General features: G+C 45.3%; 4 protein-coding genes and 1 pseudogene across 4 annotated transcripts; 2 read left to right on the top strand and 3 right to left on the bottom strand.

Moving 5' to 3' along the window:
• The first annotated feature begins 10,448 nt into the window (after positions 1-10,448).
• LOC127319607 (probable anion transporter 7) lies at positions 10,449-15,142 on the top strand (annotated as a pseudogene).
• A 2,913-nt stretch (positions 15,143-18,055) lies between these two features.
• Positions 18,056-20,059, top strand: LOC127319615 (heat shock 70 kDa protein BIP5-like). The gene has a single exon (XM_051349591.2). It carries the CDS (start codon positions 18,056-18,058, stop codon positions 20,057-20,059), a length of 2,004 nt encoding a protein of 667 aa, XP_051205551.1.
• Positions 20,060-21,364: 1,305 nt separating this feature from the next.
• Positions 21,365-25,963, bottom strand: LOC127319627 (glutathione synthetase, chloroplastic). The gene is made up of 13 exons (XM_051349602.1): positions 25,759-25,963; positions 25,501-25,670; positions 25,206-25,281; positions 24,946-25,076; positions 23,869-23,991; positions 23,704-23,785; positions 23,338-23,417; positions 23,166-23,235; positions 22,779-22,900; positions 22,419-22,558; positions 22,142-22,334; positions 21,915-22,041; positions 21,365-21,605 (listed from the first exon to the last, which is right to left on the bottom strand). The coding sequence occupies exons 1-13, from the start codon at positions 25,879-25,881 to the stop codon at positions 21,603-21,605; spliced, it is 1,440 nt and encodes a 479-aa protein (XP_051205562.1). The 5' UTR covers positions 25,882-25,963; the 3' UTR covers positions 21,365-21,602.
• Positions 25,964-27,019: 1,056 nt separating this feature from the next.
• LOC127319626 (AP-5 complex subunit mu) lies at positions 27,020-31,589 on the bottom strand. The gene is made up of 8 exons (XM_051349601.2): positions 31,406-31,589; positions 31,163-31,288; positions 30,554-30,862; positions 30,085-30,368; positions 29,086-29,981; positions 28,603-28,659; positions 28,069-28,116; positions 27,020-27,315 (listed from the first exon to the last, which is right to left on the bottom strand). Exons 1-8 carry the CDS (start codon positions 31,474-31,476, stop codon positions 27,241-27,243), a joined length of 1,866 nt encoding a protein of 621 aa, XP_051205561.1. The 5' UTR covers positions 31,477-31,589; the 3' UTR covers positions 27,020-27,240.
• Positions 31,590-33,731: 2,142 nt separating this feature from the next.
• On the bottom strand, positions 33,732-39,163 carry LOC127319616 (probable protein phosphatase 2C 21). The gene is made up of 14 exons (XM_071820802.1): positions 38,808-39,163; positions 37,433-37,559; positions 37,250-37,319; positions 36,724-36,829; positions 36,419-36,530; positions 36,233-36,295; positions 36,161-36,185; positions 36,066-36,124; positions 35,780-35,890; positions 35,490-35,664; positions 35,325-35,398; positions 35,191-35,243; positions 34,535-34,589; positions 33,732-34,295 (listed from the first exon to the last, which is right to left on the bottom strand). The coding sequence occupies exons 2-14, from the start codon at positions 37,541-37,543 to the stop codon at positions 34,008-34,010; spliced, it is 1,302 nt and encodes a 433-aa protein (XP_071676903.1). The 5' UTR covers positions 37,544-37,559; positions 38,808-39,163; the 3' UTR covers positions 33,732-34,007.
• Positions 39,164-71,249: the final 32,086 nt, after the last annotated feature.

The following is a 71,249-nucleotide window of genomic DNA, read 5'->3' on the forward strand; positions in this document are numbered from 1 at the left end:
CTTTTTTTTGCGAATAGCAAAGCTTTGACCAGTTCCTCTCGGGATACAGCACGCCGGTGAGCTTGCACGGTTGCCATGAGCACTTTCCGGCGGAACTTCCTCTGCAGCGCCCTCAAGCCGCCGCTGCGAGACAGCACGCAGTGCCTCGAGGTGGACGGAACGGACGAACTCGGGATCTCAGGGCGGGGGGTCCGCCTCGTCCGGGAACGATCTCCAGCACGAGGACATGCATGGCGGCTAGGGGATTTGGGGTTTTTTTGTTGTTGTTTGAGCTTGGGATTTGGGGTTTTTTCGGATAGGGGAGGAGGAACCGAGGAAGAGGAAGGAACAGCCCGCGTGCTTGGCGCGTGGCAGTGTGCTTGAATTTCGAATTTTTGTGAAATGTTTCATTTCCCCGCTACAATTCGGGGGTTTTCTTGACGCGCCAATGCGTCCCGCCGGGCAGGTTCAAGTGAATTTGGGGTGCCACACTATGGGCCCTAGTTTCAGTGAGACATGTAATGACTAGTCACATCAGTAAGTTCACTGTGTAATAAAATATGTTACCCCTCCCCTTTATGTAGCCCCATTGTCTCTCCCGATCGAGTGCCGACAGCCGACGGATGCAAGCCGCTAGCTCGATCCCCTCCTTTCGCCTCCACCGTCCAGGCATCCAGCTTGGAGGGGCAAGCTGCATCTAGACCAAGCGGATTAGGTAGTACTAGTAATGTTCTTTCCTTTCTCGAGATCGGTTCTTTTTTCCTCACCTCGATATCTTGCGCATCTATTTCCTATTCTGGGCGAAGGGGTGTCTTTCTGGTCACCCTCGCGCTGGGAGTGATTGATGGGGGTGGGGGGCGGGGGCTACCTTTGTTTGGATTGGGGTGTTCTTCCTTTATTTGTCGACATTTGCAACCTTTGTAGTTTCTGCTGATCCTCACTGTATCTTTTGTCAGCTTGTACAGGAAAGGAAAGACCTCAGTGGTGGTGTGGGGGGCAATGGAGCGTAAGGCCACCACGCATGTGGGCAGTTGGTTGAGCCTGAGCTGCGTCCCCAGCCCCGCAAAGCAGGTACTCCGTTTGCTTATCCACTCTGTCTATCTGCATCCTCAATCTGTTCCTGTTTTGGAAAATGCTTAAAGTGGCACATGTCTTCAGCTGTTTGTGCGTAAAGCCTCTGTGACACCATGCTCTATATTCTCTGTATCAGGTTGGTACCTCCAGGTTCCGTGCTGAGGCTATGGGGAACGATAGCGCCCCACCTGCTGCAGGAGCATGGCCAGATCTGCAGCACAAGAAGCGAAATGCCACTGCCGAGCTAGACAGGGACCGCCCAGGGGTAATTTTTTTAAAACCAACTTACCATGATGTAGTCTGAATCTGATACTCCCTCAGATCCAAATTAATTGACTCAACTATCTGTAGATACGGATGTATCTAGATGCGTTTTAGCTCTAGATACTACTACCTCCATCCCAAAGCTTAGGGCTTATATTATTTTTAGAAAGTCAAACTATACCATGTTTGACTAAGCTTTTACCAAAAATCATTAACATGCAAAATACAAAATTAATATCATTAAATAGGTTGTGAAATATATTTTCCTACGGTATCTGCACAATATTATATTTGTTGATAGAATGTTCTAAAATTTTGGTCAAACTTTACTTGTTTTGATTTCTCAAAAATAAATAAGCCTTAAGCTTTGGGATGGAGGTATCTAGACAAAGCTGAGTCAACTAGTTTTTTTGTCTGTCCATAGCTAGTGTTCATGGTGCAAAAGGCTAAGAGCATCCACTATATGCATCAGTCTATCTCATACAGTAATTCAATATCACTGCTAAGGTCTGCCTTTTGTTTTGCTATTCATATGCAGACTGAAACTTTAGGGCCTTTACTCAAAAGGAAGATCAAAACTGCGGCTGATCAGGCTGCCAGTATGTTGATGCCGCCCCCATCTTCCAAATGCCTCTACAAGCACAAGGCCACGCGCCAGCTGGGTGGTGATCTTTTAATGAATATGGTATATTTTCTTAATTCACAAAACATGCCTTGATTTTTGTCTGTTTATTGTCGGTTTTTTCTAATGCTTGCCAAAAGTTTACAACAACAACAACAACCAAGCCTTTCAGTCCCAAACAAGTTGGGGTAGGCTAGAGTTGAAGCCCATAAGATCTCGAAGCCAAAAGTTTAGAAACACCAAATTCGTTTGCTTACAATCATCATACAGTAATGTTCATCTACTCTCCAGTTCCCCTAACCCAACAAAAAATGATGTTAATTACGATTTTTAGATTAAAATAGCACCATTAGGCGCTGTTAATTACGACTTTGAGATTGAAATGTCATTTGCAATTGCTAATTACAATTTTGAGACAAATGATTAGTTTAACCTCGATCTGTTCTGCTCTCCATTTTTCCCAACCAAAAAAATGTAACCATTCCATTCCTCTGAAATGGAACCATTCCATTCCATTCCACGCTGTTTCAGAACTGAACACACCCTTGCATTGTTGTGAACTGTTGTCCATACACAGCCATACCCTTCCACTTACATCCAGCACTATATGCATCAGTCTGTCTCAGAGTCATTCAATATCACTGCTGAGATCTGTTCCCATTCTTATGCAGGCTGAAACTGCTGCGCGTTTACTCAAGTGGATGCAAAATGAGGCTGATGAGGCTGCTGTGAGGATGATGGTGCCGGCACCATCATCCGAAAACCTCTACAAGCACGAGGCCATGGGCCAGCTGGGTGGTGACCTTTTAATGAATCTGGTATATTTTCTTAATCCACATACATGATTTTATTATTATCTGTTTAATTACTGTTGGTTTTGCCTAATGCTTACCAAAAGTTCAGAAACACTGCGTTTGCTTACAATCATCATACACTAATTTTTCACTTTTCAGTCTATCTCATCCAGTATATAAACTGTTGAGTTCCGTTGGCTTGTTTTGTAATCATTTGCATTGTTGTCAACTGTTATCTATGCACAACCCTATTCTTCCACTTACATCTCACACTATTTGCATAAGTCTATCTCATAGATTTAGTAAATATCAATGATGATTTTTGTTGCTATTCATATGCAGGATGAAGCTTCTGTGCCTCTACTCAAATGGATAAAAAATGATCCTGATGAGGCTGCTGTGAAGACGACGGTGCCGCCACCATCTTCTGAAAACCTCCTCAAGCACAAGGCCACGGGCCAGCTGGGTGGTATCCTTTTCAGTAAGCAGGTATATTTTCTTAATCCTCATACATGATTTGATTTGTCTGTTTATTGCTGGCTTTGTTTAATGCTTACCAATAGTTCAGAAACACACACAACCCTATTCTTCCACTTACATCCAGCACTATATGCATCAGTGTCTCATAGATTCATTTTATATATCACTCGTGATGTCTGTTGCTCTTCAATTTTCCTATGCAGACTAAAACTGCTAAGCCTTCATTGGTCAAAAGGATTGCAACCGCTGCTGATGAGGCATCTGCAGAGGCTACCACCAAGTTACTGTCAGCCCAACCTTCTGGATGCTTATATAAGCTCAAGTCCAAGGACCAGCCGGGCCGTAACCATCCAAGGGTCCGGGTATATTTTCTTAAGCCACATATACATGCCATGATTTATGTCTGATATTATCACCGGCTCTGTCTAATGCTTTTTGGAATTCGGAAACGCCAAATTAGCATGCTTATATTCATCATACACTAAATTTTGACTGTTCAATTTGTAACATAGTGTTATGCACTCGCTTGTCAACATTTGCATTGCTCTGAACTATGCACTTTACACAACCTAATTCTTCCACTTACATTCAGCGCTACGCACCAGTAGTACCTCCCATGTTTCCTTCACCATCCCGATGCCGAGCTTGCGGGAATATGGCGGGCCCATGTACATACCTCGCATATAACACCTCCTATGGCTCTATCTACCTTTCTAATAACTCCTTCACAAAGTTACAGGTATGTATTCTCAGTGGTTTAGCATGAATTGGCATATAGTAAAGTCTTGTTTTTAGTCTTCCTGCTTCTTACATTAGTATCAATTTTCACCTGCAGACTGTACCTTGTGAACTTCGTCCAATGATTAACCAGATGTGTCCGCATGAAGGGTCTTTCACTATGCATGGCAATGACAAATTGATGAACACCTACACGGTCTATGAGGTGTATGTCTACAAGACGCAGGCCATCACATATTTATATGGATATGATTGGAGAAAGTTTGCTTTTGACTACGGTCTGAAGAAGGGCGACGAGCTGAGGATCAGAAACTCAAACGGGCAGATATACGTAACTGCTTACAGAGTTGGAGACACTTCCAAATATATAATATGTAACTTTTTTGTACTCATATCCTTTGATTACTGCATTATGAGCAGTTGTTCTAAACCATTCCCTCTGTTCTAGCTTGCTGGGTTTAACATGATCAAAGCTGCAGATCCCCGATGGAACAGAGCAGATGTCACAAAGGGCACCCACACCAGCACCGGCACCGGCTTCCCACTCTCCCCGCATCGGCCACCGGTTCTGTACCAGCTCCGTTCTGCATCTACCCAGCAGGCCCCTACATCGCATTGGTTCCCGTAGAGGCCCCATATACTACACACCGCCCACGAGCCTCTGCATCGCACTGGTTCCTCTAGCTGCACCGTTCGCACCTGCCCAACAGCCTTCCTCAGACGCACCGGTTCCTCGAGAGGCACAGTTAATTGCACCTGCCCAGCAGTCTCCTGCATCAGCACCAGCTCGTGTACCAGCCCAGGCTCCTGCACCTGCCCCAGCCAGATCACCAAGGTCTCAGCTCATTGTTGTGGCCACCCGTGTGGTGACCATGACGCATCTGAAGGCTATGTTCTTGAGTATATGACAGCATAACTGCTCTTATCTTGATGTCTTCTCTGCTCAAAGTCTCACATGGTTCAGTCTTCAGTGCATTGGTGTCATTGACTAATTTTTGGTGGTATCTCTTGCTTTGAATCAGAAATTGCCTAAAAGTATCTCCAAGGATCTCAATGCTGGCCGAAGGGGCAAGATTTCCCTCGTCATGGAGAGTGAAGGTCTCACCGTGGAGGGACGGTACTCCGTCAGTCCCACAGATGGCCGCTTGGCTGTTACTTCCAGGTGGAAAAGTTCATTGACGGTGCCAAACTTCGCATTGGATCAAAGTTGAAGGTCAAGATCTTTCGATGCCGCTGTGACATGCTGGTCATAAAGTTTGCGGTTGTCTAGTTCTGTTGTCCCATGAGCCCTTAGCAAATGCATTTGTAGTTATACTTATATAATGTTATCTTATCTGAACTGCTAATTAATTGTATGGGTGGTAAAACTCTGGCAAGCTTTTGCTCTTAGCAAGTATGTATGTATGATCAGCTATTATGATAACTAATGTTTGTGTTCATCTTAATTTGCATTTCCATTTTAGAAAAAAACTTAATTTGTATTTTGGCTGACCTATTAGAGAACTATCAGATTGAATCCACAACATGATTCAAATAGATTCATTACACCGAGCCACATGTCTCGACCTTGCTATACACTAGTTCCATTAATCAGTGCAAGAAGGCTTACCTGAGCTGCCTGAACCACGGCAGATTCGAATCCACCTTAGCTATCTAGCTAGAAATACAACCTTTGCAGAAAGAGGATTTGCAGTACGGGGAGGCTGACATTGGGGCCCATGAGCCAGCAGCGTCGTCAACGTTTTAAAGGCGGCAGGAGATCGAAACAAAAAAAATAAGCCAAAAATCAGTTGGTAAACAAAATCCAAGAAATGAAACATTTACCTTTCTGAGAGGATGACATGCGGGACCCATGAGGCAGCAGCATCCTCAACTATTCCAAGGCGGCAGGGGATCAAAATAAAAAAGGACATAGCCAGAAATTAATTAGGGTCAAAAATAAATCTATCAAAGGAAACCTTTATTGTTCATAGAGGATGACATGTGGGACCGACCTGCCAGCTGCATCGTCATCGTTTCAGAGGGGGCAGGGGATCAAAAGAAAAAGGCAAATAGCCAGAAATTAGGGGTAAAAAATAAATCCAACAAAGGAAACTTTTATTGTTCATAGAGGATGACATGCGGGACCCATGAGCCAGCAGCTTCCTCAACGTTTCAAAGTCGGCATGAGATTGAAAGAAAAAGGCAAGTGACCAAATATCAGGAGCCAAAAATAATCCAAGAAAAGAAATTTTATTGTACATAGAGGATGACATGCGGGTCCCATTTTGCAGCAGCGGTCTCGGCACAGGACCAAAAGAAAAATGAAGTAGCCAGAAATCAGGGGGTGAAAAAAATCCAAGAAAAGAAAGATTTCAATTGGGCTGCATCTGGACATCTGGGCCTTCGAACTATCCTGCTTGGCCTTTTGACTCGTACAATTTCAGCCCACTCCAAAACAGGAAAGTTCGGATTTTTCTAAAAAAATAGGAAAGTCCTATGCTTTGCAAAAACACAAAACAAGGAGATTCAACATATAAGTTTGTTTATGTAAAAATAAAGATTTAAGTTATCCGTTTGCAATAGCTCAGAGCGAAATACACTGTTTATTGTCTGCAAAATAATCAAGATATCACATGTTTCTTGTACGGGGAGGCTGACATCGGGGACCCATGAGCCAGCAGCGTCGTCAACGTTTTAAAGGCGGCAGGGGATGGAAAGAAAAAATAAACCAAAATCTGTTGGTAAAAAATCCAAGAAAAGAAACATTTTCGTTCTGAGAGGATGACATGCGGGACCCAGGAGGCAGCAACATCCTCAGCGTTTATTGTTCATAGAGGTTGACATGTGGGACCCGTGAGCCAGCAGCATCCTCAACGTTTTAAAGGCTGCAGGAGATCGAAAGAAAAAATAAGCCAAAAGTCGTTTGGTCAACAAAATCCAAGAAAAGAAACATTTACCGTTCTGAGAGGATGACATGCGGGACCCATGAGGCAGCAACATCCTCAACGATTCCAAGGCGGCAGGAGATCAAAAGAAAAAAAAGGAAATATCCAGAAATTAATTAGGGGTTCAAAATAAATCCATCAAAGGAAACTTTTATTGTTCATAGCGGATGACATGTGGGACCGACCTGCCAACAGCGTCCTCATCGTTTCAGAGGGGGCAGGAGATCAAAAGAAAAAGGCAAATAGCCAGAAATTAGGGGTCAAAAATAACTCCAAGAAAGAAAACTTTTATTATTCGTAGAGGATGACATGCGGGACCCATGAGCCAGCAACTTACTCAACGTTTCAAAGGCGGCATGAGATCGAAAGAAAAAGGCAAGTGACAAAATATCAGGAGCCAAAGATAATCCAAGAAAAGAAACTTTATTTTACATAGAGAATGACATGCGAGTCCCATTTAGCAGCAGCGGTCTCAACGTTTCAAATGCGGCTTGAGATCAAAAGAAAAAGAAAGTTGATTGTACATAGAGGATGACATGCGGGTCCCATGAGTCAGCAGCTTACTCAACGTTTCCAAGGCGGCAGGGGATCAAAAGAAAAAGGAAATAGCCAAAAATCAGAGGGTGAAAAAAAATCCAAGAAAATAAACTTTTATAGCACATAGAGGATGACATGCGGGTCCTATGAGCCAGCAGGTTCCTCAACGTTTCAAACGTGGCATGAGATCAAAAGAAAAAGGCAAGTGACCAAATATCAGGATCCAAAAATAATTCAAGAAAAGAAACTTGATTGTACATAGAGGATGACATGCGGGTCCCATTTCGCAGCAGCGGTATCACCGTTTGAGAGGCTGCATGGGATCGAAAGAAAAAGGCAAGTGACCAAATATCAGGAGCCAAAAATAATTCAAGAAAAGAAAGTTTTATAGTACATAGAGGATGACATGCGGGTCCCATTTAGCAGCAGCGGTATCACCGTTTGAGAGGCGGCACGGGATCGAAAGAAAAAGGCAAGTGACCAAATATGAGGTTCCAAAAAAAATCCAAAAAAAGAAAGTTTTATAGTACATAGAGGATGACATGCGGGTCCCATTTAGCAGCAGCGGTATCACCGTTTGAGAGGCGGCAGGGGATCGAAAGAAAAAGGCAAGTGACCAAATTTGAGGTGCCAAAAAAAACTCCAAGAAAAGAAAGTTGATTGGTCATAGAGGATGACATGCGGGTCCCAATTAGCAGCAGCGGTCTCAACGTTTCCAAGGCGTCAAGGGATCAAAAGAAAAAGGAAGTAGCCAGAAATCAGGGGGTCAAAAAAATTCCAAGAATAGAAAAATTTTGGTTCATAGAGGATGACATGCGGGACCCATGATCCTGCATCGTAAATGGCTCGATCGGAGAGCGTTGAACGAGATGGCGCGATCGAGAAAAAAAACAATGCCAGAGAGGCTGCCATCTGGGCCCTACATCCCTGGGCGGTGCGGATTTGCGTTGACTCGCCCGGTGAACCCGAGAATTCGAGATGCACCACGTCCCGGGCCACCATACGCGACGTTTTGGCCGTTTTCGTCGGGCTAGGTGGCCTCAAAAACGAGAAAAAAAATGTTTTGACATGCACAACGCAGAGACCAAAAATCGTCGGCCATGGTGCACCAACAACCACGGCGCGACTTCAACTTCGTCGGCCATGTCAACTTTTCTTGTAGTGTACATAGCAATTACATATAATTTAGTAGAAAAACAACAAAATTACCTGCAAACTATATAGCAAAAATGGACATCCCATGCATGTTAGAGAGTAAACTATCACGCCCTGCAGCAAATTCGATGAACTGTTACTACAAGTATGACGTAGCAAATAGTACATAATTATGCAGCAGTAGTAAACCAATAAGGTAGCAAAAGCTAACAAACTTGCTAATATCAACAATTCATGCCAAAAATGACACCATTTTGGATGTGCGAGTTGGGCGATGTGGCGAGCTAATAGCCGAGAGATCCAATGGATTGGACGACGCGCGACCCAGAGGTTGCGTCGCACACAGCCTCCGGGGGAATAGGACTAAGGGTTCCTTTGATTCATAGGAATTTTACAGTAATTGTGTAGGATTTGAATCTTATAGGAAAATTTCCTACACATATTGATTGATTCATAGGAACAAGAACAAATCCTATAAGAATCTTGTAGTGTAAATTCTATAGGAAAAAACATGAAATCATACCTCAAAATTTTTCCTTTGCTACAATCAAACAAACTTCATCTTCACATAAGAGCATCTCCAACAGGTGCGCTAAATGGAATGCTGTAAATTTGTGTTTACAGCGTGCGGTATGTGGATACAGCGCGCGGCGTTGCCGACTGCTTTTGCAGACGCGCTAAACCGCCGCGCTAAATTACAGCGCCAAGTTGTCTCATTTGCAAACGCGCTAAAAAACCACGGTAAACAACATTTCACACATTTGCATACGAAATAGATCAAACAAAACGTAAAAATAAACTGAAAATATGAAAATATATTGCAAACTTCGACTACAACCAAATTTATTTTTAAACTAGCCTAAGCTACTCGGAATCCCAATCGAAGTCGGAGGAGTCCGGAGTTGTCGATGACACTGGAGTCGATGTCCACTCGAAGGAGGAGGAGGAGTCGACGATCATCGTCGATGGGCCGGCGCCATTTTTCTTTTCCTCCGCCTTTCTCGCGGCCTTCTCCTCCCTCTCCTTCTTCCTCGCCGCCGCCTTTCGCCCTCCTCTCCTCCCGTTCCGCCTTCTTCGCTGCTATAAGCCCCGCCTTCTCCTCTTCCTTCTTGTCGTAGAAGGCCTCCATCGCGGCGGCGACGTCCTTCGGGAACTGGCGCGCCCACTCGAGGAGCTGCTCGAGCTCGCGCTGCCTCGTCTCGTGTGTGACGGCCGGTGGCGGCGGCGCGAGGGCTTCTGCCTGATGCCGCGTCTAGACGTCGTTGAAGTTCATCGACCGCCGGGAGCGGCCGAGGCGCTAGGCGACCGCGTTGTACGCGCGTGCCGCCTCGTGCGCCGTCTCGAACGTCCCGAGCCCGATGCGCTCTTCGCCGCTGCGGATCTCGGCGTAGAAAGTGCCGTTCGGCCGCGCGCGGATGCCGCGGTAGCCGGAGCTCGAGCGGCGGCGGGGCGGCATCTCGTCGACGTGGAGGTGGAGCGGCGGTGCGAGCGACGTGGTGCGCGGCGGTAGCGACACGGAGCGAGGTGGAGGTCGGCGAAGCGACACGCGGATGAAACTTCTGGCGGTTGGATGCGCGCGTGGCAGGTTTAACGCGTAGGATGACGCTAAAATTTTAGCGGGCGCGGTTTTTTCGCACGTCCGATGGAGGTTCCCGCGCCCTCTTCCACGTTGCATTTCGGCGATTAATTTAGCGGCGTGAGTCTGTTGGGAGATGCTCTAAGATTTAAGTAGCCAGGACATTCTAATTTTATATTTTTCCTATTTTTATGATTTTCTATCTTACGAATCAAACGAACCTAAAACGGATGGAAACCTGGATCACCGTTTTGATTGCGCCGTACGCTCGGCCGGCCGAGAAATGCCGAGGTGGTTTCCTACTTGGATCTTTTCCCAGTCCCTAAACTTTGCCCTTCACCCTCGTCCACGAGGGCCTCCGCCAGATCACCGCCGCGCCGCTCACTCCGCCGGCCTCCACCAGACCACCGCCGCGCCGCTGGCCTCCACGAGACCACGGACGCGCTGCTCCCCTCTGCCGGCCTTCACCAGACCACCACCGCTCCCTCCCCTCCGCTCCTTGAGCTCGCTTTTGAGCCGGCGACGAACTCCTGCAGGCTGGTACTCTCCTTCCTCGGTTCCTCCCCGCTCCCCGACTCGACCCTCAGCCCTCTGGCCCTCTCAAACAGAAGGCTAGTCAGTAGCCAGCAGCCAGGCACGGGGGCAGGCCGGCGGTATAGATCTCTACTTCGCACTCCAGGCGGCGGCAGCACCCACCCAAGGCCCACTCCTGGTGCCATTGCCTTACTTTTGTTTTTTTAATAACAACAGGAGAACTGCTATATTCATCGCAATGAGAAGAAGGTCAAGACGACCGGTTAACCCAGTTTATAAGAAAAACCGGGTCCAAAAACCGTACAGATCGACCCTGTTTTTGAGGAAAAAAAAGGCCAGCATTGCACAAAACAAACACATCCGTGCCTGGAGCCGCCGCTCCAGCTTCCCCTGCTCAGTCATGAGCTGCAACGCCGCACGGTCTAGATGCCTCGTAGCCCAAACTACACAAGACGACCATCCGTAGACCACGAACATCGCGCCAAAAGATCCGGAGCCGCCGCCCCGACGTGCCAGCCAGACCGACCTTCTGATCGCGTCGACCGGGCCGACGGACTCGCTACCCACGTAGCGCAAGCACACCACCCTTGCCTTGCTAGACCACAACCACACCCCATATGCCTGTAGCTGCAAGGCCATTCGAGGCCGCCACCTCGACGCACCATCCACCGTCCGGAGCCGCTGCCCCGGCATCCACCAACTTCAGCTGCAAGGCAACTATGCCTAGTTGACGCAAACCTGCCACACCACAAGTGTCGAGGCCTCCAAAGACGGCGCCTTCAAGAAGGTAGCGACATAGATGTCGCCGTCGCCCGCTCCCGGGGAGCTGAGGTTTTCACCCGGAGACCACCGACACCCGCGACGACAAGAGATGTAGCTCACGAAGACGCCTTCAAGAAGGAGAACGGCACCCACGGGTACCACCGTCATCGGCACCTACTCAAAATAGGTGCAAAGCTTTCGCTTGACATGCCATCTCCGCCATCGAGCCCCGCTTGAAGCTCGCGTAGAAGGCGCGCAACCAGCAGAGCATGGGACCTTGCCGCCGACCACCCGACGCCCACACCCGACGGCACCTCACTCCGCAGCCAACAGCTGCCGGAGCACCAGATCAGGACAGGAGCCCTCGAAGATTCGGTCACCAGCCACCACGCCGTTGAGGAACCGCGCCGTGGGCCCATAGAAGCCCAGATCGGCCCTGCCCACAGCGACCCCATGCCTCCTCCGCACCACAGACCTCTCAGACCGCCAGCGCGCTTGCGCAGTACGAAGCCAAAGCCAGACCAGCGCCTCAACAATCGCCGGTCGCGACCGCCGCAACCCGAGGCCGTGACCCTCGGCGTCCGCTCTGAAGCCATCCGCTCGTTTGAGCGTGAAGGACCCGTCCCGACGCTCGCTTGAGCGCAACCAGCCCCAACTGCACCAGCGCTCGCTTGAGCGTGGCCGGCCAAGGAGCAGCAGCGGGAGGCCCGCGCCGCCCGCGCCAAAGCCAGGCGTCAGCCCGCGCCGCCGGCCGACGAAGCTGCCCCGCGCAGCCCGCCAATGGAGCGGGAAAGGGAGATACCGCGCGAGCTTTGCCGGGCGACGCTTGCCGGCGGCGGCGGGGGACGGGGTTGGAGGCGGAGCTTCTCCTGGCGGATGGGGTTAGCACCCAGGTCGCCCGCGGGGAGCGACCAAGGCGCTCTCTAAACAGGCCGTCCCTGCCATTGCCTTACTAAAGGTGATGTACAGCTAACCAATGATTTGATTTGCTGCTCCATATTCATTGTACACTCACTAAAAGTCTAATTCTACCCCTTTGGAACTTGGAGTTGGAACAGGGCTTCAGCATTGTCAATTGGAGAGGCTTGGTGCTGCTTCGGCATCCTCAGGAGAGCAAACAAGAAGGTAATCTGCCGTTCCTAGCTTCTATACACATACTTTTTTGTGAATTAAAAAATAGTAAAACTTATCCACGTATTGGCACTTTCCAAAATGCCAAATTTACCTATCCGCATCGGTGCATTTTAGTGGTATACTGGTATAAGGATACGCGTGAGATCAAGCTCAGTCAGTACTCGGTTAATCAGCTTAGGTACCGATGGCCTTGTTCAGTCATCTACCTGATAACCTGAACATATTTCTTTCGTAAAAGGACCTAAAACTCAAGATTATATATGCATGTTTTCTTTCCTTCTCTTGGAATGTAGAGGCCGTGGCAGTCTGAACTCTATGTCCTGCAAATTGCAGTTTGCATTCAAAGCACAGTTGAGGCTAGTGTACGATTCCAACTCTTTTCTCACATTGCAATAGCGTAGACATCATGTTCTTGGGACTGGTTGTTTAGTTAGTTCTTTCTTACAGTCTCACGTTCAAGCTTGGTTCTGTAATGCCTGAGGAAAACACTTAGCACTATGGTACAGTGATATGAGTAAGATGAACTTCAGTCATTACTCAGTTCAGGTCCCGACACTAACATGTATCCTGCATAAAGGGCACCAGAATCCAAGATCTGTTAGCATTGTTTTCTTTCATTTTCTTAGAATGTAAATGATGTGACAGTCTAGACTATGTTTCTGCATGTTACAGTTTGCATCAGAGTATAGTCCAGGCTACTATAGGATTCTAACCCTTTTCTCACATTCATAGTTTGATTTAGCTAACTAAGTAATTTTGTTTTCTCCATCCAGCAGGTCTCTTGAGTTAATGTGCAGCATATAGTGCTTTGTCTGTGTTGAATTTCTTCTAAGATCAGTTAACTGCTATGGATGTGTGAAGTACAGCTGAAGAAGCCCCCACATTGTTTCATAACGGTGAATGATCAGTATTTTGTCTGTTTCAGATCCTATTATCCCAAGAGATGGAAGGAAGAAAGACAGGTTTATGGTAAATCCTGGTGATTGCTCGTGGGAGGTCAGCAAGTGGTGGCCTGATTAAGATTGCTACCAGCACTTAGTGGTTCATCTCTAGTTGGTAATGGCGAGAATGAAGTTCCCAAGGCGTTATGTCATAGTATTGCTGACATTCATCTGCACTAATGTCTGTTACATTGAACGTGTGGGTTTCTCTATTGCTTACACCGTAGCAGCTGATGCAATTGATGTGAATCAAGCAAACAAGGGCATGATACTATCCATGTTTTATTATGGGTATGTTTTGTCACAAATTCCTGGTGGATGGGCAGCTCAGAGATTGGGAGGTAGACGTGTTCTGCTGCTGTCGTTCATGTTGTGGTCTTTGATATGTGGTCTAATTCCACTGGACCCCAACAGAGTAGTCATGCTGGTCCTTTCTCGCCTTTTTGTTGGTGTAGCACAAGGTTTCATATTTCCTGCTATTCACACTGTTCTAGCTCAATGGGTGCCACCGCAGGAGCGCTCTCGCTCAGTTTCTTTAACAACCTCAGGGATGTACCTCGGTGCAGCCGGTGGCATGCTGTTTTTCCCAAGTCTGGTGAAGCACATGGGACCCCAATCTGTTTTCTTTGTTGAAGCGGTACTTGGAGTTGCATGGTCTGTAATTTGGTTCAAGTTTTCCAGTGAGCCACCTCGCACTGACCTTCCAAAAATGTCAATGCCAAAGGTAGCGTCTTGAGAGAAGATTAAGGCGCAATCTGGAGGGGTTGTCGCACCTCGTACTGTAAAGATACCATGGCGAAGGATTATCTTCAGTCTACCTGTTTGGGCAATTGTCGTGAACAACTTCACTTTCCACTATGCCTTGTATGTTATCATGAACTGGCTGCCTACTTATTTCGAACTAGCCCTTAAGCTTAGCCTCCAGGACATGGGATCCTCAAAGATGCTTCCCTATTTCAACATGTTTATTTTCTCTAATATTGGTGGAGTGGTTGCTGATCACTTGATTACAAAAAGGATTTTATCAGTTACCAAGACAAGGAAGCTCCTGAACACCATTGGGTTTGTTGTTGCGGCCGTTGCACTTATGGCCCTTCCTTCATTTGGGACGCCCTCAGGGACTGTGATGTGTTCATCGGTATCTCTTGGTTTTCTGGCTCTGGGAAGAGCAGGGTTTGCGGTGAATCATATGGATGTTGCTCCAAAATTTGCCGGCATAGTGATGGGGGTTTCAAATACTGCCGGGACATTAGCTGGGATAGTTGGTGTTGGCCTCACAGGAAATATTCTGGAGGCTTCAAAGGCATCTAACATGGATCTAACAAGTTCCGAGACATGGAAAACAGTCTTCTTTGTTCCATGATACCTCTGTATTTTTAGTGCAGTCATTTTCTTGATTTTCTCAACTGGTGAGAAGATTTTCGAATAGAGGATGGTTATATTTCCCTCTTCTTTTCTTCTCATTTACGGTGAGTCAGGATAGCAAAACGGGAATCACACATGTATTTGTTCATTATCTGTCAATTTTCAGAGTTAAGACTGAACCCCACATATGTTAAGAAGTACTGCTATACTAGGAAGAATAGCATGTGTTGTGTTATTGGGAGTGATCCACGATTCTGTTATTCCAGCTGGCTGGTTGGTCTATTTACAACTATTGCATTGTGTGATTTCTTGTCCGTATGTCCTGGGCATAGTAAAATAACAATGTCGATTGTGCATGATAGCACGAAATCAGGATGACATGGCATTTCTTCTATCCTGCAAACATTTTGTTTGCTGGCAGGATTAGAAAAGAAAATTTGATTGGTCTGTTTTTTTGTGAAATGATGCTGGTATTTTAATGTATCAGGGCTTTATTACTCGATAGTCTGGGCCAACTCGCACATTACAACTGAAGCAATAGCTGCTGGTACTGTGGTACTCCTACATCATACTTCTAGTACATGGGTTCAGGCAATATACAAATAGCTCCCAATCTCAACTTCCCCAGGTCACGTTCTGCCTGGTTTGCAAACCGTTTTTTCGATAAAGGGAATATATTAATATCGAGATACCAATTACACCCGGCCTCTGCAACAACGCACCACCCTAATGGCACTACAGATGCACACAGCAAAAAAAAGGAAAAGAAAACTAAGAAACAAAAGTCCCGCTACAGTGTCAACGCCTAACAACAGCAATACATCCACCACCATGACAACGCCTGAATTGCAGACTCTCCAAAAAAACGACGTCTCCAAGAAGGAAACAGTGCTCCAATACCGTCGTCGCCCGATCAAAGATCTTAGGTTTTCACCCTGAAGATAGTCATCACTCTCAAAACAATGCCTCCACCAAGGTCACTGCCAGACACAACCAGTTAAGGCCAGACCTTGGGTTTTCACCCTGAAAGGTAGGACTCTGCGCTTCACATGTGTTGTCGCCCTCACTTTCATACTGCTGCTGTGAAGTCCAGACACCAAGCAAGCCCCTCAACAGCGCGGAGACTTGAACCTCCCTTAGCTAGTCCTCCCCTCTGGCCTTCATGAAATTCTCTTCTTCCGACTTTCATCATGGATCCATAGTCACTTGATGTCAACACAGAAAAAAAGCTTCATGCCGCTCCCTCCAGAACCAAACGGTCGGAATAAAAGCATGGGTTCGTGCGACCGAATACCACCCGATCCAGCGAACTCCAGACATAAGATGCACTGTTCCATTCGCCGGCGGAGCCTTCCGGAACTCATCACTCCGGCTCGATGAAGAAGATCAACCTCCAGAAGGTCTTCGTCTTGGCGCGTGAGGAACCCTAGGACCACCGCCATTACACAGGCCGAGCCCCCACGCAAACGGCCATCCTCGCCGCCTGTCACACCGGAGATCCGGCAAGACGAACGACCCTGGGGTGCGGGAACCAGCAGGCTACACAGTCGCGATCAGCCCTGGTCGCACCGCCACCGACTGCACTGAGGCCACCGCCGGGCAGCAACCACCGAGGACCGCCGCCGTAGCGCCTTCTCCGCAACCCTCCGCTGATCGATCCACCGCTCTACGCCCCTCCGCGCCGCCATAGGACGACGGGCCTAGGTGGGGGACCTAGACCCGCAGCGAAGCCACCACCATCAGCGAGTAGCGCCGCCAGGCTGGGGACGCCGCCCCAACCTCTGCCAACGCCGAAATCCGCCGATGCCGCCCCAGCCGCACCGAAGAGCCGTCGCCGCTCCTCCACCCCAGCACCTTCGGCGCCAGGGGCCGCCGCCACCGCGGCAGATGGCGGCGGCAGCGGCGGGACGGAGCCTGCTCGAGGGTAGGGGTTGTGGTGGTTGGGCTTGGCCCCCCGGCGGCGCCCTGGGGAGCGCCACGGGAGGGAGGTTAGGGTTTTTCTCCCTGGTCTCTTCTTTTCTCCCCTCAAGCAGACCGTTTACATGCAACCCATGCAACATAAGGCTAAATCTATGGTATGTCAATGCCGGTTGAAACTTGTAGCTGGTATTCCTGAAATATATGCACAAACTAATTGAATGTGAGCTTCTGGTTTCTTTAAAGAATGTTAGCATCTGGTTACAAAGTTTGTGATTTATGCAAATTGGTTATGATTTGGTTTAATGTTTTGGTGTGTGATAATGAATGTCATGAGCTTCAACATCATTGCTAATGCAATCCTGCCCACCTCTGAAGTCGGCTGCGGTGGTGGTGGAGCAGGCCGTTGCGTGCAGTATTGAGACAAAATACTAAGAAAAGCTAACTGCACACTACGCTGGCGATGTTGTAAACAAAAATGCCTCTGATTTTTCCATGTTGGTCACCTTGTGAAAAAACGAAATGTGGACGATGGGGCGAAACCCGCCTATTCATCTGGTTAGAGGTTCTTCTGGTTCAGCATTGCACTAGAATCAACACTCAGGTGATTTAGCATCACTTGTTTGCACCCAATTGTTGGGAATATTGTAATCTGGAAGGATCCAGTTCTGGAGGATTGAGCTGTTGAGAATTCCTGCGTTTCTTGATGATTTTGTAATAACTTTTGCACGAAATCCAGTTGTATGTCTCAAGAAAACATTCATTATGCCATATGCAGGTGCTTCGGGCCCTCACTGTCACGCCCCAAAATTTCAGTCTAGATTCAAGCCAAATAAAATTAAAGAATCCAATGAATTTAGACGTAGTAATATAATTGGCGATAAATTTTGAAATTACGGAAATTTTGGTGAGGTCCGAAACAACTGTGGTACCAGTTCTAAACCTTACCGGCCAACAACAGATTCTTTTTGGAAACGGATCGAACAATGAAATCAATTGCTCGTCAACACGTCACGTAGTCAGCCTGGCTCACATCCGCCCGATCATCGCATCCCACGGCTCAGATCACCCCGCCGCCACGCTCCCGAGGAGCAGACAGCGTCGGAGACAACTTCCGATTCGACGACGTGACGCCCTCGCGCGCGGTATGTTCTGCCGCCATAAAAGAAGCGCCTCCACCACCTCCTGCTATGTACTACTTCAGCTAGCTACCTTCGAGAAAAGATCGATCGAACGGGCTCGCGATCAACGGCGCCATGGCTCGCGATCGCCGGCGCCATGGCTCGCTCGTCGCAGCTGTTCGGGGCATGTTGCTCGCGGTGCTGCTCGTCGCGGCCACGGCGATTCCCTCTGCTGGAGCGGTGCCGCAGGCGTCGACGGCGACCAAGGGTTCCGGCGGGCCGGTGATCGGCATCGACCTGGGCACGACGTACTCGTGCGTGGGCGTGTACCGGAACGGGCACGTGGAGATCATCGCCAACGACCAGGGGAACCGGATCACGCCGTCCTGGGTTGCTTTCACCGACACCGGCGAGAGGCTCATCGGCGAGGCTGCAAAGAACCAGGCCGCCGCCAACCCGCTCCGCACCGTCTACGACGCCAAGCGCCTCATCGGCCGCCAGTTCGCCGACGCCGGGGTGCAGAGGGATATGAAGCTGCTACCGTACAAGGTCGTGGAGAAAAACGGAAAGCCGCACGCGGAGGTGGAGGTGAAAGACGGCGACGTGAGGCTGTTTAGCCCAGAGGAGGTCAGCGCCATGGTGCTCACGCGGATGAAGGAGACGGCGGAGGCGTACCTCGGCGAGAAGGTGCGGGACGCCGTGATCACCATCCCGGCCTACTTCAACGACGCCCAGCGCCAGGCCACCAAGGACGCCGGCGCCATCGCGGGGCTCAACGTCGTCCGCCTCATCAACGAGCCCACCGCCGCCGCTCTCGCCTACGGACTTGACAAGGTGGACGAGAAGGAGGAAAAGACCGTGCTCGTCTTCGACCTCGGCGGCGGCACCTTCGATGTCAGCGTGCTCGCGCTCGACGGCGGCGTCTTCGAGGTCCTCGCCACCAACGGCGACACACACCTCGGAGGCGAGGACTTCGACCAGCGCGTCATGGACCACTTCATCAAGCTCGTCAAGCGGAAGCACGGCGTCGACGTTTCCGGCGACGCCCGCGCGCTCGGCAAGCTCCGCCGCGAGTGCGAGCGCGCCAAGCGGGCGCTCAGCAACCAGCACCAGGTCCGAGTCGAGATCGAGTCTCTGGTCAACGGCATCGACCTGTCGGAGCCGCTCACCAGGGCAAGGTTCGAGGAGCTCAACGCCGACCTTTTTCGCAAGACCATGGCACCCGTCAACAAGGCCATGCAGGATGCCAGGCTCTCCAAGGCCGACATCGACGAGGTCGTGCTCGTCGGCGGCAGCACCAGGATCCCCAAGATCCAGCAGCTCCTCAAAGACTACTTCCACGGCAAGGAGCCCCACAAGGGTGTCAACCCCGACGAGGCGGTGGCCTACGGCGCCGCCGTGCAGGCGAGCATCGTGCGGGGCGACAACGACGGCTTGTTGGTGCTGGACGTGACGCCGCTGACGCTCGGCATTGAGACGGCCGGCGGCGTGATGGCGAGCGTGCTACCACGGAACTCGCCGGTGCCGACCAAGAGGGCGCAGATGTTCACCACCTACAAGGACAGGCAGACCACGGTGACGGTCATGGTGTTCGAGGGCGAGCGGAGCATGACGAAAGACAACCGGCTCCTCGGCAAGTTCGACCTCACCGGGATCGCGCCGGCGCCTAGGGGCAGGGCGCAGATCGAGGTGACCTTCGAGGTGGACGTCAACGGCATCCTCCACGTGCGGGCTGCGGACAAGGGCACCGGCAGGTCGGAGAAGGTCGAGATTGTCAGCGCCGCCGACCGCCGCATCAGCCCTGAGGAGATCGACCGCATGGTGCGCGAGGCCGAGGAGTTCGCCGAGCAGGACAAGGTGGTGATGGAGAAGGTGGACGCGCGGAACAAGCTGGAGGCGTACGCGTACAATGTGCGGACGACGGTCGACGGCGAGATGGGACGGAGGATGAACGGCGGCGATAAGGAAAGGGTGGAGGAGGCGGCAAGGGAGGTCAGCGAGTGGCTCGATAATGCCGGCTTGGACGCTGAGACGGACGACTACGCAGAGAAACTCCAGGAGCTAGAGGATGTCTGCAACCCTGTCTTTGCCGCCGCCTACCAGAAGTCCAGCAGCAGTCAGGACGAGGATGACCACTGAGAGCTTTAGACTTCCATTTACTAGCTAGCTTTAGTTTTTACTAGCATTAAGATTATTAGATTACGAATTGTTCTGTACATAATGCACTATTATTTTGGTAGATTTAAATTCTTGAGTTTTTGAACATAGAGAATCTCATAAGGTTTCCAAAGGAACGAGGTCAGTGTCTCCTAAGAACAGGGTGAAATAAATTAAAATACTCCCTCCAATTCATATTACTATTTGTTTGTAACATGGATGTATCTAAAACTAAATATGGATCAGAGTAAAATATGATGTCTTAAAGTATGTGCTAGCTAGACGAGAACTAAAGTTCGTGCTCAGTCGAGTTCTACACCATTTGATTTACTTCGTGATTCGTGCTAGTTATCAGTTGCAACATGAATTGCAATTAAGATTTGATGGCATCATCTGAAACTAGTAAAATAGTCACACCCATACTACGGAGTGCTACAAGATGTCTCCTTGCACTAGTCATCTTATAATAGTAAACAGAGAGAGTAGGTTTTTTTACGGATAGACATTTGGATTAGCTATCCGCATGATAGTGTGCCTACCTATATTTCCATGCATTTTGCCTGACATATTACATTTGACAAATACTTTCAACCAATTAAAGAAACACCAATGATGGCTAAATTTAAAAAATTAAGGCAAAATGTCCCTGGAAAATATATTTATGCAAGATATATCTGGACAAACCATTAACTGACGGGAAATGGCCATAAAATTGAGTGAAGGACCACAAGAGCACCCGTTTGTCCTACACCTGGGCAAAACTCGGGCCGGACTGGGCTTCGGGCCAAGCCTGAAAAAGCCCGAACGTAAAATGCCAAGCCTGAGCCCGTCCGGCCTGGCCCTGCCGTCAGGCCTATAAATTAAGCCCGAATCCGGCCCGAACAGGCAAAAGCCTGGCCCGGCCCGAGAAGCCCGGTCCAAACCTTGCCTACAGCGAAAAACTGCAAGCCCGAGCCCAGCCCAGCCCGAGATTTTTGGGCCGGGTCGCCCGGGCCGGGCTGCCCATGCCCAGCTGTTGTCCCAAGTGATGGGGTCGGAATAATTATTGCTCCAAAGGGCATGAGCAAGATAATAAGGCTGGGAAGTGTGAACCAAAGATCCAGAGATGAGCTCAGCCAGCCGTTCTGTTTTTCCTAGGGGCGCAAGTGAAGAGGCCCGGGGCAAGATCAAAGATGTTTGGGAGCTTTTATAATTTCTTCATATATGATTAAAAAGAAAGAGAAATGGTGACACGTGAAACTCACATTAACAGCACACAACATAAACTGCCTTGCGCTCCAGGAGGGATTCAAAGATAATAAGTTCCATTATCTGTTTTTTTCAGAAAGATTATTATTTAGTATAGACACAAGTCGTGCATACATAATATAATTATTCTTCACTGGTGTGGTGTATGATGATGGCCACTTGCTGCAAATTGTGCAGCTACTTTACATATCAGCTGTTGCAACCAATGCAACATAGTGCTAAAACCATGGTAGGTCAATACCGGTTGGAACTTGTAGGTGGTATTCCTGAGGTTTTCTCACTGCAGAAACAACCAAATGAACGGTTCAATTAGGTTTAGTACCAAAGAAGCCTAAAAATTATAGACCGGATATTTATGAAGCTTCAGTTTTGATTACTCCTAAGTTGCTCTCGAAATTATCATTCAGATTTCCTTGACCGCATGCTATCAATAGATATAGCGAATGGATGACAGCAAAGGTTGTTTCCTTCTTATCTTATTTTAAGATTTTCCAAGAAGTATCACACAGAACCATTTACCTAGAGCTAATACGCTTCAAACATGAGCAGTTCATTGTTATGAAATATGTCAAACTGATGTGTGTATCACCTTTTCGGTCAGGTATAAGCTATCCAGAACAGCGAAACCTGCAGCAACACCACCTTCATCTGATGAAGAAACTTTTGTTCGCATCAAGTAACCACACTTGTCATTGATGATCACCTTATCTTTGTTCCTGAAATCAGAAATCAAGTTATAAACCATTTGTCGGAAAAAAGCACCATCTTATGAGGAGCACTAGTGCTCGGACTTTGTGTTTCAAACACTGATTATACCGCAAGTAGGCTCCATATATCCCAAGCTCAGATACTGTGAGGGCTTCATGGAAAACACCACCTCGGACCAGATTAGCAAGAGATTCTTTGGGAAAGATTCTTTGCATCAGTATGTAGGCTGACAGAGCATCTCCTCCTTCCTTCTTGAGTCTGATTAGAGCCTCTCGCACATCAAGGCCATATATGTTGTTCCCTATACAGCGTATCAACAAACAATGAGAATTTTCCTAAGAAAAATGGGAAAAACTATATGCATATATTACTGTTAAAAACAAACCTCCGCCTTCACGTTGAGGCTTCAAGACAAATAAGTCAGGGTTTTCCATTGCAGATTTGACTACAACTTCATCATCCAAGCTCCATAGCCCTGCAAAGCATTGACGAAGATTGGCAATTTCCTCCTTATTTTCAAGAAACCTGTATAAGGAACAAATTATGGTCAGATGGGTTTTTAATGTATATCAAAGACTGATAATTGATCTGATCACAAATGGAAGCAGTATAGCAACAACAGTACAACATGTCTGCTACCTAGCATTTAGTCATGAACTTAGGTAGACCCATAATGCAATATGCAGTTCACATCACTGGTATATTCAAGTGCATTCCACCCAATGGTAGTGTAAAACTGAATCACCTTTCAAGCACATTAGGTTTTGCTAGTTCTTGTTGAATCTTCTTGGTCCCTACTAAATGGTAAGATATTGAAGGACACTTTACAGCAGATGATTGCTCCATCAAAAGCCTTGCACTCCATTCCTACAATAAAAAAAGATGCCATGGATTAGCAGCAAAAACAATTGCTACAGATCCACACATACTCAAAATTTGCTTCAGTGTTGACCCTATTAACGAAAAAATGAAATCAACATAAACTGGAGGATGTAGATGTATTCGATATGTTAAGGATTAAAATGATAACATATAGCTCAAAGAGAACACTTTTAGGGTAATTTTGTTTTGAATCAGGCAAATCGTCACAAAAAATGCTGTGTTGAAAGGTGGAAACAACGGATAAACGTACTCTTTCTGAAGGATAATCATTTGGTGTATAACCAGCTCTAAAATACACCACAGCGACCTTCCTGCCATCTCTGCATTTTCCAAGAACTTTAATGAACATACTGCAGGGTTACAGATACTGCTAAAATGCAAAGCGCCAAGCTGCAAATCAATAAGCCCCATAGAATACATACACCACAAGAGTTCCATCAGGAAGAACCTGGCCTTCAGCCTCCACCTCTGACAAGGTTTTCCTAATAGTTGTTATGCCATGTGTAACAAATTGTCAAGGGAACACAAATTTGATGTTGAGACTTGATGCAATTTTTTAGCATACAAAGTGAGAAGAAGATCATAAACATTGAATTGGAGACAAGCAGGTAACTGGAACTACTAGCGGTGGCCATATGGCAAGATTGAGCTCTAGGCTATATGGCAAGGCAGACAAGAGATGACAACTGCATGGGAAGGAACAACATTTTAACGAAGGCAAACTTAAGATACAGAAAATCACAGTTCGCGTCATTACGAGAAGTATCAAATCAAGTCATAAAAGGATATGATTCCTTCAAATATTTGACGAGCCAGTATTGGTCATACATATTTCTCTCTTCGGACTGAACAATCATCATAACTACGGCACTGAACATTCCATGAAAAAACTGTGTCAGTTACTCAGTTAGTTAGATCTGTAATATGCATGATTCAACTAGAGTGTACCGAACCTGTCAACATTAAACTCATCGCATGCTCTGGCCAATGCTCCAGCAAATTGACGGCTTGCCTCATTTCCAGGAACCCTTTTGGCGTCTAGACTCAATAAATTCCCATACTGATTAATCAAAGTCCTGCATAGCAATTAGTTCTCAGTTGATATACTACTCATATTGATGACCAAGCAACTCTAATCAGAAATGGCCTGATAGGTACAAAAGAAGTAGAAAATTTCATAATATCCATTGGTAAGAAATGGGATTCACAGCACATACTATGAATGCATTTCTCAATTTCATTTCACCAAGACAGAACTTGAAGCAATTAACGGAAACCCTTTACAGCGATACCACACGTCTATAAGGGGCAGCCAGGAAAATTCATGTAGGACCACTAGTGAAGCATTAGTTGGAAATTCGATGAATAATTTGTCTCCTGTGTTTGGTTTATTACTCATAAATATATTAGAGTCAATAGAGATAACCATCCTTAAGTTAGAAGTTATTTTGTAGGGACCAAGTCATCCCTATAGAGTGACAAGCATGTATCAAGATGAATTAATCAGGAAACAATAAAGCTTCCCTCATCTGTGGCAGTGTATGGTTTAGTATTTCTCCTGAAGCCCATCTCTATCGTCTGAGATACTAGCAACAAATGCTGAAGATACTAATAAAGACCTAGTATTATTTCATTAATTTAGAAATGTGCAACTTGCTGAACAATATCAGTAAGGGGGGCTGTACATTAGTACTTTTTCTACCAATGTGACACCTGATTAAATCAGGACAATCATTCATTTCAAATACCAAAGCAAAATAAATATGTTCAGTGGGCAGCGAATATGCCTACTACTCTAGCTGTGCAGTTTACGCGTTTAGCAATTCTTACTTATATGTAAATAAGCACATAAAACATATTTTTAACATCAAAACAACAATGCAACATGTGTAGCAATCATTTTTTAGACATAAGAACCATGGGCACAATATATTTCTGTTTCCTTGCCAGATTTCTCAAGTAAATGCATAATGCAGATACATTTAAGCATAGTAGTGCAAATACTGAATATATTCACGGTTGGACTTTACCTGTGAAGCTCAGTCACTAAGGAACAAAGCCCGGGAAAAGATACTGAAATAGTGTTGAGCTCTATTTGAAGAAGAGAATTGGTTTCTGAATCCAGCATATAATCTGATCGGTGCAATCCCAATCGAATGCTCTGGTAAAGAATCAGCACTTCTTAGTACCGTACAGTTATGGCATTCACCAAAACATTGACCAAGAGACTAGATGGATCTATTATCATTCAGGTAGAAATTAACTCAATAGTAAAGCTCAGGCGAATCACCTCCTCCTTGTTTGCATCCATCATCTTCCTGTGAATATCTAAGAGCCTCGAAGTGAAATCATCAACCTGCCTTGTTCTGAAAGCACAAGTATCGCTGTATCAGTCCAACAGTTCCACTAATTTTTTTTACTAAATTACCAATAATCTGATTCATAGACATCTAAAAAGTATAAGGCCTATCAACAAGAGTAACTGTCATGATCTTGTGAGCTGGTATGCTTCTTTATCTTGGTCAACTTGCAGGTAGAGCTCTGGACAGAAAACGTGGAGAGATTATCATGGCAAGGATACTCACTTAGACAAGGAATCCTGCAGGAAATCCCCATCCAAGCTGACACGATCCACAAGCTCGTTGAAAATCGGAGCCAGCTCGCACGCCTGCTCCCAGAACGACTCCGGCAGACGCGATGGGAGCAGGGAGATTGGAGCATGGACCAGCCCAACTCCAGGAACTGTCCCTGATCTCTGCAAGACGACGGGACAGCAGCAATGTTTTCTCAGGTTGATTTCCGTGGAAGTATGAACCAAGGAGGCGAGGAGCCAAGAACCTTACCGGGTCCGCGCGGTCCCCGACGACGAGCCCGTGCATCGCGCACCACGTCGCCGCCGCCCGCGCCATCTCCTCCACGGCAGCGGCGTCTGGCGACGGCGACGGTTTTCCCTCGGTGGTGCTCATCGCCGGTAGTGGAAGGGGTGCGTTCAGAATTTCTCGGTAGTTTGAGGTGGTAGATTTTCAGTTTGAAGCCTCACTGCGAGGTGGGAACTTGGAAGTTATATAAGTGTTGGCGGATGTTACGATTTCTAGGAAGATGGAGGGGGCGGCGCGAAAGTGACAGGGTCAGCTTTTGGTCCCTGTAAAGTGTGCCAGTCGCTTTCTCTGCTTGGGCAGCAGCCTCTGAATTTTTAGAATCTGGCTTTTAAAATTGGAAGAGTTAATATTATAAAAAAAAGTATTTATAAGTTTTAAGAAATATCAAAAACATCAAACACACACATGCATTTAGTAGAAACTCAAATGCAATTATCTTTAAGAATTATTGACTTTTTACGACTAGCTTATACTGTGGTATTCTTTTTTTTTAGCTGAATACTGTGTCATTCTCATTTTCACTTGGGTCGCAGATTGTCATATCATGTCATGAAAGTTACATGCATAGGGTTCTAACGAACACTATCTCCTACTACATGATTTCTTTTTGTAATTTTTGAAAATTTAGACGAATTCAAAGAAGCAGGATCAGATGTCACGTTCAAAATTCCAACATGATCAAATCGTCAACTTCAAAGGTTCAATAGTAAAAGTTGAGGATCCTCCAAACAAAATAGAAGTGGAGCCGTGGAGGGGGTGCCGCACAAGTTGCGGAGTCAGCTTTGTTCTCTGTAAAGTGGCCATCACTTTCTCTGCTTGAGCAGCCTCAAACATGAAACACTATACAGTATAAGTATGTGGAAATGACCAAATGGAACCCAAACCATTCTAGTACTAGTCCAGTAGTAGCAGAGAGGGTACTAAGAAAAGAAAAGACTAATAGTACTATAAAATATCTATTGCGTCATGCATGACATGGCAAAAACAAAGTTCTGTCTCGATTCAGTGAACCTGAAACAAGACGCTGCACAATGCTGTGCTCCACTATACATATACACCAGTAGATGGTCTGAGCTCGTCTTTCGAGTGGCAACATAATTTAACAAGGAACAAATTCGGGTCAACTTGTCCCCAGCTTCTCAACAGACGGCGAATTGAACGGTGATGATAGAAAGAACGTTACAACGAGCAACGAATTTAGATGCAATGAAAATATTCCAGGAGATATAGAAAAATTATTGCTAATGAGACCATGGACCAGAGATCACATAGAGCCATGAAATCTAAGATCGGCTTATCAAACAGCCTGACAAAAAAGATGTACAGATTTGTTGTTTCCCACTTGAAGCACTATTTCCTCAACAAGAACTAAAACAAAACTGCCAGGACAGCCCTGGTAAAACCAAAAAACCAGGGAGGGCCATGCCTGGAGATGAACACTGGCGATCATGATTCCTTCGGCAAGGCTGCGGTAGGACATTTTCCTAAGGTATTCCATAATATGTAGTCTCCAGAAGAGGCCTGTTAAAGGAGAAGAATGTTACCAAAGACTATCCCATTGAATTTCGCCTTTCAGCACCCAGGTGTCATAACAGATTAGTACAAACATAGTAATGCAAGTACAGTTTTGTATGTTTGGATAAAAAGCTAAAATTTTATTCGTGGAACAATCTTGTGTGATGCTACTCTAGTGTCAATTGTGTTTTAGCTGAAGGCGAGAGTTTTACAGATGAACAGATCAGGTTGTTAGGTGGAAGAGGTAATAAGCAGGGATGCAGATGCTCTCGTCAATCCTTTCAAAATTGTCTCCAGCTACTTGGAGACTGTTTTTCGACTGAAGTTTGTAAGTGCATTTAAGTTTCTCATGTGTCCGCTTAGCCAATAGCTCTATGCAACAGAAGTAAACCAAAATGCTAGTTCAGCACTAAGAAACCAAGTTCATATGTTTGCATCTGCAACCTGCTCCAGGTACATCTGAGCCCACTAGAGAATATGCCCATGTTTGGGATTGTCCCACCTTGCAAACCTTTCTGTGTGAAGCGAGTATGAAAACACAAAGAGCATGCTACACGTGTGTGGCTTAGCCAGTACATGGTCAGGCCTAAGACAGTTTGGAGCCTGTGAGTGTTGTTACACAGGTTCTGTGCCTTTCTTCATGTTGTTTGTGATATTCTCTAAGACTAATTATGATATGCTGTGAAAGCAGCTAACTGTTTTCCGCACATTGACTATCTGAAAGAACAAAAGTTGGAGTCAATGAGAATAAGAAAGTACCTGCATTGAGTATTCAACTGGAGCTTTAACAGAAGGGTAAATGGTTACCTGCAGAAGGTTGTTAAGGTATTAAAAACATGGTGTATATTGTGATTCATTTATTTGAATGAAACACGGAGAAAATGATACAGTACAAACGAAATTACCACTTAATTATGAAGGTCAGGAAATGTAAGGGAGCAAAGCATGGTTGTAAGAAAAGTTTAATATGTATCACCTATCAGGCACTACCACTTCAACACGAACAAATAACCAATTAATTATGGATGTCAAAATATTTAAGGGAGTTATTATTAAGTAATCTCTTAAACATGGTAATAACTAATACTGGAAATGAATCCAACGGAAACGGAAACCAAAAAGGCTTTGGTTGCCATTTTGCCACTTTAGACTGGAAAACATCGAGTAAGCAAATTGAGCTACAACCCTGAGGACAACAATGGGATAACAGTGTTAAGATACTTGACTGACTGACTGAAGATGGAAGGAGGATAAACCATCATAGGCGATCAAGAAAGGTTACAAGTTACTTACAGATCTTGGATCGATTATAAGTCCAGACAACGTGCCACCAACTATCTTAAAAGAAACCTGGAAAATATTTAATAGCCGATTAATATTTCAAAGAAACAAGTCTGAGCGGGAACAAAAATGATGTGTGCAGTGTGCTGCTGTATGGATATTAGTAAAAGACTTCATGGGTGTACAAAAGAAAAAACATAGATGATACAGTGGTGGCTCCAGGATATGCACTCTGTCCCAGATATAAATATTATACGAACGAAATAATACCATGAAAATCAACTGCTTTATGATCCAATATGAAGGAACAAAACAACTGAGAGAGCTACTATGCTGAGAAGTTATTTACGTGACAACATGACCAAGAGTAATCAGGCATGTCAGTAATATAATGACGATGTATGATTGTTGATTGTTCCCAACTATCTCATATTCATAACATGATTTCTAGCCAGACTAACAACATCATGCTTAAATAAGGAGTTAAGGACAAACCTTAGCATAATTATAAGCATGCCAAGACAATGGCTCCTCCAAGTCAACTGCTGGAAGGTCCTTGTTCATTTTTTCCATGAGGTAGTCATCCAAGTTAGAACTATTCTTAGTGTTATCTTGCTCACAATCACTATCTTCAGTATATGCTGTGGTTGAAACTGACTGAAACAATGAATTTACTCGCTGGGTTGTTTTAGAATGAAATCTAACAGTACCAGAAAAGGTGGCCTCAATGCTCCTACCACTGAGGCCCCTGCCACTTGAAACAATTCTCCACTCGATTGAATGTTCTGTCATTGAAACCATCCCAACTGATGGATTTCCATCATATGATGCAACTCTTCTTCGAGGAAATGGCATTGTCACCGTGCAAAATTCCATAAGAAACGGAGACTTGTAAGCCTCCATCAATCTTAGCTTAAATAAAAAAGCACCTTCGTTCTCAGATACCATAGACAACTGGTAGAATCCTTTAACAGGTGGATCGTTGTTGCATGGAGCTTGATAGTGCATCAAAACAAAATTTCCTATTGGTGGTTGAAATATGAGAGATTGCTTATCACCACTGGGCTCTGAAGCTTGAACACAGTGATGGAAGGATGATACCTCCACACGAGCAGCTTTTAACCCAGTCAGTGGCAAAGAAACATCTGGCAACCCTTCCAGTTCAGCCCTACAGGTCACTTGTCCGGAAACAGAAAGGAAATCTGGCACATCATCACGGTCATAGAGTGCAGCATTTATAGTCTCCAAGCTAGAGAAGAGAGTCCTTTGCCTGCCTTTGTATAGGTAAGGCTTCCAGGCAGGTTGCTTCTGGTCTGTCGGAAGAGGATCAGCTGAAAATCCTGTTGTTCTAACTGAAGTAACATTGCCATAATTAAGATCCTGAGGTGTGCCTGTAAATATATGTTGCTAGCTCAGTTGGCTAATCAACTAACAGATGAATGAAGCTAGATGATAGAAGAAAACAAAATGTTATAATGGTACTCAGTTACTCACCAAAAGGCATAGCACCTATAATGAAGTTCCGGAGTAAATCCTTGTCAAACGGTCTTATGCCACCTTTTAAAGAGTCTGACTGAGCAGCACCAACGGGCGAGGAAACTGATGCAACTTGGGCTGCAACAGGTGCAGTGATAGGTTTTGGTCGGGCTGAAATACCTATACTTCCAGTCAATGAATCTAAAAGTCCACCAACAGAGGGGCCCGAACTAACAATCACCTCCGGTTCAGCAACATCACCAGTAATTATGTCCCCGATAACATTTGCAACCATAAAAGCCCTATGATGGAACATGAAGTATAAGAGTCGGACCAAATGAAATTTGAAAATGGTCATTAATTGGTTCATGGCATTATACAACTCACAAATACTTCCGTAAAATAAATGAGTAGAAAATGGGGGCTAGTGTAAAGAATGAAGCACGAAAGAACACACATAAATACCAGGTAAGCAAACTTACATTACCCTGTTATGCACGGAAGATTGAGCAGAATGGAAGAAAGATTGCCATTCTCCTTGGCTGAACTGCCACAATCAGGTCTTTTCAATAAGCTTTCGAACGCTCTAAACGACTGTGGATCCACCAGAGGCAGCACAAGGACATAATAACCTCCACGTTTCTGAAGAACCACTGGCCACAGCATAAAACCACACCCTTCCTCTTTGTCGATCTGAAGGGATATAATGTGGCGAGCAATTGGATCATCGACCCAAGAATCAGATCCCACAGTTGATACGCTTGTGCGGATACCAGAACCGCGTGCCGTGCCTTCCCTGCGCAATGTTCATATTCAAGTGTTTATCACATCTATTTCTAAAATCATAAACATGGAACAACATGTGCTGATGCAGTTATAGTTTCAGTCGATGAACTACAGTACTAAGATGAGCACCTTTACATCATACATTTGTCCTTTGTTCAAGAGAAATAACAATTGTTCATGACCCTGCCATCTAAAATATATCGTAATACCTAATTCACTTCCACACGAGTAATTTAGCATCTGTATTTTACAAGACCACACAAATTCGCCAAAGCAAGCTACTCCAAGAGCCATGAAGCAAGCACAATACCTTCTCCGGCGGTTGGCAAAGGCGGCGGCGACCTCGTAGTCCTCCGGCAGCGGCATCTCCGCGCCCTTCCCCTTCCCTTCAGCCTCCCACGCGACCCGCCAACGCTTCTCCACCACCGCAAACCGCCTGATAGGAGAGGGGGGAGGTGAGTTCCGGGGACCCAAAGGGATGAATCTTGGCTCAAGAAGCCTCGGATTTCATCTCGAGGGTTCGTGAGGTGGGACCGTAGTCGGCCGTGCGTACCTGGAGAACGCGACCGTGTCGTGCGGCGTGAGGATCCAGATTGCGCGGACGCTGCACCCTCCGCCGGACATGGCTCGCCGGAGATGGGGCCGCGCGGTGGCCGTGGACTCGGCGCCTGTTTCTACGATGGAATTGGCCGGAGACTCGGGGAAGGGGAAGCCAGTCGGGAAGACGACAGGATTAGTACAAGAAACCCGCCTTCGGTTCAAGGTTACGCTCTTCCGAATACTAGTTTAGCCAACCATTTCAAATATACCAAATTTATCCAATTTAATCCGTTTTATCCAATTTAATCCGTTTTCTTTAATAAACATCAATATATTAAGCAAGCAAGCCGCCTCATTAAAAACCTTCCAGTCCCCTTCGGTACCCTGGTAAGGAAAAGAGTGCGTCTAAAACTTGCTGCTCTGAGTTCAAATATTCGGTAAATAACCTCCAACAGAGTTACATCACGAATAACATCAACTCTAATAAAATCAGGAGACCTATCATCCCAAACTAATCTAGTATTAGTCTCATACCCATGCTTTGCTAAATTGTGAGCCACCATATTTGCTTCCCGATGACAATGTTGAAAGACCACCAAGTTCATCCTACTGGCTATTTGAAAGCAATCAGCTAGCACTGTCGTATAGGGACTAAACACTTCAGTATCTCCATTGCATGCTTGAATTAACTCCAGAGAATCCGATTCAATATACGTCGAAGAAAACCCAATCTGCTCAAGAAATTGTAACCCTCTTAACAGCGCCATTGCTTCATTCGATGCCGAACACATCAGATTATTCAGCAGGCAAACTTTACCAGCTATGGCCTCACCCTTGTCATTTCGCAAGACAATACCGGCTGATCCAGATCCATAGCATGATAAGAAGCATCCACATTTAACTTTCGATGGCCCCTTGGCGGTTTTGACCATTTCACCTCTCTCTCTCTCTACAGTATTATGTTTGACTGCACCAAAATTTGCTGCAGCAAAAGCTGAACTCTTCGGAGGACTGACATTCTCACCTTTCACGCTAATTCCCTGCGCCACCAGATGTACCAGCACCCAACCGCCACCAGTTCATGAGTTTTAACTTTTTCAAGCAAAGGCACCTTGGAATTTGGAGATCAAAGGATATGTTCCAGAACAACCGACCCTGATCTATCAACCATTATTGCATGCTCGATCGACGGCCGCGCGGTGCCTCGTCCCCCTCCCCGATCGGCTCCAGCTCCGTTTCCCCCGACGCCGCCGGGAACAACTCAGCTAGGGTTCGTCCAGGAAATAAGACTGTTTGAGACGAAATGGATACGAAATGCAAAAGCATCCTCACAAAAAGATAGATACATATCTATACCCCTACGCAGAGGAAGCTAGTATGAGAAATTGTTTTTTGACCCTCCAATGGAGGTACTCCGCGAGTTTCCGATTAAATTTTACCCGTTAGCTGTCTGATGGACTAAAATGAATGGCCTCTGTTCACTTGGAGTACTGTAAAAGTCCTCTAATAGAAAGTGACCTCGCTTCGTTAGCCTTCTTATTGAATTTGGATCACAATATAACACTGGACGCCTCCCATCCACGTCACGACTAAAAACATGTCGCGCTCAAGCCCACGGGTGATGTATGACGTTGCATTGGCCTTCCACGCCGCCTTTGTATTCGGTGTTGCCAACACCGGTCTCAACTCTGACCTAGGGTACCCGCAAAAAAAAAACTCCGGCCTAGGGCGCCACCTCGACCTGATGGTCTACGACTATTTTATTTTCTTTTGACATGGAACACTCCGATTCATTAAAACGGCTCAGCAGACTCGCTGGCCACAGCAAGACTTACATCAGTCGGTACAGATTCAGGCCATAGCAGCTGAACCATACTTTGGTTGGAACTATAAACAAATAAGAAGTGTGCAACACTATTACAAGGCCTGGGCACATATGCCACTTAAAAAGAAATGAAGTTCAAGCGCAAGAAGGTACGCATGTCACGGAAGAGAACTCCTTCAGGTGCGCGGTCGTATTCTGTACTTTGTAGTGCCTTGGCGAGGATGGAGCTGCCGCTTGTATAGCTTCAGAACACAGCAACAGCTTCTGCATGCACTGCACTGGCCGCATAGTTTAATCTCCCTGCACGGCTGCACCCGACTGCTTATTTGATGCTGTAATCCAGTAATTATTAGGGAAAGCTATAATGATAAAAACGTTCGCATTTTAGTGTACGATTTGACAGCCGTCCGATTTTTTACCCGTGGATGGAACACTACTGGACTAAGCATCTTCAAGATACAACACGATCAGACAAAAGATTTCTGAAGGCATAATACTGCATAGCACAGAAGAATTCTGAAGGCACTTAGCATCAATAGAGAGTGTCGATCCAACATCAGAAGTACGGAGTAGTAGAAAACAAAACCGAGTGCGTAAATCCAAATCCAAGTGGCAAATTCTTCTAAACAGTTCCCAGGAAGCACCGAGTAAGTGGGACTATTACTCCTACGCATGGTATCATCATCCTACACAGTGGCAAGGCACCACACCGTGTCGTCTTTGAAAAATAGGAAACCAAATAGCACTGCACGCTTCCCCGACCCAGGAGCTCTCTCTTCTCGGTCAAAACTCACAACAACTGCGACGAGCTAGGTAATGTTGACAGAGGCAGGAGCGGTCCTTCAAGTTCCTCGATCTCTCTGCCGGAGTCAGCCTTGGCTTCAGCACTAGCGTCAGGATTGGCGGCAATGGAAGTTTCAGTGGCACTTGGGTTAACCACTGGCGCGGCGCTGGCCGGAGGAGCAAGAGGAATCCTGGCGGCAGGCTTGAACTGAACCAGTATCACGGTTGAGTTGTCCCTCGACCTGAAGCAATGGCTAAGAAGCCCCTCACAAATGGTACGCAGATCTGTTGTCCCCTGTGTTGAGACACCAGACATGTGCTACATGAGTGACAGTTCTATCAACAAATGCATAGAAGGAAAAACATGATACCAATCCATTGTAGGCTTTAGGTATCAATCAACTGTTCGAATAGCTAAGCAGATCATTCATGCACGGGACATACATGAGCAGATAGATTCTAAATGGTCTTTCCGGTATAATTTTTGTTCTTTACTTCAATGACAAGGAAGAATGAGTAAAAAAAAAGCCTTACGCTTGCTAACTTCTGGTGTACAAAATCCACCGCGCCCTGACTTGACAAGATATCCCTGAAACAGGGGGAAATCAGAGGAATGTTATATGAAAGAATTTACAGAAGCATAAAAAATGGCTAAATGGCGTATGGTAATTGAGTTTATTATTGTATTAGTTTTAGCATTCTCCAAGATGAGCAGAATACTAGGGAGATATATTATTCCACATCTTAGAATGATTCTTATTGGTGCAAATGTTTCATCAAGTGGTAAGATTGTTAAGCAAGCTCTTGCAAGATGAATGAAACACACATTTCCAATTAGCTAAGTAAAACAGACACAAAACCATCGAATCTAAAAAAAAATTGGACACAGTGAAGAATCAGCTAAGGTAAGGATTGGCACATGTTCCTGAACTTTTAAGTCCCCAGTACAAGTAAATCACAACAAAAGAACTAGACGATTAAGTAGCTTGGACTTAGAAGCTACCAGCCCAGGCCACAACGAATTTAACTGAACCAAAATGTAAATGCCACTCTGGATATATTCTTCTGCCCTAAGACTACCCAAGCATACAACACAACCGTCATTTCGGAGTAGATTTATTCTGGGCGAAAATTTGCACTTAGAAGTAAAATAAAGTAACCACTTCAATTATTTTGAACTGAGGACTAACCAGATGCCGTCACTTGCTATAAGAAGAAACTCAGTATCATCAGTTATGTCCACCTAGCAAAAAAGTGCAATATCCATTAGAACACACCCATGTAAACAAATTTATACTCCACTAACACAGCTAAATTAACTTACAGTGCGAACATCAGGATTACATGTCACCATCTGTTCTGTAGCAGACAAACCATTCGATTTCAAGATAAAATCACCTGAAATGCAAGTAGGCAAATTGCCAAGTATAATGAAATAGATAGAATAGAAGTATGCAACTGACCAAAAAGAAATCAAATAAGATTGTACCAATAGATCTAGACATGGCTAGGAGCCCATTAACACGATAGCTGCCCAACTGTACTCTTTCCTGTCCTGCACACCAAACACGTCGCGTATCCCTGGTTACTCGTCCTCCAGCATTTTGAATTCTCCGACGTTCATCCGGAAGGTTTGGTTTGTGATCGGTGGATAAATCCATTGCCTTTGGATGAATGGATAAAAGGACATTAAAGCACCCACTGAATGCACTTGTTATGACAAAAGAGCTGAACAATTAGGTGCCACCTAGATATTTGATAAGGGAACAGTAACTATACCTGACCATTCCTTGAGAGTACACAGCGAGAATCACCAACACTTCCAACAATGATTTGGTTTCCTCTAATGAGAGCCACAGAGGCTGTGCTTCCTTCAGAGTAAGGGATTCCCTGAAAGAAAGACTTTCCAAACTAAATTATACGAAAAAAATTCCAACTCTTGTATGGAATAAACAAGCATTGAGAGTCACTAGGAGGAATTTTTTTCTGTGTTCCCTTAGATAACGAAGAAATCAACCGAATGATGAATTCGAGCACACGAAGAGAGTTATTTCTAATGTCATACCTTGATTCTGGGAATATGACAAGTGATAACAGCCAAGGTGGAATGACCAATGAGAACAACTTAGAAGCATTTGACCTCCAACTCAATAAACCAGCCAATCAATATAACAACTACTCCAACCTCCAACTCAATAATTGGAGAAATGAGTAATAGATTTATATATATACCACTTCCAACTCGAAAGCATATCTCCAGAAAGTAAAATAGAACCTCCATAATCCATGTGATTCCTTCCAGTTCGTTTTTACAGATAATAGTATGCATATTATCCAAGAGATACAATCTTTGTGAACTTCTTCAAAAGCTTGATACTGAAGCACAATACTTGATAATCAACTTGGAGGAAATCAAACCTTAGCACAAGTAACTGCCCTGAGGCAATTTAGCAAATTGAAACTAAAACGGCGGCGGCGGGGTCTAGCTAACGCTCTCCATTCATCATATTCTCTCAGCTGCTCATCCATTCTGCAACAATTAAGGAGGAACAGTGATTACATATTTCATATTTGCACAGGCAACATGCCAAACCATCTTTGCTACGAGAACAGGACAAATATGAATAAAATAGGTGTAATATTGGCACTTTCACCTTTGACAACTGAAAAGGGATAAAACTTACAGAGCCTGAGATATAGAGTACAAGATTTAGTTAAATGACCTGAAGAACACGTGCCGCACTGCACCATCCAGATTGTTCTGGTAATCTTCATCTCGTAGAAGCTCAGTATGAAATCGGTTCGCACAATACAGTGCAACATTAGCTCCTGAAACAGATAATATATTGCTAAGTCTGGCATTGTCATATAAGTTTACACATATAACAGAGGAACGTGGAAGCAACAGAATGTGCATAGAAGCTTATATTCGAAAAAATGTGATGAACACCGCAGCTGAACATCCATTCAATAGGTATCACTGGAGAGAAGTGATACACTCAACACAGTGATAATATACACCCCACCTCTGTCATTAACAGATCAGAATAAAGTTTTGATTATTCCTCACAAATCACAACACTTCAGAGTACAATAATCACAATTCCAACACATGAAACGTTTGGTCCATCGCAGGTATTACTTTTGCACAATCCACGTTATATCTGCACTATCCAACAAGCACAGTACCGATGTAATAAGTTGACATGTTTTGATTTGTTGTAGCAAGATCAGAAAGGAAGATCAAACCTCCATGGCCATCATAAACACCAAAGAATGATGTGGATCCGGTATGATCTAGATCTAGGATAGTTGTATGCTGAAAAACAATAAGAGCGAAAGTCAAGCTTGAGACAAGTACTTGTGAGCCGATAAAAAATATTTGTGAAGAACATCCCAAGAACTGTACAAAGTAGTTGCCACAGTACTCACAGCATCTTCCATGTACGAGCGCAATCCTTGCATAGTTGATGTGGCATAGTTAATTCTGTCATTCTCGTCTTTGACAGTGAACTTCTTTAGATAAGAATGGCCTTGACCCATTGTGGTGTTTACTTTCCTGGAAGATTGAAGTATGAGTATAGTAGACTAGGAAGTGTTATCCAAGAAAGAAAAAAACTAGGAACTGAAGAAAACTGAATGTACTGATACTGACTGCATTACAGATCGTTATACTTGATTTAAGAAAGGGTTAAGTAGCTCCATCATGTTACTGCATGTACATATTGCATCCTGGGATGCTTATACAGTATGAGGAAATTGCATTCTCCTAACAGAGTATAGGGGTTTGCACCGAAGATCTTACACAAGAATCAAACCACACGAAACAGTACATACAAGCTTCAGGAACTCAAATCATACTAGAATTGGGCGAATGTATGAAACGAGCAGAGTAGAGTAAGCAAGAGTGCACGATCTCATTCAAGAAGTAATTTAATTAGTGGCAAGGCACATTTATTAGGACTCGACATCAACAGCAAGCAATAATAGACGATCAAGACACAGCAAGAATAACAGGAGGAATCAACAAGCATCGTCTCGGAACAAAATTGGTCACAGAACGCTGACACAGCGTGCTCTGCTCGATCAGTAGGCCACGAAGTGCTCGGCTCGATCACGGAAGAAGAATCCAGAAGGTGACACGAGTTTTTTTGAAGCAAAAACATCAACAATAGCAAGAGGAATCAACAAACATGGCGTCGCCGATGAACGAAATTGGTCACCGAAGGCTGACGTGTACGGCCCTCTGCTCGATTAGCATCCCACGAACCGAGGACGCAGACGAAACTCACGGGTTTTGGATCGAAAACAGCAGCAATAGCAAGAGAAATCAACGAGCATGCCGCCGTCTCAGAACAAAAGCGGTCACAGAACGCGCGCCGACGCACCGCGCTCCTCCGCTCGACGAGTCGCTCACGCACGAACCGAAGACGCAGAAGAATCCCACGAGTTTTGGATCGAAAATAGCAAGGATAGCAAGAGGAAGAATCAACGAGCATGCCGTCGTCTGGGAACAAAAGCGGTCACGGAACGCGCGCCGACGCACCCCGCTCCTCTGCTGGACGAGTAGCCCACGAACCAACCGAAGAAGAAGCAGAAGAAGGGAGTCCCGCGGGTTTGGAATCGAAAACAGCAACGATAGCAAGAGGAATCAACAAGCATGGCGTCTCCGAGGAACAAAAATGGCCACGGAACAGAATGCCGACACACCGTGGTCCTCTGGTCGATCAGCAGCCCGCGAACGAGCCGAAGAAGCAGAAGATCTGACGAGAGAGGAGACGGGAAGGGGAGGGGAAGGGACGATCACCTCTCTCACCGTGGTCCTCCGCTGCTCCGCCTCCGCTGCTTGTGGCTTGTGCGTCTGCGTCTGCTCGGAGTCGGAGGAGAAGAGAGGGGAAAAGTTTGTTGCGGTGGTGCAGAGCTGCATGCGGCAGCAAATATACTGCTCGCCTGGCAGCCAGCCAGGCGACGGAGGCTGCGTTTCCTGCCCTCCGATCGCTAACCGCCCCTGACGTGGAGGATCGGACGGCCGTGATGATCCCGTGCGAGACACGTGTCGCAGGGACCAGCCACGGCCGTTCGATCAGAACGGACGGCCCTGATGCCGCGCGCGCGTGACGTGTCTTCCGCACGCCGCCCGGGAGGGCAGGCCGCCCGCCGCCGTCACGCCGTCGGAGCCGCATCCAGCTTCACGGATCCCCGCGCCCGCCGTCGCCCTCGACCCCCGCTTCTCCCGCCTCCCCGCTGCTCCGGCTGGAGGCGACCGGCCGAACGGCGGATTCCCCGCGCCCGCCATCGCCATCGACCCCCGCCGCCAGCCTCCGGCCTCCTCCATCACGGCGCGCCGCCTCGGCTGCCGGAACCCCCACTCATGCGGCTTGCCCTTCCTACCGGCACCGGAGAAGAGGGAGAGAGATATTTCTTTTTCTGTTCTTTTTTTGCCAAGGCTTCTCCACATCCGCAGGACGGAGTCAGGGAGGGGGGCGGAACACTCGAGAGTCGAGACATTGGGCTGAGTTCAGCACTGATGCAGTGATGCTTGCTGTGAACGTTTAGGCCGAGTTCAGCACCTAGTTACATCTAAAAAAAAAGCACATAGTTTAAAAAAACCGGACCGGCGGTTGAACCGATAAAACAGGAACCGGAGGCCGGTCGACCCAAGAAAAACCACCGACTCGTCGGTTTTGACTTGAATCGGCGATCAAACAGTTTGGTCTAAGTCGAATGGTTCAATGCGGTTTCCTGAAATACCCCTCATTTTACTCGCATCTATGTAAAAAAAATATATCGGTAAAATTGAAAATAGCACAAATCAAGGGTTTCACTAGTTTTTTTATTGATCCGTAATAGTCGCGCTCGCTCGTCACTTGATGCTCAATTCTATTTCTCATTTTGGAATAAATACGCTCAGACAAACTTCAATTTCTCTCACAACCCGAAGCGCTACAAGTTTTTCTTAAGACGCGAATAGCAAGCTTTTGCAAGTTCGTGGAGCACTACATCCATAAGTCAACCACCATTCATCTAGAGAAATGAAAAGATGCATATTAATTATAAAATTAATATAGACGAACAAACGAAAATAAAGCGGCATACCATGAAGCATTGCATCTATCATTAATAGCTCGCACTCGACCAAAATCACCATCTGCACCTCTGAAAATCATCATCTCTGATGTCAAAGCCTTGTGCAAAGCTGGATTTTTTTGCTACATATCTCTCAATAAAACTATAGCTCTAGAAGTAGTGGTGTGATACTTTGACATAACCTCATCATTGTATTGGTTGGTTGGGTGCTGATTTTTATTTATGTGCTTATCACACCTCTTCTCTATAGCTTTAAGAACCGGTTGTTGGATTGCTCTCTTCTTTTTTTGGAACCTCTTCTCAATCTCTTCTATTGCACAATGTAATGCTCCAAATACATATCTAACTAAAGGTTTCGAGAAGTTACAAATGGAAGCATAATCTTTCCAAAATTGTTGATCTAATACAAGGTCAACAAAATGTGGTGATTTTGCTTCTCCTGCGCATGGAGCCCATGTCCACTCTTTTGATATAACCATGCTATGAAGAATGAGAGCGGCGATTTGGCTCCCGGGAGCATTTTCTCCTGGTTTTTTCGAAAAATCAGAATAAATCGAAAACTTATCAAAAAATTCTGAAACAAAATCATGCACGTACCTGATCATGGCACGCACCACCGTGTAAAATGTTGTTGCAAAATATCATCGTATGCGCCCTGAACAAAAATAACAAATTTCTGACATGAAATGAGATCCAAAAATTTGAATCTCAGATCTGGAAATTTGTCATTTTTTCCCAGGACGCATACGATGACATTTTGCAGCGACATTGCACAAGGTGGTGCATGCTATGGTCAGGTACATGCATGATTTTTTTCGAAATTTTTTGAAAAGTTTTGAAAAACAAAATTTGCTCCCCAAAAATCAGGGAGCAAATGCTCCCGGGAGCCAAGACAAATTTCCGATGAAGAACATCTTTTTGCTTGTGTATACTTCATAATGCAACAAAATTAGTAGCAAAGCAAGTTGGTCTGGGATGAAATATTCCATGTCCATTAGTGACTGCCGCATAAGAAAAAGTGGGTTGCAATGGCTGTACAAATACATAGTGATTTTAGATGCATCTTCTACAACTTCTTTCACTATTTCAAGCTTTCCCAAATCATTCAAGATCAAATTCAAACACTGAGAAGCACTAGGAGACCAATAAATTGAAGAAAACTTAGACTCTAATTTATTTCCAGCTAGTACCATATTTGAGGCATTATCAACCACGAAATGCACCACATTTTCGAATCCAGCAAAGCGCATAACATCGCTGAATAAGAAATCAGCAATTTTGGAATTAGCAGTGGCATCTACAAATTTAAGAAAATAATACCTTTCTAACAATACACCAGGAAATTGACGAGTGTTAGCTTCATACTATTAGTCTAACCATCAGCCATAATGGTGCAGCCACTCTCCCTGCATGATTTTCGATAGCTTTCAGCGAACTTCTTAGTAGCTTCATTTTTTTGTAAGCAAAGGTGAAAGTGCATGGAACCTCCATCTGTGGTTTTGGTAATTAATGATTATCCCTATGGACTAATGTTTGCATTGAGTAATATTTATAGGAGTTGTCCATAGATAATGCTTGAACCGTATGTTAGCTTCAAGGTTGCATATGTGCTTGGTTTGTAAAATCTATGGGGGGTATGCCTCTAGGACGTGTGCATTTCTATTCAAATACATATTCAAAATATGCACATGTCTAGGGGGAACTCTTGCAAATCTAAATATCTTATCATAATATCATATGCCATTGCAAAGTCTTGTGTTGTCATCAAACACCAAAAAGGGGGAGATTGAAAGAGCAAAGTCTAAACCCCGGGTTTTGTGTGTTTGATGACAACACTTGAACAATCTCACCGTGTGCATTGAGTATTCTTGTTAGATTTGTAAGTGCACGGTGACCTCGCTGGACACGTCAAGATCGGAGGACTGAAGCATAGCTTATAGGTTTTCTGGTTTTGTGTGTGTATCGCGAGGTAACATGGTTGGAGAGGAAAAGAGGAGAAAGCAGTTTTTGTCAGGCCGATACTACCGGTACTAGTAGCGGTAGTACCGCTACCCCTACTAGTACCGCCCCATGGTACCGCTCTGGAGTTCTGCGCTGGTTTTGTCCCACAGAACAGGTTACGGTACCCTTACGGTACCTTGAGAGGTAGTACCACTTGAGAGCGGTAGTACCGCCCGAGGTACCGCTTAAGTACCGTAACGGAGTTACGGCAGTACCGCTCTGGTACAGCTTCGGTACCGCTTTGGATCCAGTAAGGTTTGGACCCCATCGCGGTACCTCGAGCGGTACCGCGAGCGGTAGTACCGCTATGTGTCCACGTGGATAAGTTCTGTGAGATTTCGAATCCAGGGCGGTAGTACCGCTTCCCATAGCGGTAGTACCGCTTAGGCAAAAACTGCAGATAACGGTTGGATTTCGGGGGGCCTATTTAAAGGGCCCTTCTTCCCCAACACGATTTTATCTCTCCTCTCTCTCTCCTCCATTGTTGCTGAGCTTAAACCTTGAGGATCTCCCCAACCATCCAACCAATCTTGCCCAAATTTTGAGTGGTGGAGGAGACCCCGGTCTATAGTTCTACCAAAAGAGATTTCACCAATACTTGCTAGTCCTTAGTGGATCTTGGTGTTAGGGTTCCTATGGTGGGATCTTGGAGAAAGTGCACTTATGGAGGCTAGCTTGGTGTTGTGCTAGCTCCATAGGTTGTTGGGAGCCTCCTTGTGATGTGGAGCTCGCCCCAACCTTGTGAAGGAATCACCGCCTCGACCGGTGCCATAGTGGAGAAGGGGGAGCCCCTTTTTGGAGCTCTCTCGAGGAAGAAAGTGAGGCCTTCCTTCATGGTGTGGCCGCCTAGCCTCTTGTGTGAGGCTAGCACCTCCTCAGCGCAGATGTACTCTCTTTTGTGAGAGGAACTGCGGGAAACAAACCTCGCCTCGTCTCCGCGCCATCCGGTTGTCCTGCTCCTTACTCTTACTATCTTGCTTGTTCCTTTGCTTGTTGCACTTGTCTAGGATCATTGTAGGATCACCGACACCACTAAAGCAATCACCTTTACCTTCCGCACCGCTAAAATTGAAAAAGATTAAAACTTAACGTAGCGTCCATTCACCCCCCCCCCTCTTGTTCGCTACGGTCCATTCAATTGGTACCAGAGCAAGGTTTTCTTGCTCGGGCTTTACCGCCTAAGAAATGGTCGAACAAGAGACGGTTGTGAATGGGTCACCTTCCCTTGTGCCACCCGCTCCATCATCTCCCGTCGATAGCACAACGGCTACGTTGGATGACCTCAAGAAATTGGAGTCATCCATCGTTAACCAAATGAAGGTAATGATGATGGAGTTGGTTGCTCAAAAACCAACCCCTATCGTAGATCCTAAGGAAAGTGCCGAGGATCCCCCACCAAAAGTTAACCAATTTCCTCTTGTTGATTTTGTCGCGTAATCGACAAAAGATCCACAAAAGGAAGGGCTTGGGGAGACCGGCACTTCAACAAAGGGGAAGGATGAGACACCGGTTGCGGAACGTCTAGGGGGTTATCATGAGGTGCCACCACCAAGTGATTACACCATAAACGTTCCAATACCTATGCCACATATCTTGTCGCATGGTTCACCACCGTTACTTGAATCAAATAGCTTTGAAAATTGGCAATTTTTAATGCGTTCTCATGTGCGCAGCGCATCTACCGAGCTTTGGCGCATCATCGAGGAGGGCTACTCACCACGAGACCCAAAAAGCTTGACAAGAAGATAAGTGGTGGATGGCCAACTCAACGCCACCGCTATCAACATGATTCACATGGCCGTCACGCCCATGGACCGCGCTCATATCCGCTCGCTCAAGACCGCCAAGGAAGCATGGGATAAACTCGACAAGCTCTTCCTCGGAGATGAGAGCATCCAAAGTTCCCGTTTTGATGAAGTAAACAACATGGCCGACAACTTTGTCATGAATGAAGGAGAGACCCCCGAAGAAATGTATCGGCGCCTCATCGCTCTCGTCGTACAAATGCAAGATCTTGGAGCAACATTTGTGGATGACCATTGGATCAAGCGCAAGTTCTACAATGCTCTCCTCCCTTATGAGGAAGTGAAGTTGATGGCCATCCGCCAAAACGCCTCCTTCCGTGCTATGACATCCGATGAAGTTCTTAGCGAAGTCATCGCTTTGGACATCTCCAAGAAGAATGCGGAGGATCTTGTTGCTCGCGCCCACAACACCCGCAAGCCCAACCTTGCATTGAAGATGAAGGTTCATGAGGCTAGTGAAAGCGATGAGGATCCCATTGAGTGGGGACCGGATGATCTCAATACCAACTATCATGAGCACATGGCTCTCGCCGCCAAGAAATTTTGGGAGGGAAACAAGTCCCGAAGCACAAGGCCAAGAAGATCACGTGATTCTCCAAGAAGCTTCTCCAAGAGCCCAAGGGAGGGGCAAAGGGGGAGAACATGCTACGATTGCGGCGACAAGAATCATTTTGTCGCGGATTGTATCTTTGAGAGAAGAGAAGATAATGGTGGAAGGCTTGTCCGCAAGGAAAAGTTCAAGTCACTCTCCAAGGGATTCTCCAAGTTCCCCTCCAAGCCCGATGACGACAAGGTCTCCTTCACCAAGAAGCCTAGAGCCTTTATCATTCGAGAAGAGTACTCCTCCGATGAGGATGAAGAACATGAGGACAAGAGCTCTAACAAGGAAGGAGAGGGAGTGGCCGCCATCACCATTACCACTCCCTCTATCTCCCTCTTCGATTCTCCTAATGAGAACCTCATCACCAACAACGCCCATTGCCTTATGGAAAAGGTATCCACGGAGGTAGAACCCCCTCCAAACTCTTGAGGAAGAACAAAATTCTTGAGGAGGAACTAATGCTTTATCTATTGATGATGCCACTAGTCTCACCATCAAGCGTGAGATTGTGGGTTTGGATTCTTTTATCACTAACATGCAAGGGGATACCAAGACTCATGTTGGGGCTCTCTTGGCCCAACTTGGTGCGGCACAAGACCTTAGAGAGGAGAAGGAGAGGCTTGAAAGGGAGGCGACAAATGAGATTGCCTCTCTCAATCAAGCACTTGAGGAGGAACAAAATTTGCGCATGTCTCTTGAAGCTAGTGTCATCACCCTTGAAGACTCTAACAATGCTATTATTTCCCAACTCACCAAGGACCGAGATCATGCTCTTGGTTTGATGGGTGATCTCAAGAAGAAGATGCTTTCTCTCGAGGAAACCAACAAAGAGAAAGATGAGGAAGACCCCATCTCTTGCCATGACGAGCTTGTGGATCAAGTTGCTTCCTTGACAAAGCACAATGCTCTTCTCTTGGAGGTCAATGCTCTTCAAGAAGAAGCCTTGGATGATTATTACCGCTTGTGCAAGGAGAAGACCTCCTGTTGCAATCATGAAGAAGAAATTGCCACTATTGAGACCACCAAGGCCAAGCTATTGAGTTTGAGTAGCATGCAAGAAGAGTCTTTGATGGAATGCCTCCGCATGAGCAAAGAGAAGGTCACTTGTTGTGATCATGAGGAAGAGATAGCCGCCTTGAAGAGGAGTGCAGCCAAACTCATGGAGGTCAATTCCATGCAAGAGGAAGCATTGACGGAGTACTTTCCCTTGAGCAAGGACCGTGCGTGTTGCACCCATGAAAGTGACATTGCCAAGATGGAGAGTGACAAGCGTCTACTCATGAAGATGAACTCTCTCCAAGAAGAAGCTTTGATGGAACATTTCCGGGTGAACAAGGCAAAGGAAGTCCAAGTGTTTGATATCACTCACCCTCACCCGGAGCAGGAAGATGAAGTCAATCGTTTGAAGGCAAAAATTGTAGACTCCAAGTTCAAGCCAAGTACTTGGAAGGAGTCATTGAAGCCAAAGATGGAGCCAAAGAGGGCTCTTGTAATGAAGGAGGAGTGGCTACCAAGCCAAAGAGGAAGAGGAATAGGAGGACCAAGAAGAAGAAGAACAAGGAGAACATGGAGATCAACCATGAGGAAAGCGATGCTAGCTCAAGAAGGGATGGAGTATCCAACTCCACCTTGAAGGGTTTCGCCGGCTCTAACAACCCCTCTCATGTTCTTTTTGTTGATTACTATGGACATATTCGTGCTCGCTTTATTGGTCCTCAAGAGGACAATGTTGATTGGACTATTTGGGTTCCCAAACCCCTTGTTACTAACATGATAGGACCCATTGAAAAATGGGTACCTAAATCCAAGACTTGATTCCTTGTAGGACTATGCTTCCGGTGGCGCTAAGTGGGTGGTTGATAGTGGAGCCACAAGTCATATGACCGGAAGCAATAATATTGTTGTCGACCTCGAGCCTTCTCACTCTACCGTTTCATATGGCGACAACACGTGCTCTAAGGTATTGGGTCTTGGCAAGGTGGTGGTAACACCCGACATCTCACTTGTGAATGTCCTCCTTGTCGAGACCCTTGGTTACAATTTACTCTCCGTTCATCAAATTGCTCGTATGGGACTATGTACTTTCTTTGATGAACATATGGTGGTCCTCTTGTGGAGCAAGACACTCCGTGTAGCTTTTGTTGGATATGTAGAGAACGGATTGTATGTTGTTGATTTCTCCGGAAACACAACATCTTCCGCTCTTTGCCTATTCGCCAAAGGTGACAAGGGTTGGTTATGGCATCGCCGACTAGCCCATGTCAACATGAGGACTTTGCAAAGTCTTCACAAGGGTGGCCACATTCTCGGACTAAAAGAAGATGTATCCTTTTGCAAAGATCGTGTTTGTAGGGCTTGCATGCAAGGAAAATGCATGGAGCTCCTCACAAGGCCAAGACAATCATCTCTACCACAAGATGCTTGGAGCTCCTACAGGTTGATCTCTTCGGTCCACCATCTCATGAAAGTCTTGGAGGAAAGAAGTATTGCCTCGTCATTGTTGATGACTATTCACGCTATTGTTGGGTATTCTTCTTCAAGTACAAGAGTGAGACTCAACGGACCATGATGGAGTTTGCCAACCAAGTTCAACGCAAGTACGATTCCAAGATCCTCGCAATAAGGAGCGACAATGGAACGGAGTTTAAGAACTACACCTTGGATGACTTCCTCTGCGAAGAAGGAATCCAACATCAATACTCCACGCCATATACTCCCCAACAAAATGGGGTCGCCAAAAGGAAGAATCGAACCTTGATCGAAGCCGCTCGAACTATGATGATGGAGTACAAGTCTAACTACAATTTTTGGGCGGAAGCTATCTCTACCGCATGCCATGCTACTAATCTTCTCTACTTTCGCAAAGGTTTAGAGAAGACACCATATGAGATCACCGGCAACAAGCCCAATGTGTCATATTTCAAGGTCTTCGGATGCAAATGCTATGTGCTTGTCAAAGACACACGTCTATCCAAGTTTGATTCAAGAGCTCAAGAAGGAATTTTCGTTGGCTATGCTACGGATTCTCACGCCTATAGAGTCTTCAACAAGTCAAATGGGCGAGTTGTAGAATCTTGTGATGTGACATTCAATGAAGATGATAGATCTTTGGAGGAGTGAAGTGTTTCTTGTGAGAAAGGAGATGCAATTACCCCGGATGCCATAGGAAGGATGGGTGTTGGCATTCGCCAACCTCAAGAGCTACCTTCTATGAGTACCGGGGAAGTACCAAGTTCCACCCAAGTGGAGCCATCTACACCACAAGGCCAAGCTTCTTCCGTTGATCATACAATTGCAAGCCAACCTCTACAACAACCTCAAGTTCAACCTCAACAACTACAACAACAATCAAGTGCCTCACCACAACAAGCTCAAGAACAACATCTACCACAAGCTCATATACCACAACAACCAACATCAAGTGACCAAGGCCAAGCTTCAAGTTCTTCTCCGAATGGCTCGGGGTTGATCTTTATGGACAATCCCATTCCTAGTAGCCCCGAGTCATCCGGCTCTCATGATGATGATGATGATGCACCTTTCAACAACAATGAAGGTCAAGGCGAGGACCTAAATCGTGATGAAAGCCAAAAGGACCCACAAGAATCTACTCCTTTAGCTGATACTCGCCGTGAAGATCCTACTACAAGACACTTGCGCCTCAAGTTCCATTCTTTGCGTAATGTCATTGGTGATCTAAAGAGCAAAGTAACCACCCGGAGGCAACTAGCAAACTTTTGTGAGCACCACGCCTTTGTCGCTATGGTGGAACCACTCAAGGTTAATGATGCTCTTGAAGATCCCGATTGGTTAATTGCAATGCAAGAGGAACTCAACAACTTCAAGAGGAATGATGTGTGGACTCTCATGAAGCGACCCGATCATTGCCGCAATGTTATCGACTCCAAATGGGTCTTTAAGAACAAGCAAGATGAACATGACATTGTCATCCGCAACAAAGCAAAATTGGTGGCACACGGCTATTCTCAAGTTGAAGGCGTGGACTTTGGTGAAACCTTTGCACCCGTTGCAAGGCTTGAGTCCATCCGTATCCTTTTGGCATTTGCCTCTCATCATGGCTTCAAGTTGCAACAAATGGATGTTCAGAGTGCTTTTCTTAATGGTCCTTTACATGAGGAGGTATATGTGAAGCAACCCCCGGGGTTCGAGCACCCCCATTTCCCGAACCATGTCCTCAAGCTCAAAAAGGCCCTATATGGACTCAAACAAGCTCCTAGACCTTGGTGTGGGCATATAAAGGAGTTGCTTGTAGACCGTGGTTTCGAAGTGGAGAAAATCGATCCCACTCTTTTTACTAAGAAAGTCAATGGGGAGCTTTTCGTATGCCAACTGTATGTAGATGACATCATATTTGGCTCGACTAACACAAAGTTCAATGATGAGTTTGCTAAGTTGATGACAAATAGGTTTGAGATGTCAATGATGGGTGAACTCAAGTACTTCCTTGGGTTCAAGATCAAGCAAATGCGACAAGGCACATTCATCAATCAAGAAAAGTACCTCCAAGATATGCTCAAGCGCTTCGACATGAAGGACGCCAAAGGCATTGGAACTCTGATGCATCTCAAGTGCCAACTCTCCCTTGACGAGACCGGCAAGGCGGTGGATCCCAAGCTCTACCGTTCGATGATAGGTTTGCTTCTTTACCTTTGTACCTCTCTCTCGGATATAATGTTAAGCATTATGTGTGCACGGTTTCAAGCAAGCCCGAAGGAAAGCCACATTGTGGCGGTCAAAAGGATCTTTCGATATTTAGTTGATACCCCACACTTCGGACTATGGTACCCAAGGGACACGGACTTTGCTTTGGTTGGCTTCACCGACTTCGATTGGGCGGGCGACAAGGTTGATAGGAAGTCTACATCCAGAGCTTGTCACTTTCTTGGAAGATCCTTGGTGTGTTGGTCCTCGAAGAAGCAAAATTGTGTCTCCGTCTCCACCGCGGAAGCCGAGTATGTTGCCGCGGCAAGTAGTTGTGCTCAAATCTTGTGGATGAGGCAAACCTTGCGGGATTATGGACTTGAGTATAGCAAGGTGCCTCTTTTGTGTGACAATGAAAGCGCAATCAAGATCGCCTACAATCCGGTTCTTCATGGCAAGATGAAGCACATTGAGATAAGGAACCACTTCATCCGGGATCACATTGCCTGCGGAGATATTGTTCTATCCTTCATTGGTACCAAGGAGAAATTGGCGGGCATCTTTACGAAGCCCTTGGACGAGAAGCGTTTCATTGAGTTGAGGCATGAGCTAAATATCATTTATCCACTGAACTTTGCTTGACTGTCGTGCGCACATACCACTCTCTAACTATATATCTAGATGAAAGGCATGCATGAACATAGGGGGAGTGCGGTTTAAACTTATTGAGCTATCCCTCCCCCCATAATGCATAAAGAAATCCAAACCATATGCTATTTGTCAAACAAGTGACTAATGATCTTCATGTTGAGTTGTAGTTGTGAGTCCTAGATACATCTACGTGACCTCACACTACTATACTCTTACACGGTGGCTTCGGCCACCAACCTCCTCCTTGAGGGGTTTTTCGGTTTTTCGTGTTTCTTTGTGACTTTCTTTTTGTCCTTCTTCTTTGCTATCTTTTTCTCCATGTTTTTGGAGAGTCTCATTCAAGCTTTGTTTTCCTTTTGGTTTTTGCAAGCTTGGTTGTGTGTTCTCTCTTACCATCCTTATAGTTTCCTTACCCTCCTTTTTGGTGTTCCGATGCCAAAGGGGGAGAAGTTCCTATTTGGATAGGTTTTTGTATGGAAACTTTCGTTGATTGTAGCCTTTTGGTCCTCGTTGTTTATATTTTCTTGTGGCTACATCAACTCTATGGAGGCATCTTACAGTGAGTTTGGGTATTCTCAAGGCAAAGGTATGATAACTTCACCCAAAACTCCTTGCATGATCTTGTATTGCCTCCATATTGTGCATATGCTATTTGAACATGTCAAGTATCCTTGTTGCATATGTGCTTGGTTTGTAAAATCTAGGGGGAGTTATGCCTCTAGGATGTGTGCATTTGTATTCAAATACATATTCAAAATATGCACATGTCTAGGGGGAGCTCTTGCAAATCTAAATATCTCGTCATAATATCATATGCCATTGCAAAGTCTTGTGTTGTCATCAAACACCAAAAAGGGGGAGATTGAAAGAGCAAAGTCTAAACCCTGGGTTTTGTGTGTTTGATGACAACAGTTGAACAATCTCACCGTGTGCATTGAGTATTCTTGTTAGATTTGTAAGTGCACGGTGACCTCGCTGGACACGTCAAGATCGGAGGACTGAAGCGTAGCTTATAGGTTTTATGGTTTTGTGTGTGTATCGCGAGGTAACATGGTTGGAGAGGAAAAGATGAGGAAGCTGTTTTTGTCAGGACGGCTGGTAGTACCGCTACCCCTACTAGTACCGCCCCATGGTACCGCTCTGGAGTTCTGCGCTGGTTTTGTCCCACAGAACAGGTTACGGTACCTACGGTACCTTGAGCGGTAGTACCGCTTGAGAGCGGTAGTACCGCTCGAGGTACCACTTAAGTACCGTAACGGAGTTACGGCAGAAACGCTCTGGTACCGCTTCGGTACCTCTTTGGATCCAGTAAAGTTTGGACCCCATCGCGGTACCTCGAGCGGTACCGCGAGCGGTAGTACCGCTATGTGTCCACGTGGATAAGTTCTGTGGGATTTCGAATCCAGGGCGGTTGTATCACTTCCCATAGCGGTAGTACCGCTTAGGCAAAAACTGCAGATAACAGTTGGATTTCGGGGGGGGCCTATTTAAAGGGCCCTTCTTCCCCAACACGATTTTATCTCTCCTCTCTCTCTCCTCCATTGTTGTTGAGCTTAAACCTTGAGGATCTCCCCAACCATCCAACCAATCTTGCCCACATTTTGAGTAGTGGTGGAGGAGACCCCGATCTATAGTTCTACCAAGAGAGATTTCACCAATACTTCCTAGTCCTTACTGGATCTTGGTGTTAGGGTTCCTATGGTGGGATCTTGGAGAAAGTGCGCTTATGCAGGCTAGCTTGGTGTTGTGCTAGCTCCATAGGTTGTTGGGAGCCTCCTTGTGGTGTGGAGCTCGCCCCAACCTTGTGAAGGAATCACCGCCTCGACCGGTGCCATAGTGGAGAAGGGGGAGCCCCTTTGTGGAGCTCTCTTGAGGAAGAAAGTGAGGCCTTCCTTCGTGGTGTGGCCTCCTAGCCTCTTGTGTGAGGCTAGCACCTCCTCAATGCAAATGTACTCTCTTTTGTGAGAGGAACTGCGGGAAACAAACCTCGCCTCCTCTCCGCGCCATCCGGTTGTCCTGCTCCTTACTCTTACTATCTTGCTTGTTCCTTTGCTTGTTGCACTTGTCTAGGATCATTGTAAGATCACCGACACCACTAAATCAATCACCTTTACCTTCCGCACCGCTAAAATTGAAAAATATTAAAACTTAACGTAGCGTCCATTCACCCCCCTCTTGTTCGCTACGATCCATTCATAGGGTTCCTTTCTTACCGGTCTCATGGTGTAGTTGGAGACCGGTTTATAGTTTAGTTGACGTACTATCAAGAGGGCTCTCGAGTGAGTAACTCGATCGTATCCTTCAGAGAGCTCAAACCTTTGCATCATTGCACCATCTTTCTTGGTTGTTATTTGGATCTTATCCATGTGATTTTTTAGAGCTTGTGCTTGTTCTCATGACAATCTCTAGTTCATCAAGAATGGTTTTTGCACGGGCAACTTGTTGCATTTTCAAGGTTGGAGGTTTTACCGGTATGTTTTTTAGATAGGTCAAACATATAATCATTTATTTATATCCTACCTTGCTAGACTGTTATGGTTGCCTGCATGATCTTGTAGATCTTGTTACTAGTTTCGAAACGAGCCCAAGAACATCAAAATCGGAGTCCGTATTCTCAAGTTATGGTCCTTCTCGTTTTGATGTTTTTCCAGTTTTCGGGGGGGGGGGGGGGGGGGGCGGAAATTCCGGCCCAGATTATAAAATTTCCGGCGAAATGTCCGCCCCCTTACTGAGAGTAGTTCTCTTAAGTCCTTAGTCGTTTTTCGAAGTCCCGGGGGACGGAAATTCCGGCCCGGGAGGTCCCAAACGGTCATATTCCACTGGGAGGGGGTATATAAGAACCCCTTCTTTTTTCCTTGGGCTGGTTGCTTCTTCCACTCTCTCTACTCCATTGTTGACCTTGAGAAGCTTCCTCTCCCTCTAATCCCTCCATGTTTCTTGCACCTATTCGAGGGAAAAGAGAGAGGAGATCTACATCTACATCTTGACCAATCAAATCCCTCTCTTTGTGAGGGGAATCCACTAGATCTAGATCTTGGAGAAATTTGGTGTTCCTCCTCTCATTTGCTCTTCCTCTCTTATCCCCCAATATCTTTTGTATCTTTGTTGGAATTTGAGAGATAAGGACTTGAGCATCTTTGTGGTGTTCTTGCCATTGCATTTGGTGCATCGGTTTGACTTCTCCACGGTGATACGTGGAGGTGAAAGTTCGTGAGATATTCACTTCGGGAGCTTGTTCCCGAAGCTTGTTCCTCTTGGGCCTTTGGAACCTAGATGGCTTAGTGGTCTTTGTGGTGTTCTTGGGGACTCCAATTAAGTTGTGGACATTCTTCAATGGCAAGGCCTTTGTGGCGATTTATTGGGAGCCTCCAATTAAGTTGTGGAGATAGCCCCAAGCTTTGTGCGGGTTCGGTGACCACTGTAAGGTTCCATAGTGGATCGAGGACATCCCTTTTGGTGGGAATTATTAAGGAGAATACGGTGGCCTTCATGCATTTGGAGTGACTTGTCCTCCACACCGCTCCAACGGAGAGTAGCACTTGCAAGGGTGTGAACTTCGGGATACATCATTGTCTTCGCGTCACTTCGGTTATTCTTGTACGCGAGCTCTTTACTTATGCACTTTACTTTGTGATAGCCTTCGTGCTTGAAGTTATATATCTTGCTATCACATAGTTGCTTGAATTGCTTAGCATATGTTGTTGGTGCACATAGGTGAACCCTAGTTATATAGGTTTTGTGCTTGACAAATTAAAGGCTAGTTTTATTCTGCATTTGTTAAGCCATAAACGTAAAAGTTTTAAACCGCCTATTCACCCCCCCCCCACCCCGCTAGGCGGCATCTGTGTCCTTTCAAAAGGGCCGCCCATTCTATACATTTTTGCCCTTGATAACCGCTGCCAATGCTACCAATTGCATCAATAACCCATTTATTTATAATTAAATCAAGTCTTTCAAAAGATTCTTGATATTGCAAAAAACTCTTTATTGTTTGTTGATCACCTGATTGGCTTCTAGATAAAAAAGAATTCATCCGCTACCCGGTTTGTTGTTCACTTGTTTGATGCGGAAGTTTTTTATTTTTTTAGGCTCAAGTGACTCGAGTGGCAGCAACAACCTATTGTGGTTAAAAAGAAAATGCCATAGGGTCTTCCCCTATGGTCATGCTCCTCACAAAAAAACCTATTGTGGTGATACTTCCACACAATCATCACCATCAGCACCGCCTCTAACAAGATTTGTATCTTCATCAGTCTTCCTCTTACTCTCATTATAATTCTCTACACTTTGCTGCATTTCATATCTAACCTACGCACTAAGTTTGTTGCATTGGTTCACTTCACTTTTTTCTCCAGCCAAATGAAACTTCAGTCGATGAATGCCACCACATTTGAATCCACTTATTCGTCTTTCTGTTTTCTTCAATTTCCAGTTCGACACATGCATGAGTAGCTGCGATGAGTAGCCCATGCTGGATCAGTTTTATTTAAACATCTTGACAACTGCAATGTGTGCAGCTGTCAAAAAATGAGCCTTTAGCGATGTTGAGTTTCCATCATTCGTGGGCGTCTTGGACGAATCCATTTACCACTACATATATTCTCATAAAAATATAAGATAAAATTAAAGAAATAGCAATATGATTCTGTGATGTCTAACTCTCCTTGATATTGTGAAATGACCACTATAACCAAAGTTGCATGGAAATCAAAGTATGATGGAAATAAGCCAATACGTATTTCATACAGAGACCAGATGCATGACATGGAAAAATATGCAGCATATAATACCAACGGCTGATGAATTGGCGAGCCGAGATTGGTGGTTGGCGCCAGGTACGAGATGCTGGTCTTCTTCCCCAGTGGCTGCAGTGAGCATCGATGGGAGACAATGTGGAATCGATCCATGTGGTGTATTGGCGTCGGTGGCAGGTCGTTGTCCAGGCTCCGGCTAGTTGATTTGAGTAGCAACCGACGGCCCCGTCCCGTTCAACGAAGCCTTCTTGTCAAGATCAGCCTCCACTACTGGTGATGTGGGCATTACCCTTCGGGTAACTAGAATTGCGCTACCTCCTACGGCCCAACCAGGTGCCTATGAAGATCATCCGTCGGCCAAGGTGGGCCGTTATGTCGGTTCCAAGGAAGGAATCTTGACGAACAAGGCAAGAAGACGAAGAAACAAGGAAAGTTTAGATGTAGAACTCTTTGTAATACTAGTCGAACCCGGATAGAACTCTTGAGACCTGGCTCCTAATATAAGGGCCAGGAGAGGGTCTGCCGAGGGACACACAATTGTCATAGCCATAACCACCGCAAGTCTAGAGCTAGGTCATCGTAGAACTTAGCCTCTCGACAAGATCGTAGTCGAAGCCTTCGGCTACCCGGCCCATTGTAACCCGATAGTTTCAGTAATCAAGATCAGACAAGCAGGACATAAGGGTTTTACCTCATCGAGGGCCCCGAACCTGGGTAAATCTCTCTCACTGCTTGTTTGGTATCTGATGTCTCGTGTCAGCCTGCAGGATTCCGTCTACCCTAAGCCCCAAACAGAGGGCATTGCCGAGGAGTACCTTCGACAACTGGCGCCGTCTGTGGGAAAAATGTTGGCACAAGACCCAGCATCGGCTGCTTCGGCCATGTCATCATCAACTTCATCAACACCGCCCGCATCATCACCGGGCCCTTCACCGCCAAGCTCGGGGAACTCGATTCGATTCGGATCCTTCGAGTTCACATCGCATAGCGACTCGTCCCGCCCGACCTTTTTGGACCTACAAGGAGGCTTGGGCATGACGTTTGGAAGTGTCCACTACAACATCAACGTTGAAGGAATCCTTCGGTTGCCCGAGCCGTTCGTCTCTAGATCAGCAAGGATGCCATCTTCGCCAGCAACAGGATTGACTTCCTCATCATCAATCGATATATCGGCTGGTTTGACGGCATCGACGAAGTCTTCACCACCATCAACTCCTCGGTCGACATCATCTATGTCGGTCGGATCTGATGACTCCAAGTCATCCGATATGACCTCGTACTACTTCTTAAACTACGATACCAGGCATGGATTGGGGTCAGACGATACACCATTCGTCTGCAGCGCCAAATATTCATCAGGAGAAGAAAGCATCGACAGCGGCGCCAGGACAGCCACCTGGAGGATGGTGCATCTCCAGATCTATGCTATACTTAACGCAGGGAATGGAGAAGAAGAAGAAGGAGGAGGGCGTAATCCACGCGCCAGTAGGCGACGTAACCCCGAAAACAGCGCCAGCAACAACGATAGCGGTTACACTAATGCGGAGGAAGAGTGGGAAGCGGCTCGGGCCGCCATAACCAACAATACTCCGCTCCCCTCCGGAACTTCGGTTGGAACTCTTAATGCATACCGTTCTATCTTGGAGAGGAATCGAGTGTGGCTATCAAATGAGCAAGCCAGTCTCAATCGACGTCGACTCGCAGCCGATCAATCTCGTGAGCGCCGGAGAGCCTCACATGCAAGCGCGTCTCGGAGCAGCCAAGGTCCAGGAAGGCATCGATCAAGGTTGTCTTGACTTTCAGAACACGATGCAAGATAAATAACTTCGAACTTATCCAAATCTTTTATGACTACGAACACTGCGGGCATGTTGAGACCAAAAACCGTTGAAGGAGCAACTGCCAACCTCGCGGCTTATTTGATCTACCAGCAGCCAGCACCCGAAGGACCCATGGCGCAAGCTCATCGAGGTGCTCTGGAAAGCCTCGCGATCCTCGGAGATAAACTTGTTCCTCAAAAGGAGAAATCTACACACCAAGCTAGTGGCTCCAGACATCGTTCGAGAGATGCTCGAGATGATATTACTCAGAGAAGGATTGATAGAGCTCGATGACGGCGAGTGGCGAGGAAAGAATATGACAATGATGATTCTGAAGAAAGTCAGTAATTATGACGACGAATTAGGAGGAGCCGATTGTTTAAGTTATAGGATTCGGGAGATGATGCCGCCCAAAATGTTCAAACCTACTCCCACTGATGCTGCTAAATATGACGGGCAGTAGGAGCCGAGGTCTTAGTTAGATGATTATCTACAGACTGTGATCCTGCATAAAGGAAATCAGATAGCGGTGATGTCTACGCACGCTTCTATTCCTGTAGACAGTGTTGGGCCTCCAAGAGCAGAGGTTTGTAGAACAGCAGCAAGTTTCCCTTAAGTGAATCACCCAAGGTTTATCGAACTCAGGGAGGTAGAGGTCAAAGATATCCATCTCAAGCAACCCTGCAATTATGATACAAGAAGTCTCTTGTGTCCCCAACACACCTAATACACTTGTCAGATGTATAGGTGCACTAGTTTGGCCAAGAGATAGTAAAATGCAAGTAATATGGATGATTGTAAGTAGTAACTGCAATCTGAAATAAAGATGGCAGCAAGTGAACATGTAACAGAACTTGTTGGAAACGGTGTTTCAATGCTTAGAAATAAGGCCTAGGGATCATACTTTCACTAGTGGACACTCTCAACAATGATCACATAATTAAATAAAGCTACTCTTAAACACTCTCTTGTTGGATAACAAACTGATGAGGACATCCCTACTACACCACTACCTCCATCATTGATAAATGAAGATGAACCTACTGTGGAGCTCAAGTCCAATGAAGTTCGGATTGGACCAATTACAAGGGCTCGTGCGAAGCTACTTAAACAACAGATGAACTTGTTTCTAAACGGTACTTTGATTGATGAGAACTTTATACTGCTGATACGTCCAAAACGTATCTACTTTCCCGAACACTTTTGCTATTGTTTTGCCTCTAATTTGTGTATTTTGGATGCAACTAACGCGGACTAATGCTGTTTTCAGCAGAACTGTTCTGGTGTCTCGTTTTTGTGCAGAAATCCAACTTTCAGGAAAATCCTCGGAATTTATGCGAAAGGTCTTATTTTTCCAGAAGACTCACGGAGCCAGAAGGGCAAGCCAGGTGGAGGCCCGAGGGCCCCAGACACTAGGCTGGCGCGGCCCAGGAGGGGGGCGCGCCGCCCTGTCGTCTGGCCCCCTCGGCCGGCCTCCGACGCCCTTCTCTGGACTATTTAAGGGGTTTCGATCTGAAAATCGCGACTAGGAAGTCGAAGTCGCCAGAAACCCTCCAGAACGCCGCCACATCGCGAAACTCCGTCTCGGGAGCCAGAAGTCTCCGTTCTGGCACTCCGCCGGGACGGGGAATTGGAGGAGATCATCGCCATCATCACCACCGACGCCTCTCCATCAACCAGCAATGTTTCCCCCATCCATGAGTGAGTAATTCCCCCGCTGTAGGCCGAAGGGGATGGTAGGGATTGGATGAGATTGGTCATGTAATAGTATAAGATTGTTAGGGCATAGTGCCTAGTGTCCGTAATTGGTACTTTGATGATATTGTTGCAACTTGTTATGCTTAATGCTTGTCACTAGGGCCCGAGTGCCATGATCTCAGATCTGAACATGTTATTATTTCATCATGATATTCATTATTTATGGTCTTACCTGCAAGTTGTATACACATGTTGCTGTCCGGAACCAATGGCCCCGAAGTGACAAGAATCGGGACAACCGGAGGGGATGGTAGTGATGTGAGGATCACATGTGTTCACGGAGTGTTAATGCTTTGCTCCGGTACTCTATTAAAAGGAGTACCTTAATATCCAGTAGATTCCCTTGAGGCCCGGCTGCCACCGGCTGGTAGGACAAAAGATGTTGTGCAAGTTTCTCATTGTGAGCACGTACGACTATAATTGGAACACATGCCTATTGATTGCTTTGTACTTGGACAACGTTTTATCATTATCTGCAAATGCCCTGCTTGATTGTTACATGAGTTTCTCTCATCCATGCAACGCCCGTCATCCGTCCCCGTGCCTACAGTATTTTAATCCTGCTGTTTACTATAATCACTACTGCTGTCTTTGTTACTCTGCTGCTGTTATTTCACTACTGCTACTGCTATAAAACTGTTACTACTGATAAACTCTTGCGAGCAAGTCTGTTTCCAGGTGCAGCTGAATTGACAACTCCGCTGTTAAGGCTTTCAAGTGTTCTTTGTCTCCCCTTGTGTCGAATCAATAAATTGGGATTTACTTCCCGCGAAGACTGCTGCGATCCCCTATACTTGTGGGTCATCAAGACTGTTTTCTGGCGCCGTTGCCGGGGAGCATAGCTTTATTTGGAAGTTCACTTGGATTGATATTGTTCGCTGCAAATTCTCCATCATGGGTAAAACTCGCGATCCTAAAGTCGCCATATTACCATCCACTACAAGAAAAGGTACAACTCTGAGTACCTCTGCTACTCTTGATTCACCGTCTATGATAAGTCAACTTGTTTCACCGCCACAAGCTTCACTTGCTGGTACTTCTGCTGAATCTGAAAACTCTCATAATATTGATAATGTTTCTGCTGTGCTTGATGATAGTGGTTCATTGGGATCTTTTCTAGATGCTACAATTGCTAGGTCTAGACAAATTGAAAATACTGAAACTCCTAATTTCACTACACCTGTTAATTCACCTGAACGTGATTATTCTAGTGATGATCCTGATGAGGATTATGTGGAGCTTAATGATGATTTTATTAATAGATGCAATGCTACTGCTGATGCAAGAAAAATTAAAAAGTTTCTCGCACAATATACTGTTAGACATAAGTTATCTCCTGATCCTAAATTTGCCACATCTCCTATATGCATTAAGGATAAAGATTATGATTTTTCTCTTGATCTATCTCATATAGCTATTGTAGAGAAAGCACCCTTTTGTGGTACTGAAAAAGAAAGTGTTGTAGAACACATGATTGAACTTTCTTCTATGAGTAGCTTGTTTTCTGATGATGTCAAGATGCGTACTTACTTTGTCGCTAAAATTTTTCCTTTCTCATTAAAGGATGATGCTAAAACTTGGTATAATAATTTGCCTCCTGGTTCTATTAAAACTCCAACTGATTTGCGTGATGTTTTCTTTCGAAAATACTTTCCTGCTAGTGCTCAACATGCTGCTTTACAGAGAATTTATAGATTTGACCAGGGAGATGAAGAGAAATTGCCTGAGGCTTGGGCAAGATTTTGTTCTCTTATCAGAGCTCGACCTGGGCATGATTTAGAAAAGAATGATCTACTTGATATATTTTATAGTGGACTAACCATTGAGTCTAGGGCGTATTTGGATAGTTGTGCTGGTTGTGTTTTCAGGAAAAGAACTCCAGATGAAGCTGAAGAATTATTGGCTAAAATAAGCCGGAATCATGATGATTGGACTACACCTGAACCAACTCCAACACCAATATTCAAGAAGAGGGGTTTAATTAAATTGAATGATGAAGATATGAGGGAAGCCAAGAAGTCTCTCAAGGAGAAAGGTATTAAATCCGAAGATGTGAAGAATCGACCTCCCATAGAAGATATATGTGAGATAATTCCCCCTTCATCCATGATTGAGGTAAACTCCCTTCAACGCTTTACTAGGGAAGATATTCCGTATTCAAAACCTCCTGCGCAATTCTTAGATGAGTTTGATAATTATATTGTTAAGCAAGAAAATTTTAATATGAGAGTAGAGAATCATCTAATGGAAAATTCTCAAGCTATTAGCAATTTGCATGATATTGTGGAGAGAACCTCCAATGATGTTAAGATGCTTGTTAAACATTTTCAAATGATTCAAACTCAAATTGATCAACTCACTAAAGTGCAAAATGACTTGTTAAAAGATAAATCTAAAGAGAAACATGCTTATGAAGTAACAACTAGAGGTGGTGTCTCTACCCAGGATCCTCTATATCCTGAAGGGCATCCCAAAAGAATTGAACAAGATTCTCAACGCATTGAACCTTGTGCTCCTTCTAAGAAAAAGAAGAAGAAACATAAAAATGTTGTAGAATCCTCTGAACCTGTTAACGATCCTAATAGTATTTCTATTTCCGATGCTGAAACTGAAAGTGGTAATGAACATGATAATGATAATGATAAGAATGATGCTTCTGTAAAGAAGAAGTTGAAGATGAACCTGAAAAGCATGCTAAAAATAAAAAGTATACTAAATAAGATTTTATTGCTAAGAAACATGGTAATGAAAGAGAACCTTGGGTGCAAAAGCAAATGCCTTTTCCTGCTAAGAAACTAAAATCAAAGGAAGAAGAACATTATAATAAATTTTGTGATTGGATGAAACCTTTATTCTTGCAAATCCCTTTGACTGATGCTATTAAATTGCCTCCTTATTCAAAGTATATGAAAGATATTGTTACTAACAAAAGGAAAATCCCCAATGAGGAAATTTCCACTATGCTTGCTAATTACTCTTTCAATGGTAAAGTTCCAAAGAAGTTGGGTGACCCAGGTATACCTACTATTCCTTGTTCTATTAAGAATAATTATGTTAAAACTGCTCTATGTGACTTGGGAGCCGGTGTTAGTGTTATGCCTTTTTCTCTTTATAAGAGACTTTACTTAGACAAGCTGATACCTACTGATATATCTTTGCAAATGGCTGATAAATCTACTGCTATTCCTGTTGGTATATGTGAGGATGTTCCTGTTCAAGTTACTAATAACTGCTTGATATTAACTGATTTTGTTGTGTTGGAAATGCCTGAAGATGATAATATGTCTATTATTCTTGGGAGACCTTTTCTTAACACCGCAGGGGCTGTTATTGATTGCAATAAAGGAAAGGTTACTTTCAATGTTGATGATAAGGAGCATACCGTCTATTTTCCCAAGAGGATTGATAAAGTATGTGGAGTTAACACTATTTCTAATGTGAGAACTATCAAAGTTGGAACTATCGATTGTCCTATATATGAGCCTAAAGAAGGATATCAAAATCTTATGATTGGATCCATATCAATACAATTCAAGGTAACATGATTTATTTGAGGTTTATTTCTTCTTATGCTATGTAAAAATTATTCGGTGGCAAGACTTGATCAACCTTGTTAACGAATCCTTTTTATATGCATAGAGGAGGTAAACAACATCTCTTTCTTCTTCCACTTGTTTTACTTGCTGTAGCACTTTTGATTTGTAAAGTTCCTTAGTTAATTAGAGATTTCAAAAATTTTCCTGTCCAGTAATAATAAACTTAATACCCAGAAATGTGCGTTTTTCAAAGTTCTCAAAAATTCACAAAAATTATACCATTGGTCCTATTTTTCGAAAATGCACCTGGGAGCACCTGGGGATGACCAGTGGGGCACCCCAGGGTGGCACCCCACAGGCCGGCGCAACCAGCAAGGGGGGCGCGCCACCCTGGTGTGTGGGCCCCCCTTTACCCCACTTCAGCATCTCTTCCTCCCACACTCTTCTCTCTCCCGAAAAAATCGACACCAGCTTTCTCTCACTCGCATTTTTGCTCAAGAGCTCAGGATTTTTCGATCTCTTTGCTCAGCCCAGATTTCTGTCTGAAATTTGGCACATTTGCTCTCCGGTGTGTGACTCCTCCGATTATCCAAGTAGAATTTTGTTTGGTTGAGTATATCTTGAATATTTTGCTGCTGTAGGTAACATGTTTAGTGAGCTTGCATGCTTGTTCTAAGATGAATAAACTAGTTTTGATGCATGATTAGTACTCTAGCAAGTTCCTATAGTAGTTTCCCTCAATTATATGTCACCAAATCAAGTTTTATATCATTTGTTGAAAAATTTCAGAGAAGGAGGATGGATAATCTCAACTTTGGAGAGGTGTTTGAGAGAGAGACGACGAGCACCGGAAGGCCCTCTAGGACCGCCACCCGATTTAGGCGATCCTATAACGAGGATGTCATCGCACCAAGCTTCGAACCCGAAGAAGACAATGGGGCTCCTAACGCTACATCTTTCCCATGTTATGACTTCTTGCGTAATGCAGGGTTGCTGGATGATTTCTTTACCCTCGTTAACAAGGCGGGCTTAGCCGCCTACGTGGGAGATGAAAGGGAGCAATACTACATGCTCACCAAAATCTTTGTTGAGAGCTTCAAGTTCCACAACAAGCACTATGGCCCGACAGTTGCATTCAAGATTTATGGTAAACCTATTACTATGACATTGAAAGAATTTTGTATTGCATTGGATATTGCCCCTGTAGGTACATCAAGGAAGATTGATGACAACCCCCGGGACCTGTTGGAGCTCTATCGAGGGATCACCGATGATGATTGTCGCACCATTCAGCGTGGCAAGATAAGGAACATCCAACTCCCCGCCATTAAGTATTTTGCGTATTACATTGCTACTAGCGTTCTTGGTAGGGAGAACACTAGCAATATTTCTAGCTATCATCTTGCTTTCTTGATTGCTGCACTTACTGGACAGACACCTTATCATCTTGGTTCCCTTATTGCTCGCCGCTTGTCTAACAGGGGGCCTATTTTTGGAGGAACCATTGCATCGCGCATCTTAGCACATTTAGAACTTCCTCTTGACTCTAATGATGTGCCATTAACCCCCATGAGGCTTGATATTGCTGCTATGAAGCGCCATCAATTTGTCACCGCTGATTCCACTTTAGATAACTTGGTCTATAGAATGTTGTTTGCTGACGGGGATGAGAAGGAAATTCCTCTTCCCCAGCCAGATTTGTTCAGTATTGACAGGGAACCATGGTCGCGCACTAAGGAGGAGGTGGAGGAGAAAATGAAGATACAAGGCTTCCACCAGCAGCATGACTCCGAGGATGCCGAGCCCTCCTACGACTACACCGTCACGTATCCGGGTGCTTCTTCTAGCACATACCCGGAATATGATCCATCTTCGTACTACGGAGGTGCTACCTCATGGCCTCGATGGGATTGAACTCCACTTAGGCCAAAAGCCTAAGCTTGGGGGGAGGTATACCGACATCACTCATTCTTTGCATATTATGGTTGCTGGATACTTGTATATACTTGTTTAGTTTCTTTGAGTGGTTTTCTAATGAGAGGAAGATGATATTTGGGGAAGTGCTGCCTGAAAACAGATTCTGGACTGTTACCGAAAAAATTCTCAAACATAGCCAGAACGATATTTTGCGAAGCCAATTTTTGTGCATGTTCCCCAGGTTATTATCTAACTTTCATTAGTTGAACACTTTTCGATTTGAGCAGTGGAAGAATTTCTTAAAAATCGAGTACTGTACTACTGTCAAGTTTGACGAATTTCTGCTGCTTTGTGTTTATGTGACTTTTCTAGTTTGCCATTTCTTGTTTTTGCTTTGTTTCCTTCCCAAAACACAAAAAGACCAAAAATATTTCTGTTGTTTCTCTTCATCATTTGTTTGCTTTGGTTTCTTGCATTTGTTTCGCTTTATTTGCTATTGCTAGTTTGCTATAAGAAAACCCAAAAAGATTTTGCTTTGTTTGCTTGTTTCCTTTTGTTCTTGTCTCCAATTTGAAAACACCAAAAATATTTGCTGTTCTTATTTTGTTTTTAAAGTTCATCATGATTTCAATGGTCTTCGGTGGCTGGAGCGTGGTTTTCATTTCATATTATCCAAGCTACACAAGTGAAAAGCAATAATGACGATCTACGACAATTGGATTGTGGTGAGAGGCTGGTATGAACTCTATTTGTTTTCATTTTTGTACATATACTCATCCATGTGAGCATGCTTAGTTGGTTCATGTGAGGTATATGTCATTTAAGAAAGTCTAGTAGTTCATGATCTCTCATGTTTAGCTCCAATTTATTAATATGAGTAGCATGTCATGGATGTTTGCTTGCATTGTTTTATTCATAAGTAGGTATGATATTGTGGTATCCTCCTCTGAATAATTCGTTTGAATTAACTTGGCACATGCTCATGCATGCATATGACTGAACAAAAGTCAATTAAGCCTCTATGATTTACATTGCTTCAGAGTTCTTGTATCACTTTTATGCCTCCGTTAATTTATTTTGCCGCAAGCATGATTATGACAGTTATTGCTCTCTTGATTTGTCGCTCCCTAGTCTTTTGCTAGCCTTCACTTGTACTGAGCGGGAACGCTGCTCGTGCTTCCAAACCCCTGAAAACCAAGTTTTTCCAAAGTGTCCACCATAAATACCTATGCATGGCATTTCAAACCATTCCAAGTAAATTCTCATGCGCTACCTTTAAAACCTTCAAAATGCTTCTCAATTTGTGTTAATGTTTCATAGCTCATGAGGAAGTATGTGGTGTTTAACTTTCAACCTTGTCATTTACTCTTGATGGACTTTCATATGGACTAGTGGCACATCCGCTTATCCAACAATTTTGCAAAAAGAGCTGGCAATGGGGTTCCCAGCCCCGATTAATCAAACTTCATTAATAATTCTCTTCACATGTTTTGCTCTGATTCATCAGTAAGCAACTTAATTTTGCAAATAGACACTCCTCCATGGTATGTGATTGATGGAAGGCACCCGAGGATTCGGTTAGCCATGGCTTGTGTAAGCAAAGGTTGGGGGAGTGTCACCCATAATAAAACTAAAATACGTGTGTAAACAAAAGAGAAGAGGGATGATCTACCTTGCTGGTAGAGATAACGTCCTTCATGGGAGCCGCTCTTGAAAGTCCGGTTGGCGAGGTAGTTGGTGAACCCATTACCATTCGTTGACAACAACAAACACCTCTCAAAATAATTTTACTCCTGTTTTAAAAATGAAAAGCTCTAGCGCATGTTAATCCCTGCTTCCCTCTGCGAAGGGTCAATCTTTTACTTTTATGTTGTGTCTCCATCCTTTCTTTGAGCACTTTCTTGAGAGCACAACTGTCATTCTTAGTATAATATGCTTGTCTCAAAATATGATTGATTGTGGTATAACTTTGATGCTTTTATCTTTGACAATCACTATTTCTAGTCTTTCTATGAACCTCAGAGGTGCCTGAGCATTTATGTTTTGCTAATCAAATATGGGCAAGCGAGATACCACTCATCATACTCTTTTATGAACATTGCAATCCTGCTTATAGACATGATTCATGATGCTTATTATTAATTGTTGGTACCTTCCCATGATTGACATAGCTATTAGATGATCGTATTTGCATGTATCTTATTATGAACTGCCTAAGTATTAGCCATAGCATGAGAATATTTACATCATATGAACAAATGTGTTCGTGAAAGTTCTTTTATCGCTCAGTTGTTAACTGAATTGCTTGAGGACAAGCAATAAGCTAAGCTTGGGGGGAGTTGATACGTCCAAAACGTATCTACTTTCCCGAACACTTTTGCTATTGTTTTGCCTCTAATTTGTGTATTTTGGATGCAACTAACGCGGACTAACGCCGTTTTCAGCAGAACTGTTCTGGTGTCTCGTTTTTGTGCAGAAATCCAACTTTCAGGAAAATCCTCGGAATTTATGCGAAAGGTCTTATTTTTCCAGAAGACTCACGGAGCCAGAAGGGCAAGTCAGGTGGAGGCCCGAGGGCCCCAGACACTAGGCTGGCGCGGCCCAGGAGGGGGGCGCGCCGCCCTGTCGTCTGGCCCCCTCGGCCGGCCTCCGACGCCCTTCTCTGGACTATTTAAGGGGTTTCGATCTGAAAATCGCGACTAGGAAGTCGAAGTCGCCAGAAACCCTCCAGAACGCCGCCACATCGCGAAACTTCGTCTCGGGAGCCAGAAGTCTCCGTTCTGGCACTCCGCCGGGACGGGAAATTGGAGGAGATCATCGCCATCATCACCACCGACGCCTCTCCATCAACCAGCAATGTTTCCCCCATCCGTGAGTGAGTAATTCCCCCGCTGTAGGCCGAAGGGGATGGTAGGGATTGGATGAGATTGGTCATGTAATAGTATAAGATTGTTAGGGCATAGTGCCTAGTGTCCGTAATTGGTACTTTGATGATATTGTTGCAACTTGTTATGCTTAATGCTTGTCACTAGGGCCCGAGTGCCATGATCTCAGATCTGAACATGTTATTATTTCATCATGATATTCATTGTTTATGGTCTTACGTGCAAGTTGTATACACATGTTGCTGTCCGGAACCAATGGCCCCGAAGTGACAAGAATCGGGACAACCGGAGGGGATGGTAGTGATGTGAGGATCACATGTGTTCACGGAGTGTTAATGCTTTGCTCCGGTACTCTATTAAAAGGAGTACCTTAATATCCAGTAGATTCCCTTGAGGCCCGGCTGCCACCGGCTGGTAGGACAAAAGATGTTGTGCAAGTTTCTCATTGCGAGCACGTACGACTATAATTGGAACACATGCCTATTGATTGCTTTGTACTTGGACACCGTTTTATCATTATCTGCAAATGCCCTACTTGATTGTTACATGAGTTTCTCTCATCCATGCAACGCCCGTCATCCGTCCCCGTGCCTACAGTATTTTAATCATGCTGTTTACTATAATCACTACTGCTGTCTTTGTTACTCTGCTGCTATTATTTTACTACTACTATAAAACTGTTACTACTGATAAACTCTTGCGAGCAAGTCTGTTTCCAGGTGCAGCTGAATTGACAACTCCGCTGTTAAGGCTTTCAAGTGTTCTTTGTCTCCCCTTGTGTCGAATCAATAAATTGGGATTTACTTCCCGCGAAGACTGCTGCGATCCCCTATACTTGTGGGTCATCAACTGCCTAAGTCCTATTACTTATGTATCATCAGGTATTAAGAGGAGACGAGCGTCGCACGAGGAGTAGAGGAGCAGCTGGACATGAAGACGGACGTCAAGATGGACGTGAAGCTGGACATGGAGCTGGACATGAAGATATCTCATGGTCGCGCGAGGGAGGAGCGGAGGAATGCGCGAGAGGAGAAGAAGACGTCCAGGCCGGTCTAGCACCCGGTTAGACCGGCCGCCAGACCGGCCAGCCCGGTCCCTGGCCCGGTTGACCGGGCGCCAACCGGATGCGATGCTCGTACCGGATCAAAACCGGAAAACCTCGCAACTTTCCGGTTGCCGCCCGGTTGACCGGACGCCAGACCGGCCGACCCGGTCCCTGGCCCGGTTGACCGGATTCCAGACCGGATTCGTCCGAGTCTGTCTCGACCAGATCTATTCTCGGTCGGTTATTTTTGTATCTTTTCGACCAGAACTCGTCCCGGACGCCTATATAAGTGCCCAGGACGCCCCCCTAGCTGCTTCAGACCACGTTTAAGATAAACCCTAGTTCTTAGTTGTTTGCTCTAGCAAAACTATTGAATCCCTACACCATATTGCTTGATATTGTGTAGATCCTGAAAAAGTCTTGTGTGATCTGCTATTCCATTGGGAATTAGACGGTTGCAACTTACCGCTTCGTGGTCGGCGGCTACGTGCGCAAGTGTGTGGAGTTGCGAATATCTTGCAGGGTTGAGAGCTGCTGCATTGGCAACAGGGACCAATCGAGAGATCTCGTTGCGTCATACAAGTTATCATCCACTACATCGTCGTGTTTCTCCGCTGCTATCACCCCGTGATCATCATCACCACCGTTGCTTACTGAGAAGATCGGGCCACCCCTTATCATCTTGGTATCAGATTTCCAGTTTTCCTCGGTAAGCCATCCACAATCCACCCCATAGTTGAGTTGTGAGTGTTTCCTATCCAGAAAAAGCCATAAAAAGTTAGGGTTAGGGTTTGCCATAGCCTTAGATTGCACTAATTTCAAGTTTTAGTTGCTTTTCGTAGTTGTTTTTGCGTATCTTTTCTTTTCGTCTAGTCTTTTAGGGTTTGAGTTTACTCTATCATCTTGTGTTACTTTATCTTGTGGTGTCAGTTTTTGTTACTCCGAGTCCACATAGCGTACAGTGTGCTTGTTCTCAACCATAGACACAGCCTATCGATATCAAGTGACTAGGAACTTCCCCAGAAGAGACTAGTTTTACCGCTCGACAGGCTGCTCGTTAGGTTATCGGTGCTTTGCATATTTTTGTTGGCCGTGTTATCAAGGAGTTGTGTGAAAAAAAAACAGAGAAAAATGAAAAGAAGCAACAAGAGCTACATAGCTGCGTGTGTTATACAAATAGAAAATCCAAAAAGAAAAGTATAGTGCTAGTTGAATCAAGTGAAGGCCTAAGTTTACTTTACTGCACCTGTAGTTGAGCAATCTTGTGCCTGTCTCGTTGAGCTTTGCTAGCGTCTCTCGTGTGCATTGCAACCTTTCCCACATATAGTTGCATTGCCCCATTATATCGCCTTGTGTGAGTATCATTGGTTGTCTACGGTCAGCGCTAGAGCTTGTTATTGGTGCAAATAGGTAGCCTACCTACAGCCCCATCTATACCCTGCTTTGTCGTGTGATTTGTTCTTATACCTTGATATTCGTTTCGCTACATCCATGCACTAGTTGTTACTACAAGTGGTAAGCAACACTAATTTACTTTGGAACGGTAAGATCTCCTTTTCTTATCAGTTTTGAGTGAGTTGTGAGAATACCACCATATACTTTTGATTTAGTGCACTAATCTACTAACGATGTCTGCTAGTGATCATAGAATTGTTAACCAGGAAAACAAGAGTGCTGCAGATATCATCACATGGAGGGAGTATGAAGCTCTTCGTAATGAGATGCGACGTGAATTCCGCTCTCAGGACGATGTGCTTAATGGGAAGATTGATGAGATTTCCCAAAAGCTGGATGCTACTCATGTGACCGTCACTACAATGCAAGATCAAATGACGGATGTACAACGCAATCTTGCTGATTTGCGCTTAGCTATTGAGAACTTGACCGCGCAACAACAACAAGATGATGACGATGATCCTGAGCTTCAAGATGACGCACACAATGCTCGTGATGCGCCCCGTGGTAATCGTGCTCGTGGTTGGGTTCCACTTGGCCGCAATGGTCGTGGACAAGATGAAGAAGATGGTTTGGGTAAGCCCAAGTTTTCTATACCCAAGTTTGAAGGAGGAGCTGATGTTGAAGAATACCTCACTTGGGAGCTCAAGATTGAGAAATTGTGGAGCTTACATCCACATTATACTGAAGATCGGAAGATCAAGCTTGCTTCTTCTGAATTTGATGGCTATGCTTTGCGTTGGTGGGATGCTTTTGTTCGTAACCGCGAAGAGGATCGTGAGCAGCCTATGCGCACATGGCGTGCCATGAAGGAGGCGATGACTTCTCGCTTTGTGCCTACAAATTACTTGCGAAATATATATGATAAGCTGACTCTTTTGAGACAAGGTGTGAAGACTGTGGATGAATACTACATGGAGATGGAGATGCTTATGCAGCGTGGCCGTGTCCGTGAGTCTCTTGAGATGACAATGCAGCATTTCCTCAACGGTTTGAAGTATGACATCAAAGGCATTGTTCGTCACTACAGCTACACCAATATAAATCAATTGTTACATCATGCAAGAGAAGCTGAATCACAGTTGGCTGACGAAGCAAAGATCAAAGGTCGAGCTACAGGAGTTGGGCGTTTCACACCCCGCCCGGCCCCATCTATGGCGCCGGCGCCTTCGACGCGCTCCGCCCCTCCGCCTAGTAAGTCGGTCTCCAATGTGTCTAACACAAAGAAGTCCGAATCTGCTGCAAGTACGAGTGGCTCTAATGTGTCTACTGCGCGTAACCGTGATATGGTTTGTCATACATGTGGTGGCAAGGGTCACTTCAAGAGAGATTGTCCTAACCGCAAAGTCATGGTTATCAATGAGGACAATGAGTATGAGACTGGAGATGATGTTGATCCTAATGCTCCAGAAGATGATGACTATGACACTGATGGTGAAGATGCATATCCGTCTGATGCTCTCGCACCATTGTTGTGTCGCAACGTGCTCTTAATGTGTTGCATAGTGCATCTACTCAGCGCTGCAATTTGTTCCAAACAAAGGCTTTAGTTGGTCCTGACAAGGCTTGCAAGGTCATTATTGATGGTGGGAGTTGCCGCAATTTAGCAAGCAAGGAGCTGTGTACCAAGCTGAAGTTGAAGTATCTACCGCACCCGCATCCATATTATATTCAGTGGTTGAGCGACAATGGTGAGATGAAGGTAAACCACATGGTGCGTGTTGAGTTTGCTATTGGACCGTATAAGGATTTCATTGATTTTGATGTCGTTCCTATGACGGTGTGTCACCTACTATTGGGTCAGCCTTGGCTCTATGACCGTTCTGTGCAACACAATGGCCGTGCCAATACATATCACTTGGAGTTCAAGGGCAAGAAAATCAATTTACAGCCTATGACACCACAGCAAATTGTCAACGAGTCTCGTCAGAAAGTTGAAGTCAATTTGGAGGATGCTTCTTTAGATAGTCGAGAGAATTGTAATGTTGTGAGTGATATAACGAAAAGTGAGAGAGTGAATTCCTTAGTCTCATTAGCCACCAAAGAAGACATGAGAGAATTTAGTGAGGATCCTACAGCCATGCCTCTTGTGCTCTTGTACAGGGGTACGGTTTTGTTTTCTAACGACATGACCCCTCTTCCTCTTGGTGTTTCTAATGTTTTGCATGAATTTGGCGACGTGTTTCCGGATGAGGTACCCGCAGGACTTCCACCATTGCGAGGTATTGAGCATCAAATTGACTTGATTCCCGGAGCTTCGCTACCCAATCGG

The sequence above is a fragment of the Lolium perenne genome, chromosome 5 (assembly GCF_019359855.2).
Source record: "Lolium perenne isolate Kyuss_39 chromosome 5, Kyuss_2.0, whole genome shotgun sequence".
Taxonomy (NCBI): domain Eukaryota; kingdom Viridiplantae; phylum Streptophyta; class Magnoliopsida; order Poales; family Poaceae; genus Lolium; species Lolium perenne.

What these genes read in the sequence shown, in the direction of transcription:
- LOC127319616 (XM_071820802.1), bottom strand. Translation starts at nt 37,543, where the DNA reads ATGGGTCAAGGCCATTCTTATCTAAAGAAGTTCACTGTCAAAGACGAG. An exon ending in GTGCGGCACGTGTTCTTCAG is followed by an intron (nt 36,531 to 36,723) that starts GTCATTTAACTA and finishes TAATTGTTGCAG; the next exon opens with AATGGATGAGCAGCTGAGAG. An exon ending in TACACCAGAAGTTAGCAAGC is followed by an intron (nt 34,296 to 34,534) that starts GTAAGGCTTTTT and finishes GTCTCAACACAG; the next exon opens with GGGACAACAGATCTGCGTAC.
- LOC127319626 (XM_051349601.2), bottom strand. Translation starts at nt 31,476, where the DNA reads ATGTCCGGCGGAGGGTGCAGCGTCCGCGCAATCTGGATCCTCACGCCG. An exon ending in ATGCTTATAATTATGCTAAG is followed by an intron (nt 28,660 to 29,085) that starts GTTTGTCCTTAA and finishes AATATTTTCCAG; the next exon opens with GTTTCTTTTAAGATAGTTGG. An exon ending in TTATAATCGATCCAAGATCT is followed by an intron (nt 28,117 to 28,602) that starts GTAAGTAACTTG and finishes AACCTTCTGCAG; the next exon opens with GTAACCATTTACCCTTCTGT.
- LOC127319615 (XM_051349591.2), top strand. Translation starts at nt 18,056, where the DNA reads ATGGCTCGCGATCGCCGGCGCCATGGCTCGCTCGTCGCAGCTGTTCGG.
- LOC127319627 (XM_051349602.1), bottom strand. Translation starts at nt 25,881, where the DNA reads ATGAGCACCACCGAGGGAAAACCGTCGCCGTCGCCAGACGCCGCTGCC. An exon ending in TCAAATATTTGAAGGAATCA is followed by an intron (nt 23,418 to 23,703) that starts TATCCTTTTATG and finishes CAATTTGTTACA; the next exon opens with CATGGCATAACAACTATTAG. An exon ending in GCCTCAACGTGAAGGCGGAG is followed by an intron (nt 22,335 to 22,418) that starts GTTTGTTTTTAA and finishes TACGCTGTATAG; the next exon opens with GGAACAACATATATGGCCTT.